The sequence below is a fragment of the Saccopteryx bilineata genome, chromosome X (genome assembly GCF_036850765.1).
Source record: "Saccopteryx bilineata isolate mSacBil1 chromosome X, mSacBil1_pri_phased_curated, whole genome shotgun sequence".
Classification (NCBI taxonomy): Eukaryota; Metazoa; Chordata; class Mammalia; order Chiroptera; family Emballonuridae; genus Saccopteryx; species Saccopteryx bilineata.
Window position 1 is genome coordinate 108,957,270 of NC_089502.1, and position 71,070 is coordinate 109,028,339.

The following is a 71,070-nucleotide window of genomic DNA, read 5'->3' on the forward strand; positions in this document are numbered from 1 at the left end:
TCGCGACAGAGCGACGCCCCGGAGGGGGCAGAGTGTAGCCCCTGGTGGGCGTGCTGGGTGGATCCCGGTCGGGCGCATGCGGGAGTCTGTCTGTTTCTCCCTGTTTCCAGCTTCAGAAAAATACAAAAAAAAACAAACAAACAAAACAAAAACAAAAGTAGGTGGTCAAAAGATCCAAACTTCCAGTTATAGGAGAAGTACCAGGATCATAATGTATAACAAGATGATGACACTTAACACTGTTGTATAGTATATGTGAAAATTGTTAAGAATTGTTAAGATCCTAACAGTGCTCATCACAAGGAAAAAACTTTTTTCTTTTTTTGTATCTGTATTTGATGATGGATGTTAACTAAACTTATTGTGATAATCATCTCACAATATATGTAAGTCAAATCATTATGCCATATAGCTCAAACTTATACAGTGCTATACGTCAGTTATATCTCAATAAAATGAAAGTTTTTATTAAAAAAAGTGCCACAAACAAGATCCCATTCTATTACCTAAAGTTAATTTCTTTTAGGAAGTGAATGGTAGGACTGAGAAGTTTCTCATAGTGGAGTAACTTAAGGCTCTTACTGAATGCCAATGATTTCTGCTTTTATTTATTTATTTTTTAATTTATTTATTCATTTTAGAGAGGAGAGGGAGAGACAGAGAGAGAGAAGGGGGGAAGGAGCTGGAAGCATCAACTCCCATATGTGCCTTGACCAGGCAAGCCCAGGCTTTTGAACCGGCGACCTCAGCATTTCCAGGTCAACGCTTTATCCACTGCGCCACCACAGGTCAGGCTGATTTCTGCTTTTAGAAAACAGCCTACACTGGAGTCTAGCCAGTCCCTTATTAATTAAGTATGAGGGAGGGGAGAGGAGAGGGGAGGGGACATGGCAGGGTACAAAACCACCTCCCTAGAGCCTTGCCTCAACTGTAGAAAGAGTCAAGATTTTAGGCCTTGCTTGACCAGTGGTGGCGCAGTGGATGCGTCGGACTGGGATGTGGAGGACCCAGGTTAGAGACCCTGAGGTCGCCAGCTTGGGTGCGGGCTCATCTGGTTTGAGCAAGGCTCACCAGCTTGAGCCCAAGGTCGCTGGCTTGAGCAAGGGTCACTCGGTCTGCTGTAGCCAACCCCCCCCCCCCCAGTCAAGGCACATATGAGAAATCAATCAATAAACTAAGAAACCCCAATGAAGAATTGTCCCTCTCTCTGACTCTCCCTCTGTCTCTGGCACCAAAAAAAGGAAAAAAAAGAAAAAAAAGATTTTAGGCCTAGCTCACGTGTATTAATAATATCTCCTTTCAAGTTTCACAACATAGAAAATGGCAACTTAAACTTCTTGCCTTGTAAGTATCCCAAGGGGATGATCTAGATTTAAAAGCTGTTAGAGATCCCTTGAGAAAATGCAAATCTGAATTATTATTTTGAAGATAAAGGGAGCAAAATGAAAGTTAAAAATAACCAAAAATAGGCAGATCCTAAACTTAACCAATGGCTCAAAGAAGAAATCACAAGAGAAATTATAAAACACTTAACACAATGTGCACATACACACAGGAATATTTATGGCTTTCCATTTAGGACAACATAGATAGACCTAGAGAGTATTATGCTAAGTGAAGATAAAGACAAATACTGTATCTTCACTTATATACAGAATCTAAAAAACTAAAAAAAATGAACAAACAAAACAATAACTGACAGTTACTAGAAGGTTGGGTTGGGAAAGAGGGTACCAGCAAAAAGATGAAGAGGATTAAGAGTTACAAACTTGGAGTCATAAATAAGTCACAGGGATGTAAAGTACAACATAAGGACTCAAGTCAGTAATATCACAGTAAGTTTGTACAGTGACAGAAGGATAGTAGATTTTTTTGTGGTAATCACTTTGTAAGGTGCATAAATGTGAAAGCTCACTCTATTTCCGTATATGCCTGAAATTAATATAATATTGTATGTCAACTATAATTAAAAAGATTTACATTCCAGAATAAAAATTAAGCATAAAAAAGAAAATACTTAACACAAATGAAAATGAAAACACACATAATAAAATTTATGGAATGTAGCAAAAGCAGTGCTAGAAGGGAAGTTGACAGCTGCAAATGCTTACATTAAAAAAAGAAAGATCTGCCTGACCAGGCGGTGGCGCAGTAGATAGAGCGCCAGCCTAGGATGCTGGGGACCCAGTTTGAAACCTCAGGTCACCAGCTTGGGCTCAGGCTCACCACCTTGAGCACGTGGTCACTCACTGGCTTGAGCCCAAGGATGCTGGCTTGAGCAAGGGGTCACTGCGCTGCTGTAGCCCCCCCCCCCCATCAAGGCACATATGAGAAAGCAATCAATGAACAACTAAGGTGTGGCATGAAGAATTGATGCTTCCCATCTCTCTCCCTTCCTGTCTGTCCCTCTCTGTCAAAAAAAAATTTGCTAGTGCAGTAGACAGAGTGTTGGCCTATGACTCTGAGGACACAGGTTTGAAACCCCAAAGTCGCCAGCTTGAGTATGGGCTCACAGATATGACCCCAGGGTCATTGGCTTGAGCCTAAGGTCACTGGCTGGAACAAGGGGTTGCTGGCTCGGCTGGAGATGCCCCCCACCCCAGGCAGCCCCTGGTCAAGGCACATATGAGAAAGCAGTCAGTGAACAACTAAGGTACCGCAGCTACAAGTTGATGCTTCTCATCTCTCTCTTTCCTGTCTATCTGTCCCTGTCTCTCTCTTAAAAAGGAAAAAGAAAGATCTCAAATAAAAACCCTAATTTTACAAGTTTTTTTCTTTTTTAAGCCAGCAACCCTGGCGTCATGTCTATGAGCCCACACTCAAGCCAGCAACCTTGGGGTTTTGAACCTGGGTCCTCAGTGTCCTAGGCCAACGATCTATCTACAGTACCATCACCTGGTCAGGCAACACGCTTTTAAAATAAATTTTATTTATTGTTTTTTAGAGAGAGAGGAAGGGGAAGGGGGAGAGAGGAGGAGAGGAAGAGGGGAGAGAGGAAGAGAAGAGAGGGAGAGAGGAGGAGGGGAGAGAGAGGAGAGAGGAAGAGAGGAGAGAGGGTGAGAGAGAGGAGAAGGGGAGAGAGGAGGAGGGGAGAGAGGGGAGAGAGGGGAGAGAGAGGAGAGAGGGGGAGAGGGGGAGGGAAGAGAGGAGAGAGAAGGGGAGGGGAGAGAGGGGGGAGAGAGGAGAGACATATAGGGGAAAGAGAGGGAGGGGAGAGGGGAGAGAGGAGAAGGGGAGGGGAGAGGAGGAAGGCGAGGAGAGAGGGAGAAGGGAGAGAGGGAGAAGGGAGAGAGGGAGAAGGGAAAGAGGGGGAGGGGAGAAAGGAGAGAGGGAGAGAAGGGAGACGGGAGAGAGGAGAGAGGGGGAGGGGAGAGAGGGGGAGGGGAGAGAGGAGAAGGGGAGAGAGGAGAAGGGGAGAGCGAGGAGAGAGGGAGAAGGGAAAGGGGGAGGGGAGAAGGGAGAAGGTAGAGAGGGAGAGAGGGGAGAGAGGAGAGAGGGGGAGGGGAGAGAGGAAAGAGGAGAGAAGGGGAGGGAGGGGAGAGAGGGAGAGAGGAAGAGGGGAGAGAAGGAGGGGAAAGAGGGAAGAGGGGAGAGAGGGGGAGGGGAGAGGAAGAGGGGAGAGAGGGGGAGGGGAGAGGAGAGAGGGGGAGGGGAGAGAGGGGAGGCAGGGGAGGGAGGGGAGAGAGGAGAAGGGGAGGGAGGGGAGAGAGGGAGAGAGAGGGAGAGGGGAGAGAAGGAGGGGAAAGAGGGAAGAGGGGAGAGGGAGGGGTGAGAGGGGGAGGGGAGAGGAAGAGGGGAGAGGGGGAGAGGGGAGAGGGGGAGAGGAGAGAGGAGGAGAGGAGAGAGGGGGAGAGGAGAGAGGGGGAGGGAGAAAGGAAGAGGAAAAGAACGAGAGGAGGAGGGGAGAAGGAGGGGAAAGAGAAGAGGAGAAGAGAGAGAGGAGAGGGGAAGGGGAGAGAGGGAGAGAGGAAGAGGGGAGAGAGGGGGAGGGGAGCGGAGGAGGGGAGAGGAGAGAGGGGGAGGGGAGGGAGGGGAGAGAGGGGAGAGGAGAAGGGTAGAGAGGAGGAAGGGAGTGGGGAGAGAGAGGGAGGGGAGAGAGGAAGAGAGGAGAGAGGGTTTGGGAGGGAGGGGAGAGAGGGGAGAGGAGAGAGGGGAGAGGAGAGAGGGGGAGGGAGAAAGGAAGAGGGAAATAGAGGAGGAGGGGAGAGGAGGAGGGGAAAGAGAGAAGAGGGTAAGAGAGAGGGGAAGAGGAGAGAGGGTAAGAGAGAGGAGGAGAGGAGGAGGGGGAGAGAAGAAGAGGGAGAGAGAAGGGGAGGGGAGAGAGGAGAAGGGGAGGGGAGAGGAGAGAAGGAGAGAGGAAAGGGGAGAGGAGAGGGGGAGGGGAGAGGAAAGGGGAGAGGAGAGAGTGGAGGGGAGAGGCGCAAGGGGGAGGGGAGAGGAATGAGGAAGAGGGGGAGAGGAAGAGGGGGAGAGAGGAGGAGAGAGAAAGAAGGGAGAAAGGAAGAGGGAAGAGAGGGGGAGAGGGGGAGGGGAGCGAGGAAAGAGAAGAGAGAGGAGGGGGGAGGGGAAAGAAGAGAGGGGAGGAGAGAGAAGGGGAGAGAGGAGGAGGGAGGAGAGAGACAAACTTTGACTTGTTGGACTTGTTCCACTTATCTAATTTTAAAAGTTTTGAAACAGAAAAATTAAATCCAAAGCTACCAGAAAGAAAAAATAATAAAGATTAGAACATAAATAAAAGAGACTAGGAAAACAGAAAAGTCAACAAAAACTAAAGCTGGTTCTTGGAAAAGGTTAACAAAATTAACCACCCTTTAGCTAGATTGAAAGTAAAAAAAATTACTAAATTTATTAAATCTGGTGTGAAATTAATCTTTTTTTTTTTTTTCTGAAGCTGGAAACAGGGAGAGACAGTCAGACAGACTCCCGCATGCGCCGGACCGGGATCCACCTGGCACGCCCACCAGGGGCGACGCTCTGCCCACCAGGGGGCGATGCTCTGCCCATTCTGGGCGTCGCCATGTTGCGACCAGAGCCACTCTAGCGCCTGAGGCAGAGGCCACAGAGCCATCCCCAGCGCCCGGGCCATCTTTGCTCCAATGGAGCCTTGGCTGCGGGAGGGGAAGAGAGAGACAGAGAGGAAGGCGCGGCAGAGGGGTGGAGAAGCAAATGGGCGCTTCTCCTGTGTGCCCTGGCCGGGAATCGAACCCGGGTCCTCCGCATGCTAGGCCGACGTTCTACCGCTGAGCCAACCGGCCAGGGCCATTAATCTTTTTTTTTTTTTTTTTGTATTTTTCTGAAGTTGGAAACGGGGAGACAGACAGACTCCCGCAGGTGCCCGACCGGGATCCACCCAGCACACCCACCAGGGGGCGATGCTCTGCCCCTCCGGGGCGTCGCTCTGTTGCGACCAGAGCCACTCTGTGCCTGGGGCAGAGGCCATAGAGCCATCCTCAGTGCCTGGGCCAACTTTGCTCCAATGGAGCCTTGGCTGCGGGAGGGGAAGAGAGAGACAGACAGGAAGGAGAGGGGGAGGGGTGGAGAAGCAGATGGGCGCTTCTCCTGTGTGCCCTGGCCGGGAATCGAACCCGGGACTCCTGCACGCTAGGCCGACGCTCTACCACTGAGCCAACCGGCCAGGGCCTGAAATTAATAATCTTTAAAAAAAATGAAAAGGACATTACTACTGCCTATAGAAATATAAAGGACTATAAAAAGTACTGTGAACAGTTGTACATCAATAAACGGACTAACCTAAAAACAGAAAACCTAAGGCTGAGTCACAAACAGAAAATTGGAATTACACCCGTAACTAACAAAGGAGATTGAATCAATAGTCAAAAACCTCTCTGACAAGGGAAAACTCTGGACCTGTTATTTAAAGAGTTAATATCAATCCTCAACCTCTTATTTTAAAAAAAACAAAACACAAAAAACTGGAGGGAAAAACTTCGTAACTCACTCTGAAGCCAGCGTTGCCCTTACACTAAAACCAGACAAATACTTTACGAGAAAACTGCTAACAGCCATTGCGAATATTGACGCAAAAATCCTCAGTAAATACTAGCAGACCCACTCCCCGTTTAGCCTGTATTTCTTTAAAATCCCATGCCCTGGGTTTTGGGGCCTGATGTTGAGGGCAATCATTCGGACAGAAAACCCCGGGCCCTGCCGCTCCAACGGTTCCAATCCCGGTTCCAATCCCCGGGCACGGCCGGCCCGCCACAGTTCCAGCGGACGCCGCCTCAAGGCAGCGACGGTTAGGGTTAGCTAGCGCGGAGAACGTGGCCGGCCACTAAGCGCACTAAAGGTGGCCATGCTTGGCTGGCGCCTGGGGGTGGAAGTCAAGGCCCAGCGGCCCCAAACTGGGCCTCTACGACCAAGCCAAGGCAGTTCAACGGCTCCCTTCACCTCACGCCCCTCATCACCGTTGGGCCTGCTGCCCCGGCGCCATGTTAACTTCGATGGAAGTGCCTCACCTTAAGCTCAAGGTGCATGTGGTTTTGATGGAGTGGATGCGCAGGCGATTGGCCAGGTCCTGCAGCACCTGCAGAGTATCTTCATCAGGTTTGTTTTCATCGGCCACGGCAGGAACCTCCTCAGCGTCAGCCATAGCTGCAAGCAGGTATGCGCCTGAAGAGAAGATGGTTGAAAATGGCGACCAGTGTGTTCTGCGCCCAGTTATGTGACCTGTGCGTCGGCTCCCTCCGCACGTAGAGTGCGTGACTCCCTCCGCGTGACTCCCTCCGCGTGCCTCCATGCAATGGATTTTAAACATTTGTTATTTGCATAATAGACATTATTCAAAATCATTTGATTTCTTTATATCTTCTCTCGTGCAATTAATTCAAAGTGGAATGCCTCTGTGTGTGATCCAGGATCTACTTTGGGGGTTATCAAAGGGTTCTGGAACTATATACTGTGGTGATTGACAGCGTGGCGAAGGTACACGCTTTAAAATAGTTAAAACAGTGAGGTTTGCTTTGCTCATTCTATCACACTATTAAGAAAGCTATGCTGTAATTTTACAATTTTCGGGTACCAGTGCCCATATCCCATACCAGCCTGACTCCTAGGTCGGCTTCTCAGCACATGAAGCACGTGGAGGGTTCCAAGACAACATGGTGTCTCTGCGCTGCCCTTTCTTTCTAGAATCTTCTGTACGGCAAGGCGCGTGTTAGTGTTTAGATGGCATTAGCCACTGGCTGGCCTGCAGCCTTCCGTGGGAGCCTGACTTGACAGGGTTCCCGTTGACTTTCTGTATTAAGGTTCTCATCCGTATTAGGGCCACACTGTATGTCTTGGAGAGCTCATCTCTCTGATTTTGAGACAGTTTACTAAGAACCAGCCTTGCTCCCAGCAGCACTAATTCCACAACACCGTACTCTGAGTTCAACCATTGGGAAGCATCTTCAAAACTGCCATGCTCCTCAGAGGCCCGGGTGTCCCTGAATGCGGCTGACGTTCATGGTGTTTTTTTTATAAATAAATTTTTATTAATTTTAATGGGTTGACATCAATAAATCGGGGTACATATATTCAAAGAAAACATGTCCAGGTTATCTTGTCATTCAGTTATGTTGCATACCCATCACCCAAAGTCAGATTGTCCTCTGTCACCTTCTATCTAGTTTTCTTTGTGCCCCTCCCCCTCTCCCTCCTTCCCTCCCTCCCCCCCAACCCCACACTCTTGTCCATGTCTCTGAGTCTCATTTTTTAAAAATTTTATTTATTCATTTTTTTTTAGAGAGGAGAGAGAGAGAGAAAGAGAGGGAGAGAGAGGAGAGAGAGACAGAGAGAGAGAGAGAGAGACAGAGAGAGAGAGAGAGAGAGAAGGGAGGGGAGCTGGAAGCATCAACTCCCATATGTGCCTTGACCAGGCAAGCCCAGGGTTTTGAACCAGCGACTTCAGCATTTCCAGGTCGATGCTTTATCCACTGCACCACCACAGGTCAGGCTGAGTCTCATTTTAAAAAAAATTTTTTATACATAAAGTTTTATTAATTTTAATGGAGTGACATCAATAAATCAGGGTACATATATTCAAAGAAAACATGTCCAGGTTATCTTGTCATTCAATTATGTTGCATACCCATCACCCAAAGTCAGATTGTCCTCCGTCACCTTCTATCTAGTTTTCTTTGTGCCTCTCCCCCTCCCCCTCTCCCTCCTTCCCTCCCCCCCATAACCACCACACTCTTGTCCATGTCTCTTAGTCTCGTTTTTATGTCTGAGTCTCATTTTTATGTCCCACCAATGTATGGAATCATGCAGTTCTTGTTTTTTTCTGATTTACTTATTTCACTCCGTATAATGTTATCAAGATCCCACCATTTTGTTGTAAATGATCTGATGTCATAATTTCTTATCCAATGTCTACATCATGCATGGCTGAGTAGTATACCATAGTGTATATGTGCCACATCTTCTTTATCCAAATAAATATATATATATATATATTTATATATATATATATATTTTTTTTTTTACAGTGATTAAAGCCTTTAAGCAAACTCTTGGCCAATACAGCAAGAATCCATAAAAGAGTAGTGTCCTTAACATGTTCACCAAGTCCAAGTTGGCACCAACACCATTCCAAATCCCTGCAAATGCAACCCAACCCCAGTTCAGTCCGTTAGAAGCTGTCACAAGGAGCAGGAGTCCAGGAAAAGTCCACATCCAGGAAATGTCCGCATGGCACTGGAATTGTTGTCACAATTCTATACTTTGCAGTTCACGTCCAAGTCCCAATGACCGCTGCTTCTAGCTGGTAATGATTCAGGTAGACTGGAAAAGCCATCTGCAGCATGTGTGGAGATCGAGCTTCTGTTCTCCTCTGCCTGGAGAGATGAGACCAGGTTGCTTTTCCCTGGGGCTCTGTGACTGTGGCGTGGTAAAGAGAACCTTGGGATACACTAAGCTGGGTGGCAAAGGTAAATTCATAATAGAAGTTGGCAAAAGGGGGAAAGAGAGCTCTACATTAGGAGTAGGTCCCAGCCTGAAATATGAGTGGGGCATTGAGGTAGGAGGAATAAAGGAAACACTATATATTAAACAAAGCAGCAGAAAATAGGACTATCAACACCCACAACAGAGATCTTCGAGGAAAGAATAAAAAACCTGACTATTCAGGCAAGACATAGTTAAGTGGCCCTTGTGCAAGTGAGATCAGTTTACCTGCTTCTTGGAAGAAATACCCTAGGCTCGTCCACAGTGTCGTAAATGGGGCCAACGGCCCTGGGCCCCTCATGTTTTTGCTTGGTTAAAAGGTAGTGCATTGCCTGACCAGGCGGTGGTGCAGGGGATAGAGCATCGGACTGGGATGCGGAAGGACCCGGGTTCGAGACCCTGAGGTCACCAGCTTGAGTGCGGGCTCATCTGGTTTGGGCAAGGCTCACCAGCTTGAACCCAAGGTCGCTGGTTCCAGCAAGGGGTTACTCGGTCTGCTGAAGGTCCGTGGTCAAGGCACATGTGAGAAAGCAATCAATGAACAACTAAGGTGTTGCAACGAAAAACTGATGATTGATGCTTCTCATCTCTCTCTGTTCCTGTCTGTCTGTCCCTGTCTATCCCTCTCTCTGACTCACTCTCTGTCTCTGTAATAAATAAATAAATAAATAAAATTTAAAAAAAAGGTAGTGCATTGAAATTTTTTGTTGATACTCTTGACTCAAGAAAAATCCTGCCCTTATGAATGCTCCTACTTGCAAGAGTACATGAGTGCTCACTCACATCCTCACCCACATTGGATATTGTTAGCCTTTTTAACGTATGGCATTCTGAAGGATGAGAAAATCATATATTTTTTTGTATTTTTTGTATTTTTCTGAAGCTGGAAACGGGGAGGCAGTCAGACAGACTCCCGCATGCGCCCAACCGGGATCCATCCGGCATGCCCACCAGGAGGCGATGCTCTGCCTATCCGGGCGTCACCCTGTCGCGACCAGAGCCACTCTAGCGACCAGAGCCACTCTAGCACCTGGGGCAGAGGCCAAGGAGCCATCCCCAGAGCCCGGGCCATCCTTTGCTCCATTGGAGCCTCGGCTGCGGGAGGGGAAGAGAGAGATAGAGAGGAAGGAGAGGGGGAGGGGTGGAGAAGCAGATGGGCGCCTCTCCTGTGTGCCCTGGCCGGGAATCGAACCCGGGACTTCCGCACGCCAGGCCGACGCTCTACCACTGAACCAACCGGCCAGGGCCAAGAAAATCATATTTAATCATTGCTTTTATTTATGTTTGCCCAAGCTGCTGGCAGTTTGTACATTTATCATATGCTTATTGCCATTCATAGCCCGTCCTTTCTAATGGGCTAGTGCTCTCTCTTATTGTTTTTATATTGGATTATTTCTCTTTAACTTCCTAATTTGTAAGACTTCTTTGTGTTGATTAGCCTTTTATTGATTAGAGATATTACAAATCTTTTCTTCTCAATCTATTGCCTTTTTAAAACATGTTAACAGAAATACAGTGTGTCTGTAAAGTCATGGTGCACTTTTGACCGGTCACAGGAAAGCAACAAAAGACGATAGAAATGTGAAATCTGCACCAAACAAAAGGAAAACCCTCCCAGTTTCTGAAGGATGACGTGGCAGCATGTGCGCATGTGCAGATGATGATGTAACACTGTGTATACAGCGGAGCAGCCCACGGCCGTGCCACTCGAGATGTGGACGGTACAGAAGAAAGTTCAGTGTGTTCTGTGGCTCGCTAAATTTGAATCCGTGACCAAAGTGCAACGTGAATATCGGCGCATTTATAATGAAGTGCCACCACATAGGAATAACATTACTCGGTGGGATAAGCAGTTGAAGGAAACCGGCAGTTTGGTGGAGAAACCCCGTTCTGGTAGGCCATCAGTCAGTGACGAGTCTGTAGACGCTATACGGGATAAATACCTAAGGAGCCCTAAAAAATCTGTAGGTAGGTGGGACATAAAAGTGAGACTAAGAGACATTGATAAGAGTGTGGTGGTTACGGAGGGAGGGGGGAGAGGGAGAGGGAAAGGGGGAGGGGGAGGGGCACAAAGAAAACTAGATAGAAGGTGACAGAGGACAATCTGACTTTGGGTGATGGGTATGCAACATAATTGAACGACAAGATAACCTGGATATGTTATCTTTGAATATATGTATCCTGATTTATTGATGTCGCCCCATTAAAAAAATTATTAAAAAAAAATCTGTGCGTGAGCCCACATCGAACTGCACTGAATAGGTATGAAACTGGGAGTTTTCCTTTTATTTGGTGCAGATTTCACATTTCTGTCGTCTTTTGTTGCTTTCCTGTGATCAGTCAAAAGTGCACCATGACTTTACGGACACACTGTATATGAATATAGTTTATTTATTTATTTAAAATATTTTATTTATTGATTTTACAGAGAGAAGACGGGGTAGAGGGGAAGCAAGAAGTATAGTTGCTTCACTTTAGTTGTTCATTGCTTGCTTGTTGCTTGTCATATGTGCCTTGACCGGGCAAGCCCAGGGTTTCGAACCTGTGACCTCAGAATTCTGGGTTGGTACTCTGTCCACTGTGCCACCACAGGCCAGGCTGAACATATTTTAAAGCAGGGGTCAGCAAAATTTTTCTGTGAAGAGCCAGATAGTAAATATCTGAGATCATGGGATCTCTGTTGCAGCTCTTCAACTCTGCTATTTTGGTGGCACAAGTACAACCGTGGACAATATGTAAATGAACAAGAGCAGGCTGTGTGCCAATCACACTTTGTTTAAGGACATTGAAATTTGAATCTCAGCCCTGGCAAGTTTGCTCAGTGGTAGAGCGCTGGCCTGGCATGTGGAAGTCCCGGGTTAGATTCCTGGTCAGGGCATACAGGAAAAGTAACCATATGCTTCTCCACCTCCCCCCTTATCTCTTGCTCTCTCTTCTCTCACAGCCATGGCTCGAATGGTTCAAGCAAGTTGGATGGCTCTATGGCCTTGCCTCAGGCACTGAAATAGCTCAGTTGCCAAGCAATGGAGCAGCGACCCTAGATGGGCAGAGCATCACCTGATAGGGGTCTTGCTGGATGGATCCTGGTAGGGGCACATGTAGGAGTCTGTCTCTATGCCTCCCCACCTCTCACTTAATAAAAAAGTAAAGTAAAAAAAAAATTTTTGAATCTCATATAATTTTCACATGTCAAAAGATACTGTTTTTCTGATTTTTCTTTTTCTTTAAATGATAAGAGGGCAGATAGTGAGATAGATTCCTGCATGTCCCCCAACCAGGATCCACCTGGCACTCCCCCCCCCCCAATCTGGGGCTGATGCTCAAATCAATAGAGCTAGCCTCAGTGCTACAGGCCGATGCTTGGGCCAACCAAACCACTGGCTTTGAGAGGGGAAGAGAGACAGAGGGGAGAGAGAGGGAAGAGAAGCAGATGGTTGCTTCTTATGTGTTCTCTGACTGGGATCAAACCTAGGACTTTGCACACCAGGCTGACACTCTATCCACTGAGCCAACCAGCCAAGGGACTGATTTTTCTTAAAAACCTTTTTTTTTAATTTATTGACTTAAGAGAGAGGAAGGAAGGGAGAGAGAGAGAAACTTCAATTTGTTCTGCTTATTTATGTGTCATTGGTTCATTCTTATATGTGCCCTGACTGGGATTGAACCCATAACCTTGGTTTATAGGGACGATGCTCTAATCAACCAAGCTACCCAGCCAGGGCCTTTCTGGCTTTTTCAACCATTTAAAAATGTAAAAACTATTCTAACCTCCCACTTGTACAAAACCAGGCCACAATTTTCCAGCCCTCCAGTCCAAATAGTTAAATGGTTATAAGGTTTATAACAAAAAATAGCAATCCTTGGTTTTCATCCACTCAATTGTCCACTCTCCAGAATCAACCACTTCCTTCTACTCCTTTAGCTGTTTCTTTTGGCGTTTACCTCCAGTTCTCTAAATAAACTGTCTATGGTGCTATTTCTTTATTTTTTTACATTTTAGAAATTATTGAATGACTTCTAACTAAAGGACAATGAGGTAGCTCTTTCAGTCCCCATCCTTCCAGTACGATATACAATGATTTGAGTTCAATCATTCCTCGGTGTTTACATTATCAAGTCCGTGAAAACATTTGTCACAGCTGAGTCATTACTCTGATAATGTTTCCTTTCTCTCCCAATGCTTTGTTTTCCTTAGAGTTAACACTTGTCTCCCCCACCCGTGTTGCTTGTTCTCTGCTACATAGGTCAGCACTTTTACCAACTGTCAATATCTCCTCTCCAGCTGGTCAGCGATGTCTGACAATTCATTCATTTTATTCCCTTGCAGTGCTCTCTCCTGGAGCCTTTGGATTTGCCCGCCAAGCCCTCTGCCCAGCTGCCAGCCTAGGCTCCCCTGCCATCGTCCTGGAGATTGCATTTGCCTTTCTTTTGACTCGGGGCCCCTGTTTCATAGATTTCATCTCTACCTCCTTTGAAGGTTCTTCTCTGGTTTTGGTGAAGTACCTTCTCTGGTAGTTTCCAGAGAAAGAATGCAGAGGAGATAAACTATCTGAGTATTTTCATATTGGAAAGTTGACATTTGGGTGTAGCACTTAAAGTTGGAAATTGTTTTCCCCCCAGATTTGGAAGGCATTAGCTCATTGTTTTCTAGTTCCTAGTGTTTTGCTAAAAAGTTTGAAGACATTCTGACTTCTGATTTTTTCAATGTGACCAATTATTTTCTCTCCGACTGTTATTCTCTCAGCATATTGAAGATGTTATTCAGCTATTTTCTAGATCTCGTTGATACCAGTAAAAAGTCAGCTCTCTTGCCTGACCAGGTGGTGGCGCAGTGGATAGAGAATCGACCTGGGATGCTGAGGACACAGGCTTAAAACTCTGAGGTCGCCAGCTTGAGTGCGGGCTGATCTGGCTTGAGTGCAGGCCACCAGCTTGAGTGTGGGGTTGCCAGCTTGAGCATGGGATCATAGAAATGAACCCATGCTCACTGGCTTGAGCCTAAAGGTTGCTGACTTAAAGCCCAAGGTCGGTGTCTTGAGTAAAGGGTCATTGGCTCAGTTGGAGTCCCCTGGTCAAGGCACATATGAGAAGCAATCAATGAACAACTAAAGTGCCACAACTAAGAGTTGATGTTTCCCATCTTTCTACCTTCTTGTTTTTCTCTCTCTTTCACTAAAAAGATTAAAAAAAAAAAACAAAAAACAAAAAACAGAGAGAGAGAGAGAGAAAGGAAAAGAAAAAAGAAATAAAAGTCAGCTCTCGGTCTAAAAGTCATGGTTTTAAATGTAATAAGCTTTGCCCTAGCCAAGTATCTCAGTTGTTTGGAACATCATCTCCATATGCCAGGGTTGCAAGTTCGATCCCTAGTCAGGGCACATACAAGAATCAGCCAATGAATGCATAAGTGAAACAACACAATTGATGTTTCTCCCTCTCTCTCACTCTCTCTCTCTTGCTTGCTCTCCCTTCCTCTCTCTAAAAATCAACCAATAAATAAAAACTTTAAAGACCCTGGCAAGGTGCTCAGTGGATAGAGCATTGTCCCCATGTGCCAGGGCCATAGGTTTGATCCCCAATCAGGGCACATATGAGAAGCAACCAATGAGTGCACAATTAAATGGAACAACGAAGTAAAACAATGAGTTGATGCCTCTCTCCTTCTCTCTCTCTTAAATCAATGTGAAAAAGATTTCTTTTTCGTTAAAAAATATAAAAGGACTGGTAATCAGTTTTTTTCCTTTTTATTGAGTTTACTGTGGTGACATTAGTTAATAAACATATAAGTTTCAGGTGTACGGTTCTTTTTTTTTATTTTATTTATTTTTATTTTTTACAGAGACAGAGAGAGAGTCAGAGAGAGGGATAGACAGGGACAGACAGACAGGAACGGAGAGAGATGAGAAGCATCAATCATTAGTTTTTCATTGCGCGTTGCAACACCTTAGTTGTTCATTGATTGCTTTCTCATATGTGCCTTGACCGTGGGCCTTCAGCAGACTGAGTAACCCCTTGCTTGAGCCAGCGACCTTGGGTCCAAGCTGGTGAGCTTTTTGCTCAAAGCAGATGAGCCTGCACTCAAGCTGGCGACCTCGGGGTCTCGAACCTGGGTCCTTTGCATCCCAGTCCAACGCTTTATCCACTGCGCCACCGCCTGGTCAGGCAGGTGTACGGTTCTATACTACATCATCTATGTTCACCACCCCAAGTGGTAATCGCATTTTTTAATCTGACAGCTGTTAAGATTTTATGTGTAGATGTAGATCTTTTTCTGTTCTTCCTGTTTGGGATTTATTGGGCTTCTTGAATTTGTGGATTTGTGTTTTTCATCAGTTCTGGAAAATTCTTAGTGAGTATCTCTTAAAATCTTGCCACTGCCTCATTCTGTCTGTCTTTTCCCTGTGGGATGGCAGATCAATTTTTGTTAGACTTTCTGTCTTTCGTGTCTTCTATTTTTAAATTTTTTTTTCAAAAATTCTGTTTCTTTGTGCCTCTGTGCTACATTCTGAATGCTTTCTTTAGCTGTTTTACAATTAATTTTCTCTCCAGCCATTTCTGATTTGCTGTTAAATCCATCTATTGAACATTTTAAAACTTTCAAAAATTGTGAAATCTGGCATATTTACATAAAGGTACAGAGAGCATCAACATACAGTTTAGAAAATAATGATAAGGTGAACACACATTTAACTACTACTCATGTAAAGCACTCTGGCCATGGGTCTCTTCCAATCCCTATCCCCTTCTCCAGCCCTAGTGGGAACCACTATCCTGACGTTTGTGCTACTAGCATACCTGCTTTTCTTTATAGCTTTACTGATTTTGTATATATCTCTAAACAACACCATTTTTTTGTGTGAGAGAGAGGTAGTCAGACACGGAGAGAGATGAGAAGCATCAACTTGTAGTTGTGGCACTTGGAGTTCATTGATTGCTTTCTCATATGTGCCTTGGCTGGGGAGCTCCAGCCGAGCCAGTGACCCCTTGCTCAAGCCAGTGACCTTGAGCTTTAAGCCAGTGACCTTTGGGCTCAAGAAAACGACCATGGGGTCATGTCTGTGATCTCATGCTCAAGCCAGTGTCCCATGTGCACCCAAGCTGGATGAGCCCATGATCAATCTGATGAACTTGGGGTTTCAAACCTGGGTCCTCAGTATCCCAGGTCAACACTCTATCCACTGGCACCACCTGGTCGGGCAACACATCATTTTGTTTTGCCTACTCTTAAACTTTATTTTATTCCTGTTATTTTTTATTAAGTGTGTGGCGGGGATGCAGGGAGTCAGAGAGACAGACTCCCACATGTGCCCCTACAGGGATCCACCCAACAAGCCCCCTACAGGGCAATCCTATGCCCATCTGGCACTGCTGCTCTGTAGCTTGGCAACCGAGCTATTTCAGTGCCTGAGGCAAGGCCATCCTCAGCGCTTGGGGCCAAATTGCTGAACCATTTGAGTCATAGCTGCAGGAGGAAAGGAGAAAGAGAGAGAGGGGGAGAGATAGAGAAAGAGGAAGAGAGAGAAGTAGGGGGTAGAGAAGCAGATGGTAGCTTTTCCTGTGTGCCCTGACTGCAAATTGAACCTGAGACTTCCACATGCCAGGCTGACGCTCTACCGCTGAGCCGACTGGCCAGGACCCCTGCTCTTTAAACTTTATATGAATGGAGCTATATATAGTATAGATTCTTTTGTGTTTGGTTTCTTTCATTCAACATTATACTTGTTCATTCATGGGTTTTTTTGTTTGTTTGTTTTTTGTATTTTTCTGAAGCTGGAAATGGGGAGGCAGTCAGACAGACTCCCGCATGCGCCCTACCGGGATCCACCCGGCACGCCCACCAGGGGGCGATGTTCTGCCCATCTGGGGGCTTCGCTCTGTGGCAATCAGAGCCACTCTAGCGCCTGAGGCAGAGGCCACAGAGCCATCCTCAGCACCCGGGCAAACTTTGCTCCAGTGGAGCCTTGGCTGTGGGAGGGGAAGAGAGAGATAGAGAGAAAGGAGAGGGGGAGGGGTGGAGAAGCAGATGGGCGCTTCTCCTGTGTGCTCTGGCCGGGAATCGAACCCGGAACTCCTGCACGCCAGGCCGACGCTCTACCACTGAGCCAACTGGCCCAGGGCCTGTTCATTCATGTTTTTAAGGCTGTAGTTTCTTTTCATTGCTGTATAGTAGTATATTGTTAAATATATTACAGTTCGCTTACACATTCTACTATCAATGGGCAAATGGATTGTTTCTAGCATTTGGTTATTGGAAACATTCGTGTCCCTGTCTTCCAGGGACATACCTAGGACTGCAATGCCTTCAACTTTATAGTATTACCAAATGCTTTTCCAAAGTGCTTGTACCAATTTCTCTCCCACCAGAAGTGATTGAGAGTTTCTGTTGCTCCTTATCTTGGCTAACATTTATTATTGTTAGTCTAAGTTCTGCCAACCTCCTAGGTGCATAGTGGTATCACTTTGTATTTTTTAAAACTGAGCTATAATTTGCATATAATAAAATACACAGAACCTAGCTATCTATTATAATATAATCACTCCTGACTTTCCACTGGGAGAACATTTTCAAATCAAAAACAGCCATGAAGGCACTTATGGTTAAAAATAGGAACAAAACAGGGGCTCTACCTTTTCAGATCCCATTGACCTCTCCTAGTTCACCACCATTTACTCTGCCCTGGTCCACTGTGTTCCAGCTATGCTGCTATGGCCATATTTATTTTAAAATTTTTATTGGCCCTAGCCGGTGGCTCAGTGGATAGAGTGTTGGCCCAGTGTATGGATATTCCAGGTTCGATTCCTGGTCAGAACACAGGAAAAGCAACCATCTGCTTCTCTCCTTCTCCCCTTCTTGCCCTCTTCCCTTCCCTCAGCCAGTGGCTCAATTGGTTTGAGTGCGGCCCTGGGAGCTGACAATAGCTTGATTGGTCTGAGTACATCAGCCTCAGGTGCTAAAAATAGCTCAGTACTCAAGCATTGGCTCCAGAAGGGGTTGCCAGGTGGATCCCAATTTGGGCACATGCAAGAGTCTTTCTCACTATCTCTCCTCCTCTCACGTAAAAAAATAAAAAAATAATAAAAATTTTATTTATTAATTTTTAGAGAGAGGAGAGAGAGAGAAAGTGGGGAAGGAGTGAGAAGCATCAACTTGTAGTTGCTTCTTGTATGTGCCTTGACTGGGCAAACCTGGGGTTTCAAAGCAGTGACCTCTCAGCACTCCAGGTCAAGGCTTTATCCATTGCACCACTACAGATCAGGCTTTATTTTATTTTATTTTTATTTTTATTTTTATTTGTTTTGTATTTTTCTGAAGCTGGAAACGGGGAGAGACAGTCAGACTCCCACATGCGCCCGACCGGGATCCACCTGGCACGCCCACTAGGGGGCGATGCTCTGCCCCTCCGGGGCATCGCTCTGTTGCGACCAGAGCCACTCTAGCGCCTGGGGCAGAGGCCAAGGAGCCATCCCCAGCGCCCGGGCCATCTTTGCTCCAATGGAGCCTCGGCTGCGGGAGGGGAAGAGAGAGACAGAGAGAAAGGAAGGGGGGTGGAGAAGCAAATGGGCACTTCTCCTATGTGCCCTGGCTGGGAACCGAACCCGGGTCCCCCGCACGCCAGGCCGACGCTCTACCGCTGAGCCAACTGGCCAGGGCCTCAGAGCAGTTTATTAACTTGCCCAAGGTTCCAGAGTGGTAGAGTCAAGATTTGAGCTGGGGTCTGTCTCAAAGACACTTCTCTTTCTGTTATTCTTCACCATCTGAGAGACTCATTCATTTGTGTCACAAAAGAAATTTCCAACCTGGACTGTGAGCAATATGAGAACAATGAGTGTGTCTGGCTTCTGTACCACATGATAGACAATCAGGAAGTATGTGTTGAGTGAATGATTGGATAAAGGAACAAACCTGTTAAGTTGCAAAGCTCTATCTCTTTTGTCTGCCCGGCAGTAGCAATACAGCAAGGTGTATGGCTTAATGGGAATGAGTTTATTCCATACTTTATAAGAATAGGTTTTTAAATTTTTTAAATTCTTATTTTTTTTTCCAAGTGAGAGGAGGAGAGATAGAGTGACAGACTCCTGCATGTGCCCTGACCAGGTTCCACTTGGTAACCCCCATCTAGGGCTGATGCTCTACCCATCTGGGACCATGCTCAGAACTGAGCTATTTTTAGTGCCTGAGGCAGAGGCATCATGTAGCCATCCTCGGCTCCCAGGGCCAATGTGCTTGCACCAATCGAGCTATGGCTATGGGAGGAAAAGAGAAAGAGAGAGAAGAAGAAAAGGGAGGGGTGGAGAAGCAGATGGTTGCTTCTTTTGTGTGCCCTGAGCAGGAATTGAACTTGGGACATCCACATGCTGGGCCAATGCTCTACCACTGAGCCAACCGGCCAGGGCCAAGAACAGTTTTTTTTGTTGTTGTTGTTTTTTTTTTTTGTATTTTTCTGAAGCCAGAAACGGGGAGAGACAGTCAGACAGACTCCCGAATGCGCCCAACCGGGATCCACCCGGCACGCTCACCAGGGGGCAACGCTCTGCCCACCAGGGGGCAATGCTCTGCCCCTCTGGGGCATCGCTCTGTTGCGACCAGAGCCACTCTAGCGCCTGGGGCAGAGGCCAAGGAGCCATCCCCAGCGCCCGGGCCATCTTTGCTCCAATGGAGCCTCGGCTGCAGGAGGGGAAGAGAGAGACAGAGAGGAAGGAGAGGGGGAGGGGTGGAGAAGCAGATGGGCGCTTCTCCTGTGTGCCCTGGCCGGGAATCGAACCCGGGACTTCTGCACGCCAGGCCAACGCTCTACCACTGAGCCAACCGGCCAGGGCCAAGAACAGTTTTTAATAAAATGAGATGCACAATTGGTAACTCTTGGAAAAGAGGAAGCCCCGAAACAGAAGAGGTAGGTGTGGAGGGGGATCTACCCATCTGGGCGTCATAATGAGATATACCCACAGAGGAAGAAGTTGGGTGCTGAAAAGGATCCAGAGATAGGGGTCCAGAAGATGAACTTGACTTCTCTGGTTGAATGCATAAATCTTGCATATATTTTTGTGCATATGTTTAAGTATTTTTTTTTCTTTTCTTTTCTTTCTTTCTTTTTCTTTTTTCTTTTTTTTTATTTTATTCAGTGAGAGGAAGGGAGGCAGAGACAGAATCCTGCATGTGCCCTGACTGGGATTCACCTGGCAAGCCCACTTGGGGGCAATGTGATGCCCATGTGGGACATTGCTTCATTACTCAGCAACCAGCTCTTCTTAACACCCGAGACCATGGAGCCATTCTCAGTGACTGGGGCCAACTTGCTCCAACCAAGCCATGGCTGCAGGAAGGGAAGAGAGAGAGAAGTGAGAGAGGGAGGGGAGGAGTGGAGAAGCAGATGGGTGCTCCTCTGTATGTCCTGACTGGGAACTGATCCCAGGACATCCACATGCCGGGCTGACACTCTACCACTGAGCCAACTGGCCAGAGCCTGTGTAAGTATTTTTATAGAGTGAGGCAACAACGTGTTCAATGCTCCTGTTTGCAGCTTACAGAAAAGGACTCGTTTTTTTATTTGTTTTCCAATGCAGGCAGAATACACCAAAATCCCAAGTGCAACCCTCACTCTCAACGTTTCCTTGTACAGGTCCCTGCCATCCAGCAAGGAGGGCCCTATTGTCCACTTCAACCTCTTGGATGGCAAGATGGCCAAGAACTTAAAAGATAGCATCAAGCACCGCATCTTCTACCTCTCAGAACAGCTAAGAGTGGAGAAGGTCAGCAGAGATAAGAACATTGTGGGCTACCTCAGGCTAGTTTCCAAGGCCAATTGGCGTCAGGCCCCTCACATCCGGCAGGTCTTCGAGAAGGTGAACCAGCGTGCCTCTGCCACCATTGCCCAGATCGAGCGAAAGCTCCGCCAATGTCACCAGCAGCTACAGGAATTGGAGGTGGGCTGCGGGTCCAAGGACTTAGCGCTGAAGGTGGAAAGCAGCCCGGACAACTGTCAGCAGCCCAGTGAGAAAGGCTCATCTTTAGAGCCCCCCAAGCCAGGTGGGAAAGACTGCATGTCCACCAACCTGTCCGACAGACACCTCCTTCTGGAGAGACCCTTCCCGGCCTTACAGCAGGGGAAGTCCTTAGCGACAAAGCGAAACTTGCTATTGCAGAAGGTGAAGGAAGAGCTGAAAGAAGTCGAGGAGTCCCACTTCAGCCTCCGGGAGTCCTATCAGAGCCTAAAGGAGAGGTACCTGGCACACCTGCCAGTATCACTGGAGTCCCTTCAGGAGCAGAGATGCAGGTAAGGTGGAGCCCCCTTCAGCTACCTTGGCTCTGGGGACAGCCCCCAGAACTGTCTGTAGGAGGGTGAAGGGGTGCCAGGGAGGGGTGAAGGAACAGCTCAGTGTGTCTCTTGGTGACTGGGACCGCCTACCTCCCCCCCCCAACATACACACATAGTGAAGAGACTTATCCCCCGCCTGCTGTTGCATACCAGCCTGCCCCTCTGCTGGTAAGTGAGGTTCCAGATTCAGGGCCCACCAGGTGGCTCTAACTGGAATGGCAGGAGACAGCCAAGGTGCTGGTGAGCCCAGCCCAACACCCATCATCAGTTAGGGAGGTGGTTTGTCATCCTGTCTGCCGGAATGCTGTGTAGGCAGGACTAGAGTCACATCACCATCCCTGATCCCTTTACCTGTGCTCGTGGCTGAGCCGGGGCACATTGTCACCTATGGAACATTTATTCTGAACATGACTGCCTTCTGGGAAATGCTTTCTCCACACTGTATGGTGAGTTGATTTTATTTTCATTTAAGGCAAGACTAGTCCCCCCCCAAAGCAAACTCAAAGGACCTCCTCTATTCCTATTTGCTTACTCTCAGAGTATCACTGGCCCTCAAAGTTGCCACACTCCCTCCTCTGATGTCTGCAGTTTTCATGAACGCTAATCCTTTCTCTCCACTAGACTGGAAAAGAGGCTTTATCATGTCCATTTCTGTGTTCATCATATCTAAAACTGTGCCTGCCAGTTAGCAGGCGCTTAATAGATATTTGTTAAATAAATGGGAGAAAAGGGGAGGGAGGGATTTGCTTAGATGAGCCAAGATTCTCAGCATTTTCATGAAAGCAAGAACTCTGCAGTCCATTCAATCTGTGTTCATGGGGAGATCTTACCTGCATTTACACTGCTTAACAATTCCGTAAAGGGCAATTAAAAGAGTATTATGGGGCCCTGGCCGGTTGGCTCAGCGCTAGAGCGTCAGCCTGGCGTGTGGGGGACCCAGGTTCGATTCCCGGCCAGGGCACATAGGAGAGGCGCCCATTTGCTTCTCCACCCCTCTCCCCTCCTTCCTCTCTGTCTCTCTCTTCCCCTCCCGCAGCCAAGGCTCCATTGGAGCAAAGATGGCCTGGGCGCTGGGGATGGCTCCTTGGCCTCTGCCCCAGGCGCTGGAGTGGCTCTGGTCATGGCAGAGCGACGCCCCAGAGGGGCAGAGCATCGCCTCCTGGTGGGCAGAGCTTCGCCCCTGGTGGGCGTGCCGGGTGGATCCTGGTCGGGCGCATGCGGGAGTCTGTCTGACTGTCTCTCCCTGTTTCCAGCTTCAGAAAAGTACAAAAAAATAAAAAAATAAAAAAGAGTATTATGGGGCAACCCATTGTCAAGTAAGAGAACCAATCAGAATTACAGATTTCTTTTTTTTTTTAAGTGCAAGAGGGAAGATAGTGAGACAGACTCTTGCATGTACCCCAATCAGAATCCACCTGGCAACCCCCATCTGGGGTCAATATTCAATCAACCCAGCTATTTTTAGAGCCTGAGGCTGATGTGCTTGGACCAATCAAGCTGTCTTTAGCGCCTGAGCCAACGCTCGAACCAATCTAGCCACTGGTTGTGGGAAGGGAAGAGGGAGAGTAGGAGGAGAGGGAGGGAGAGAGAAGCAGATGGTCGCTTCTCTTGTGTGTCCCGACTGGGAATTGAACTCAGGATGTCCATATACAGGGCCGACACTCTATCCACTGAGCCAACCAGCCAGGGCCCAGATTTCTTTAAGAGGAGATTTTCATAGGATATAGCAATGCAATCTAAAATCTTGGTACTCTTAAAAACCCTTTTGTCAAAATAACATTTCTGAAGTTGAATTTATATAAAGCAAACCAGAGCTTAGTGGCAGTTATACGTATTCTCATACATTTCCATACTGTCCAGGGCAATTGGACTGTTGTGCTTAACCCCTTAAGCAAATCACAATCTGCCAGCTGTGCAGGGGAGTAGGGTGACCTACCTCCCCACCATGCTCTGTGTGAATTCCACAAGCTTGCACTGCTGAACCAGCTCCCCCCACCATTGGACTGTGACAGGAGTGTGAAATAAACTTCATGTTCAGCTACTGAGATTTTTCTGGTTGTTGGCTATAGCAGTTAGTCCACCCTAATTAATATACATTAGAAGCAAAAAAAAAAAAAAAAGACAGGTCTGTAGGACTCAGATTTACCAAGAGAGCCTGACTTGTGGTGGTACAGTGGGTAGAACATTGACCCAGAATGCTGAGATCTCTAGTTCAAAACCCTGAGGTCACCAGCTTGAGCGCAGGGTTACTGGCTTGAGCATGGGATTATTGACATGATTCCAAGGACCCTGGCCTGAACCCAAAGGTATGCTGGCTTGAAGCCCAAGGTCGCTGGCTTGAGCAAGGAGTCACTGGCTCAGCTTGAGCCCTCTGGTCAAAGCACATGAGAAACAATCCAATAAACAACTAAAAGTGAAGCAACTACAAGTTGATGCTTCTCATTTCTTCCCTATCTTTCTCTCTCCCTTCCTGTCTCTCTCTTTATCTCAAAAAAAAAAAAATTTACCAAAAGAAATTGAGAACAGGCCAACGAAAACTTCACATAATAACTGACTACAAGGAGCACATAGCATTGTTCACCTGTAGTGTTCAGATGCCCGCTGTACAGATGGGGAGACAGAATGTTAGAGAGGCACAAGGAGGCCACATAGGTAGGAAGTGCAGACCTGAGAGTGTGTCAACATGTCCTGGCCTGGCTATGTGGCTTTCTAAGCTAGGTGGGGGGGGGGACACAAGAATTCATTACATTTAAATATATATATCTTTGATTCCCGGCCAGGGCACATAGGAGAAGCGCCCATTTGCTTCTCCACCCCTCCGCCGCGCCTTCCTCTCTGTCTCTCTCTTCCCCTCCTGCAGCCAAGGCTCCATTGGAGCAAAGATGTCCCGGGCGCTGGGGATGGCCCTGTGGCCTCTGCCCCAGGCGCTAGAGTGGCTCTGGTCGCAACATGGCCCCCTGGTGGGCGTGCCGGGTGGATCCCGGTCGGGCGCATGCGGGAGTCTGTCTGACTGTCTCTCCCTGTTTCCAGCTTCAGAAAAAAAAATGCAAAAAAAAAAAAAAAAAAAAAAAATATATATATATATATATATATATATATCCTTCAAATCTTTTAAAAAACTTTTTAAAAAACCTTTATATGAGTTAGATGCAGACATAGAAAAGGGAATATGATGTGTGTGTTCAACTCAATGAAGCGTCACCCAGTCTCCGTGCCTGTGTGTTTACCACCCAGGCCTCTGAGATTGCCATGTCTTTTCTGGTGTGTCACGAATTGAGCTTTCAGACTGAAAAGTCCTATGATGCTTCTCACAGATAGATCTGTTTGTATTCAAGAGGGTTTTTTTTTAAATTTATTTTTTAACTTAGATGAAATTCACAACACATAAAACATTAAAGTGTATGAGTCAGTGGCATTTAGTATATTCACAGTGTTGTGGAACTATGACTTCTATTTATTTCTAGAACATTTTCATTACTCCAGAAAGAGACCCAATCACTCCCCACCTCTTGCAGTCCCTGATAACCACCAATCTGCTTTCTGTTTCTATGGATTTGTCTGTTCCGACATTTCATGTAAATGGAATCATACAGTATGTTGTTTTTGTGTCTGGCTTCTTTCCCCCAGTGTAATAATTTTCAGATTCATCCAGGTTGTGTGTAGGAGCAGTTCACTCCTTCTTGCTCAGCAGTATTCTGTTGTATGGATGCACCAGAATTTGTTTACCCATTCATCTGCTGCTAGTTGGGGCTGTTATGAATAAAACTGCTATGAACAGTCTGGTACAAGTCTTTTTGTGAACATACAGGGTGGGGCAAAAGTTGCAAGTACATGAAACAGTTTATTCTTGTATTATTATTAATTATTGTATTCTTTTCCATATGAACAACTGTAAACCTCCTTTTGCCCCACCCTGTATACTTTCATATGTGGAATAATAGGTTAGATGTATATTGTACTTTTAAAGAAGCTGCCAAACTGTTTTCCAATGTTTTATATTCACACCGATAATGTATGAGTATTCCAGTTACCCCACACTCTGGCCCACGCTTGGTATTGTCAGTCTTTGAAATTTTAGTCTCTTAAATTCAGCTACAACTGATGACCCCTAAATTCCAAATTGTGTCATCCTAGCCCAAGTTTTTCAACTACAATACTATTGACATTTTTTTTTTTACAGAGACAGAGAGAGAAACAGACAGATAGGAACGGAGAAATGAGAAGCATCAATCATAGTTTTTCGTTGCGCATTGCGATACCTTAGTTGTTCATTGATTGCTTTCTCATATGTGCCTTGACCGCGGGCCTTCAGCAGACCGAGTAACCCCTTGCTCAAGCCAGTGATCTTGGGTCCAAGCTGGTGAGCTTTTGCTCAAACCAGATGAACCCATGCTCAAGCTGGTAACCTCAGGGTCTCGAACCTGAGTCCTTGGCATCCCAGTCTGACGCTCTATCCACTGAGCCACCGCCTGGTCAGGCCTATTGACATTTTTGACCAGATGATTCTGTATTGTGGGTGCTGTCCTGTGCATTGTAGGATGTTGATCAGTGTCCCTGATCTCTACATACTAGATGCCAGGAGCACCCTGGAGGAGTTTCCTATATCTGTCATGACAAACTGCCCCAAACTTAGTGACTTCAAACAACAGAAATTTATTCTGTCACAGTTATGGAGCTCAGAAGTCTGAAATCAACTTTACTTGGCTGAAGTCAGGGTGTCAGCAGGGCAACGCTCCCTCTGGAGGCTCTAGGGGAAAAGCTATTCCTGGCCTCTTCCAGCTTTTGGTGACTGCCAGGCTCCTTTGCTGGTAGACACATCACTTCGGTCTTCAAGGCAAGCATCTTCACATCTCTCTCTGTTCTGTCTTCACACATCCTTCTTCACTGTGTGTAAAAGCTTCCTCTGTCTCTCTCTTATAAGGATGTGTGTGATTGCAATTAGGGCCCACATATGCTCACGAGGAACTCCTCTGTCTGCTGCATTTCCCAGTCCTACCCCTGCTCCTTGATGACCCCACATCTGTTTCTCCATCTCATATTTCTCATCCAAGTTGTAGGCCGCTAGGTTCTAGCTCATTTTGCCAAAAAGCCAATCCTCAGGTATACTCAAAAGTATAATCTTTTGCAACAGCAATATAATTTAGGACAATTTGCATTGGAGAGGACAGCCTTGTCAGCTTTGGAAGATTTAGGGGGCATTTTGGTTGACTGGTCATCATTTTGTCTTTGTAAGAGAATTTTTCAGAGTGGTCCAATTGCCTCTGTGACTGTAGGAGCTGAACAGAGATGGGTCTTTGATTAAAAGAGGGACAGTGAGGAGAGTCAGCTGTGTCACAGCTAGGACACTGCTGCCAGAGGGTAAGAAGGCTGGGGGCAAGGGAAAGAGAAACTGAGAGAATATCTTTGAGAATTAACATCTTCTAATTCAATAATTTATTCAAGATTATATTTATAAATTCTTATGAATACAGTGGTATCTTGACATGTGAGCACTTTAAATCATGAGCCATTTGAGAGACAAGCACTCACTCGCAGGATTTTTTGCTTTAAGTCACAAGCGGATATTTGAATCACGAGCTTCCGCCACCCTCCACTAGATGGCCTGCCGAACGTTCTGAAAGGGAGGAAGAAACAAACTTCCATGGAAAAGTTTTTGTTGAAACGGCTTCTAAGCGAAAGTGAGGAAAGTGTGGCGAAAAGGCAAAAGTCAGTGAAGAAAATGATGATAATTAAGCAAAGTAAAAAAAATAGCAATTACGTTTAGCAATAAAGTTGCATATCATACATAGTATATAAGTTAAAATTTGAAATTAAATGTAGCTTTAAGTGTGCAGAGACTAAGTTATGTTAAGTGGTAGCGCACAAAATGAAACCCTCCTCCGCCAGCCTCCTCCCCCTCATCTTCACCTGACCTTGAAGGTAAATACACTTGATAAACCAGTTTATTTCTTTACATTCTCTCTTATTATGTATGTACATATATATGTATTTGCCATTTATAAAGTACATTTTCTTATTTAAAAGCATATACAACAAAAAATTCGTGTGGTTTTTGGGGGCTGGAATGCATTAATTGCATTCCCATTAATTTATTTTTATTTATTTTTTGTATTTTCCCAAAGTTAGAAGTGGGGAGGCAGTCAGACAGACTCCTGCATGCGCCCGATTGGGATCCACCAGGCATGCCCACCAGGGGGTGATGCTCTACCCATCTGGGGCGTTGCTCCGTTGCGATTTGAGCCATTCTAGCACCTGAGGAGGAGGCCATGGGGTCATCGTCAGCACCCAGGCCAACCCTTCTCCAGTGGAGCCCTGGCTGCGGGAAGGGAAGAGAGAGACAGAGAGGAAGGAGAGGGGGAAGGGTGGAGAAGCAAATGGGCGCTTCTCCTGTGTGCCCTGACTGGGAATCAAACCCGGGACTTCCACACACCAGGTTGATGCTCTACCGCTGAGCCAACCAGCCAGGGCCACATTCCCATTAATTTAAATGAGGAAATTCAATTTGACACATGAGCAAATTGAATCACGAGCTCAGCCATGAAACAAATTAAACTCCTGTGTCAAGGTACTACTGTATATCAATGAAGAATCTATTAATTGACTATATTCATGAAGAATATATCCATGAAAACATACTTGAACATAGTTAATATCTTGAATGTTGTCATGGCTGGATCTTTCATGGTAATGGAAATAAAATCATGGCGAATCTACTTTCAGAAAGGACACCCCGACTTTCTTCTTCTCTGTGAGCAGTAGCCTCGGCCAAGTTGTCATCTCACTCTCTTCTTTGTATTTTTAGTGTGAGAGAGACAGAGACAAACAGGAAAGGAGAGAGATGAGGAGCATCAACTCACAGTTGAGTCATATTAGTTGTTCATTGATTGCTTCTCATATGTGCCTTGACCAGGGAGCTCCAGCCAAGTCAGTGACCCCTTGCTCAAGCCAGCGACCTTGGGCTTCAAGCCAGCAATTTGGGCTTCAAGCCAGTGACCTTTGGGCTCAAGCCAGTGACCATACGGTCATATCTATGATCTCTTGCTCAAGCTGGCGACCTTGGGGTTTCAAACAGGGGTCCTCAGCATCCTAGGTTAATGCTCTATCCACTGTGCCACTGCCTGGTAAGGCCCTACTCTCTTCTTAACAGGGAACAGGTCAGAGACTAATGGAATGTTTCTCGAAACACTGTTATGAATTGGGTCTTGATGAACTGGCTTTCAACAAATGAGTGTTCAGCTTATTAAGCTGCCTGGGAGAGAGACATCTCCATGAGGACGTCAATCAAGTTCTTGAAACAGGACCAAATTACCTCCTTGCCTCCCATTCTGTCTGTATGACAGCACCATTGGTTATGTTCTTGTGCATGTCAGGGCCACGGCCGTCAGCCTGGGCCTTCGTTGCCCTGTTCTCTATAAGGTCCCAGGCCCCAGACATTCTGTGTCTTCAGTGCTCTCCAGTACCTTTCCTCTTCTCCAGTGTCACTGCCCCTGGCTTGGGTCAAGTCTTCCTTGGCTCTTCCCTAAATGAAAGTGCTAGAAGCCACCTGATATCTTTCCTCCTGGCCTGTCATTCCTGCTGCCCAAATGAGGAACCTCAAAGATTTTCTGAATTATGAAACTTTCCAGCCCTGGCCAGTTGGCTCAGCGGTAGAGCATCGGCCTAGCATGCGGAGGACCCGGGTTCGATTCCCGGCCAGGGCACATAGGAGAAGCGCCCATTTGCTTCTCCACCCCTCCGCCGCGCTTTCCTCACTGTCTCTCTCTTCCCCTCCCGCAGCGAAGGCTCCATTGGAGCAAAGATGGCCCAGGCGCTGGGCATGGCTCTGTAGCCTCTGCCTCAGGCGCTAGAGTGGCTCTGGTCGCAATATGGTGATGCCCAGGATGGGCAGAGCATCGCCCCCTGGGGGGCAGAGCACCGCCCCTGGTGGGCGTGCCGGGTGGATCCCAGTGGGGCGCATGCGAGAGTCTGTCTGACTGTCTCTCCCTGTTTCCAGCTTCAGAAAAATGAAAAAAAAAAAGAAAAAAAAAAAAAAAAAAAGAAACTTTCCAAACCCAGGGGAAATGTAGAAAATAACACAATCAACATTGTATACCTACCCCTCAGCACTCTCAAATCTTCATATTTACCATTTTTTGCCTCAAATCTTTTTTTTTTAAAGAAATAAAACTTTAGCCCTGATAGGTTGCTCAGTAGATAGAGCATTGTCCTGGCGCGCCAAGGTTGTGGGCTGGATTCTTGGTCAGGGCACATACGAGAAACAACCAATGAGTGCACAACTAAATGGAACAACTAAGTGGAACAGTGAGTTGATGCTTTTCTCTCTTTCCCCCTTCCCCTCTCTCCCCCTCTCTCTCTCTTTCTCAAGTCAATGGGAAATAAATAAATAAAACTTTAAAAAACCCACTTGAAGCTCTCTCATTACCCATTTCCCCAGTCCCATCCGCCTTCTTCCCACCTGGCTATTCTCATTGGGCACTTATCTTTTCCATACATGTTTTTATACTTTTCCTACTGACATATGTAGCCATTAACCACAGGTAGTGATGTTTTGTTTGTGTTTTCTAACAGCTCCACTGAGATAGAGTTTACGTGCCATAAAATGAACTGTCTTCACAGTACATTTTAATGATGTTCAGTAAGTTTACTGAATTGTGCAATCATTACCACAATCCTATATTTGTTTTTTGTTTTAATAATAGCTTTATTGAGATATAATTCACATACCATCAAATTCATCCATTTAAAGTGTACAATTCATTAGTTTTTAGTATATTCACAGAGTTGTGCAACCATCTCTACTATTTCATTGCAGACCATATATTGTCATCACTCCAAAAAGAAACCCCATCCGCACTAGCAGTCACTCCCCACCTTTCCCTTCCCCAGCCGCCCACAACCACTTTTCTGTTTCTGTCTTTCTGGAGTTGTCTATTCTGGACATTTCATATAAATGAAATCCTACACTATGTGGTCTCATGACTACTCCATCTCTAGAATCCAGAGACTTTTAAGGAATAACTACTGCATGCCAAACACTGGTGCTGGAAATACACATGGAATTTAATAGCATACGAGGATAATTTAGGTTTTGATTTTTACAACTTCTTGTCTATCTCTATTTTAGTAAAGCTGTTACAAAAGGGGAACGATGTATAGGAGATGCATGACTATCAGTGTGGGTTTGGCTGAGGTGCAGACCTGGAGGAGTAGACTGGGTTTGACTGGAGCTGGGGGCGAGGAGGAAGGCGGACCCTGAACCCAAGTCTGGTCTTGATGTACGGCCACTCACTGCCAGCACAAGCTCTGGGTGGGATACTCAGGTAGTATTGCTTTCTCTTTTGCTCCCAAGACGAACTTGGATGAAAGAACTGGTAAATGACCATCTGCAGAGGCACCTGAATGAGATTTACTGCCTCAAACAGAATCTGGCCTGCGCTGAAGAGAAAATGGTCTGTCTTTCCTATGAGAGAGCCAAGGAAATATGGGTGAGTTCCTCATAGGGAGCATTTTGAGAAAGGGCCACTGAGAAGGATGTAGGGGTGAGAGAAGCAAAGGATGAGCGGATCCGTCTGATAACCTCCAAACCAAGGAAGGAGACAGATCTTCAAGCTGTACTTCTGCTGAGGGTTCAGTGGCAACTCATGTATTTGGTTTAGAGCTAGCAGTGTCCAATCTTTATGTTCATGCCACACTCCCCCCCACACACACACCTCCCGTTGCTTCTTCACTTAGCTGATCTGGGAACTTGGGCACTGTGGTTGTCACACTTGAATGTGCATCAGAACCACGTGAAAGGGGTGCTGATGAGTACCCAGGAGGTACTGGTGGTGCAGGGAACACCAGCTAGGAACCCCTCCTTTTGACCCTGGGGTAGCAAGTGTGGGTGAAGGACTCCTCTTTCCTGTGACAGATAGTTTCACTTTCGTCAGCACCCTCAGACCTTACACCTGCCCTGGGCCAGCTTTCTCATGGCTAGGCTCTCATTCTTAGGCCACAGTGGGTGAGGGCTGAGTCAGATGAGACCTTCACTGTTACTGGGAGCCATGGACCTTCCTAAGACGGGGCCCTGAGCATGTATGTGCTTTGGGTTCTCGACTTTCCTCCTAAATCTGCAGTTCACTAAAACTTGCTGTGCACTCCTTAGGAACTCAGATAAATGACTGTACTTTCCTTCTGACCTCTGATGAGAATACGTGTTTTTGTTACCTGCAGGAGGTCATGGAGACTTTCAAGAGTCGTATATCCAAACTCGAAACTCTACAGCAAGTGACTCAATCACAAATGACAGAGAACCTCAGGAGCTGTCCCCAGAAGTTTATGTGCCAATTTTTGAACTGGCTTCTCACATTGGCCACCATCTTCTTGGTCTTCATCTTTACTGTGTGTACCTGCCCCTTGTCACTGTTGAATTCACGCCTGCGCATGTGTACCATGCTTATGCTGATCGGGCTTGGAGCCCTGGTCTGGATGAAATGGCATGCCATCTCTGCCATGGACTGGCAGGCCTGGGTCCCCTCCGGATGGATACTGTATTTCAAGGCCCTTTAAGACCCAGGGTTTGTTAGATTCTACCTCTTCCAGATGTCAGGGCAGCCAGCCAGCCCTACCCTGAGAGCTACTTCTCAGTTCTCCCTTTTGGATTTTATCAGCACCAGCCCCGTGAGAGGTGTGTGGATGCCCACCTTCCTCACAGTTCTCTTTCGCACAGTCCTTCCACACCATCTACAGACATGAGGTTTGGAAAAGATTAAAGCCCATGAAGCACAGTGCTGCTCTCCTCTCTCAACCCCTCATGTGCTCTCATGACCCAGTGACTGAACACTCAGAGGCTCAGGTACCCCTCTCTGTGACTTTGTTGTTTTTGGCAAAGAGAAACTACATTTATTTCACAGGGATGGTGAAGAGGGGATGGTATGGGTGGTGGCCAAAGCCCAGGTGAGTGGGACAGGGGTTACATTTTTCTGGTAGGAGGCAGATCTTTTTGTTGTTGAGGCTGGGATAGACTCATGCGGGTGACACCGAAGAGACAGATGAGACCTCCGTTTTGGAGGTGCTGGAGAATTCAGAGCCATCATCCACTTTCTTTCCAAAAAGCTGCAAGATGCAGTTTCGAAACTGGCAGGACAGAGAGTGTTATTCAGCAGAGCAAGAAGGGTCAATGTGCTGTGCTAAAGGTAAAGTGTAGGACATTCAGAGGAAGGTATTCATTAAGTGTCACCTGGATGACTTAACACCTCTTCTTCTATCATTCAAAGTGAATGGAGGAAGGCTCAGGTTGTTCCTTGCACATGGGGATGGTTTATTCCTGATTATTTGGTCATCTAGTTTAGCAGCTGATGGTGACTATCGTGGGTCACATCGTGTCCCCCAAAAAGATATGTTCAAATCCTAATGCTTGGGGTCTGTGAATATGATCTCATTTGGAAATAGTCTTTGCAGACGTGATTAAAATATACATTGCCGGCCCTGGCCGGTTGGCTCAGTGGTAAAGCGTCGGCCTGGAGTGCGGAAGTCCTGGGTTCGATTCCCGGCCAGGGCACACAGGAGAAGCGCCCATCTGCTTCTCCACCCCTCCCCCTCTCCTTCCTCTCTGTCTCTCTCTTCCCCTCCCGCAGCCAAGGCTCCACTGGAGCAAAGATGGCCCGGGTGCTGGGGATGGCTCCTTGGCCTCTGCCCCAGGCGCTAGAGTGGCTCTGGTTGCAACAGAGCAATGCCCAGGAGGGGCAGAGCGTCACCCCTGGTGGGCGTGCCAGGTGGATCCCATGCGGGAGTCTGTCTGACTGTCTCTCCCCGTTTCCAGCTTCAGAAAAATACCAAAAAAAAAAAAAAAAAAAAAAAAAAAAAAAAAAAAAATATATATATATATATATATATATATATATATATATATATATATATATATATATGCATTGCCATAAAGTCATGCTGGAGTAGAGTGGGCCCTAATCCAATGTTTGGTGTTCTTTTAAGTAGAAGGGAATTTGGACACAGACACACAGGCACAGAGGGAAGGCAGCCATGCAAAGGTGAAGGCAGAGATCAGGGTGACTCGTCTACAAACCAAAGAACACAAGTACCCACCAGAAGCTAGGAGAGGGATGTGGAACAGATTCTACCCCAGAACCCTTAGAAGGAGCCAACCCTGCTGACACCTTGATCTCAGCCTTCTGGCCTACAGAACTGGGAGATAATATATTTCTGTTGCTTAAAGCCACTCAGTCTGTGGTAGTTTGTTACGGTGCCCCAGGGAATTCCCAGAAAGATGATGCCAGTTAAGGGGCTCATGCATGGTGACCTGTTTCCAGAATGTCTAGGAAGAGGCATTTTAGTGAAAGGGAATGTGATTGTCATCTTGTTTCTATTCCATCAATTCTGAGGCTAGGTGAGGACTAGGTAGACAACAGTCTAGCCACCACCTCATCTTTTTAGCCAAGAGAGTCTTCCGACACCAGGAGGGCCTTGTTCTTTGATGTTTGACCCCTAAAAAGATCTGGACTGTATTCATTTCTCAGACTATATCTCAGATCATCACTGAGCTAACCACAATGCTTTGAGAATGCAGACCAGATGTGTTTCCTATATATTCCAGACCTATTTTTTTAATTGAGAGGAGAGGAGATAGTAAAACAGACTCCCACATGCTCCTCGACCAGGATCCACCTGGCAACTCTGTCTGGGGCCAATGCTCAGACCAACAGAGCTATCCTCAGTGCCTGAGGCTGATGCTCAAACCAATCGAGCCTCTGGCTGCAAGAGGGGAAGAGAGAAAGAAAGGGGAGAGGGAGGAGGAGAGAAGCAGATGGTCACTTCTCATGTGTGCCCTGATCAGGGATCGAACCTGGGACTTCTACACTGAGCCGATGCTCTATCCACTGAGCAAACCAGTCAGGGCCTCCAGACCCATTCTTGACTACCTCTAGCTCCCTCCAATATCAAAACTCTCAAAAAAAAAAACAAACATAATTGTTGAAATCAATAACATAAGAAATAGGCTAAACAGCAGAATCAACTCAGCTGAAGAGCTGGCAGGTGAGGCTGAGGAATTAATTTGACACATTCACTTAACATCTACCCACTGAGCACCCATGCTGTGCCAGACTGTGTCCTAGGGGCATCAGTAGGGATGTCCTCATGGAGTTTCATTCCAGAAATTTCTCTCAGAATGCAACAGGGAGGTATACCAATGTGAAAAGGATGAAAGAAAAGTTTGAAAGCCTGGAGAGGTCCAGAAGTACAGATATCTGTCCAGGAGGGGGAGAATGGAAAGACTCAAGCAAAGGCAGTATTTTTTTTTTTTCTGTATTTCTCTGAAGCCGGAAACGGGGAGAGACAGTCAGACTCCCGCATGCGCCCGACCGGGATCCACCCAGCACGCCCACCAGAGGGCGATGCTCTGCCCCTCCGGGGCGTCGCTCTGTCACGACCAGAGCCACTCTAGCACCTGGGGCAGAAGCCAAGGAGCCATCCCCAGCGCCTGGGCCATCTTTGCTCCAATGGAGCCTTGGCTGCGGGAGGGGAAGAGACAGAGAGGAAGGAGAGGGGGAGGGGTGGAGAAGCAGATGGGCGCTTCTCCTGTGTGCCCTGGCGGGGAATTGAACCCGGGACTTCCTGCACGCCAGGCCGACGCTCTACCACTGAGCCAACCGGCCAGGGCAGCAAAGGCAGTATTTGACAAGCTAGCCTAGGATTTCGCAAACAAAAGCCATACCTAAAGAAACCTATGTGAATGATAAACAAGGATCAGGGATAGATTTATACCCTGAGTATTGAGGTGCCAGGAATGGAATCCTGGGGAATCAGTTGTGGTACTGGCCCTACTGAATATTTAAGCATTACCAAAAGAATGCATGCTTAAGGAACTCAACAGAGAGTCAGGGAAAGGTGGTAGAGGGCAGAGCCATGGGGCAACAGTAAAATGGAGGAGCAGAGAAGAGCCAGTTGGGAGGAGTAGACTGGGTCTGGTGAAATAAGAGGTCCCTGAGGGGGAGGTATTTCTGACCCATAGACGTCTCTGGTCACCATCAAGTCACATCAAAGGATTCACCTTAATGAAATGGACGTGATGGATTCAAGGAAGGATAAGGCAAATAGCACTTGGAAGATGCTGAACCTTAATAGTCATCTGTAATCTACAAAGAAGTCTAGGAGTCATGGGCAGTTTGCTGGGGGGGCCCCCCAATATGTCAGCCCATGCTTGCTGTGATCTGGAAGGACTTTGGATGGAACCACAGCCATGTCTGCCCTGAACTAACCTATAAAGCCACAAAAGCCATAGGTCAGTGCAACCGAAAAGGGCCTCTTTTATGTCCTGGTTAGAGTTAGGGTTTGAAGATGGAAAGATGAAGGTTGAGAGAAGAGTTGTGCACACCTAGGGTAAATGTGGCCGTGTTCAGGAAACCCTCTGGTGTTTGAGCTCTAGGATAGCCCTGAGGCCAACAGAAGGGAAGAGCGTAGCTATAGGCAGGCGCTGCAGGAAACGCCCACCCTCGGGCAGAGACCATAAAAGGAGCCACAGGGAGGACTGCCTGGGATTGGGTAGCATGCTGAGCCTTCTCTGGTCATACCGGAGTCCAGACCTGATTCCAGGTGGGAGCCATCACAGGGTTCTTTCAGGGTCTATTTTCTAGATTGCTTTGCCTACAGTGTGACTTACCTGCCGGTTCATAAAGACATAGATAACGGGATTGTAGATAGTGGCACTTTTGGCAAAGTAGGCTGGCAGGGCAGCCACCAGAGGGTGAAAAGCATAGCCCGGGTGGGCAGCAGCAAAGCATGCAAAGAAGGTGTAGGGCCCCCAGCAGAGGCAGTATGCCAGGATCATCACCACTACCATGCGTGTCACCTCCTTCTCGGCCTTCTGGGTAGACTCAGATTCTTTCTGCTGCTTCGCCACCTGGGGGAGACAGTCATGCCAAGGGACGGTGAGTGGGAGGGAGAGTCTCTCAGGCTCAGAATCTGAAGTGACTTCATTGTTCCTATTGCTTGGGCACCAAGTCTGGAAGGCAGTGAGTGACAGGTAGCCCAGGGATCGGGAGTCGTGGGGAGAAAGGAATGGGCCCGCCTACTACTGCACCAGGCTAGCCAGCAGCCAGCTCCCACCTCCCACCCGAGTGAGTGCATGCCTGGCCCCGGACGGCCTCGTCAGAGCTGTGCAGGCTTTGAGACAGCACGCAGCTGAACCTGGCTGAGATGGCCTGGAGCTGGGTCCTTCCAAGCTCTTGGCTTAGTTTGGCTCCTGTAGGAGTTTGGGCAGGAGCTAAGGAGACTATTTTTAGCCTTACCTGATCCCTTATTAGCTTGTCCCCTCCTGTAATCACGTCTGAGGGGCTGGACAGGAGAAGGCATAGGGCTGGCCACTGCCTGCTATGGGCAGGGACTGATGGCAGGCAGCTGAATGGGCATGAGGAGTAACTGTGAGGGCAGGCAACACATTCTGGAGCCTGGGCTCCACAACTCAGACCTAATGTGGCCCAAGCCAGAGTTGGACACCGGTGGGAGCCAGTTAAGTTGGTTCTGATCCCTGATCACCAATAGGGTGGGGGGAGAAAGGAGGAGGATATCACAGGCTAAAGGTAGTGAGATGAGGTGAGCTTATCTTGAGCCCATGACCTCCACTCTAGAGAGAGCTTATAAGCACAGGCTGATCCGATTGTGGGCACAAGCAGCTTCATATAGGAAAGGCACCACCCCAAAAGGCCTTCTACCACCTGTGCCAGGCAGGATCCCAACAGGAACAGATGGCACATCCAGATCAAGCTAATTGTAGCTTAGCTAATTGATAAAGGAACAACTTACTTACGGTGTTCAGGAGACTACAAAGGGAGCACAGAGCTCTCAGCGCCCCAGGACCCAAACTCAGTCTCCTGTCTTGCTCCAGTTTCCTGCAAGGGCTCCCCATGGTAACCCAGGTTGCGCAGGGAAGGGAGATGTTTGTGGCTGTGGACAGGATCAACTTCCCAGGGAGGAGGAGAGTGAAGAGTGGGCACTGGACGGCTGATGGCACATGTGAATCCACTCCTTAGCCCAGGGGTCCCCAAACTAAGGCCCCGCAAGCCGCATGCGGCCCCCTGAGGCCATTTATCCGCCCCCGCCGCACTTCCGGAAGGGGCACCTCTTTCATTGGTGGTCAGTGAGAGGAACATAGTTCCCATTGAAATACTGGTCAGTTTGTTGATTTAAATTTACTTGTTCTTTATTTTAAATATTGTATTTGTTCCCGTTTTGTTTTTTTACTTTAAAATAAGATATGTGCAGTGTGCATAGGGATTTGTTCATAGTTTTTTTTTATAGTCTGGCCCTCCAACAGTCTGAGGGACAGTGAACTGGCCCCCTGTGTAAAAAGTTTGGGGACCCCTGCCTTAGCCAGTCTCAACAGCCCTCAGGTCTTTTAAAAACACTTCTTTTTTTTTTTATTTTTTATTTATTTTTTTGTATTTTTTTCTGAAGCTGGAAACAGGGAGAGACAGTCAGACAGACTCCCGCATGCGCCCGACCGGGATCCACCCGGCACGCCCACCAGGGGCGACGCTCTGCCCACCAGGGGGCGATGCTCTGCCCCTCCGGGGCATCGCTCTGCCACAACCAGAGCCACTCTAGCGCCTGGGGCAGAGGCCAAGGAGCCATCCCCAGCGCCCGGGCTATCTTTGCTCCAATGGAGCCTTGGCTGCAGGAGGGGAAGAGAGAGACAGAGAGGAAGGAGGGGGTGGGGGTGGAGAAGCAAATGGGCGCTTCTCCTATGTGCCCTGGCCGGGAATCGAACCCTGGTCCCCCGCGCGCCAGGCCGACGCTCTACCTCTGAGCCAACCGGCCAGGGCCATAAAAACACTTCTTAATTTGCAGATTTCACTTGCAAATCTGGCTGCCCCTGGAACTGGCTCAAGGATAATGCAGTTCTGCTCCCTTATTGGGCCCCTCCACTGGGTGGGTGGGGCGATCCTTTCCCATTCTATACGGACAAGGGCAAGGGAGCCAGGGCTGTAACTGCAGTCCCAAAGAAGCTGCCAGATTCACATTTGGTTTGGGGGCAGGAAAGCAGTCTGGGTGACCCTCTGTCCTTGCCCAGACATTCCTGGCCTTCATGATCCTACCAGCCAGGGGTGAAAGCAGGAGGGCATGGGGGCTTACAGCTCTGATGGCCAGCCACACTTGGAGGTAGCAGAGCACGATGACGCTGAGTGGGATGATGCAGCATGTGATCATGAGGGTAATCATGTACGACTGTACCCCAGGGTACGAGCTACCGCTGAACACGTCCGGGCCACATGAAGTCTTCAGGCCATGGGGCCAGTACCTGGATAGAAGGGCCGGCAGCTTGTTCTGATATGGGCAAAGCAACCTGGGACTCCCCAGCCTGGGCATGGCACTGACTTAGGTAGGTTTTCTTTCTTTCTTTCTTTCTTTCTTTCTTTCTTTCTTTCTTTCTTTCTTTCTTTTCTTTCTTTTCTTTCTTTTTTTTAAGCGAGAGGAGGCAAGAGAGTGAGACAGACTCCCACATGCGCCCCCTACCGGGATCCACCCAGCAACCCCCATCTGAGGCCGATGCTCAAATCAACCAAGCTATGCTCCGCACCTGTGGCTGACCCTTGGCCTAACTGAGCTATCCTCACTGCCCAGGGCCAACTCCCAAACAAATCAAGCCACTGGCTGCGAGAGAGGAAGAGGGAAAGGGAGGGGAAGAGAAGCAGATGGTTGCTTCTCCTGTGTGCCCTGACTGGGGATCAAACCTGGGACATCTGCATGCTGGGCCAACGCTCTATCCACTGAGCCAACTGGCCAGCGCTTTTTTTTTAATTGAGGTGAAATTCACATTACATGAATTAACCATTTTTGAAATGAACAGTTTAGTGGCATTTACTACATCCATTGCCACTATCTGGTTTCAGAACACATTCATTACCTTGATCACATCCCCTTTTTTCACAAAGGAAGGGTAAGGCACCCTCTTGTCTTCTAAGAACATCTGTGAATACCTGAATCATTTTTCTGGGGTCAACTAGGTCAGCCCATAGCCTGAAGTTGTAGGCATTTCTCCATGTGCTCCTATGAGCAGCTCACACTGGGGAGAAACTGACCTTTCCAGAGGCTTGGGGACCACGGGGCCCATGTAGCCAGCCAGATTCATAAGTTCATAGACAATGCACTCTTAAAGGGGTCTCAGGGAAAGTCGGGTCCATCCGCACTCTATTTGTGGGGCTGTGGAGACCCAAAGACAGAGAGCTACTTGCCCTGAGGCCACAAAGGGAGTCTGACCCTCCCCTCTCTGTTCTAACAAGCTGCCTTCCTGGAAATCTGGCATTCTTACCTGCTCCAACCAAAGATAGGTGGGGCTGTCCACACAGCAGCCCAGACCCAGGAGAAGGCGATGCCTGCAATGGCCAGCTTGGCATCAAATCTCACGTTGCCAAAAGGCTTGCAGACCACCAGCCACCTCTCCCAGGAAATGATAGCCAGTGACCAAAGACCCGTGATCCCTGCAGGAGAGAGAGGAGACAGGTGACAACTTTGAACTCTGACGTCACTTCTTCCATTCGGACCAGTGAACAGGTTTCCAGAGGAAGAGGCACTCCCCAACTACCTGCACAACTTCATTCTCCAAAGAGTGTTTTCAGGTCCAGGGGGCACTGGATCTCTAGGTCAGTTTCTTTTTCTAACACCTGCTTTCCCGTTTTTTCCCATGGGGCTTCTCCTTGCCCCCAAGCCTCTTGGTCCACCTTGCTTCTCCTCTTTCTTCTACTTGGCCATCAGCCTTTCCTCTGATGCCATTGAGGTAACCCCGATGGCCATGTACACACCAGCATGACACTGACATGCTATGATCCTAGCCAATAGCTGTGTCCCTCCTCCCTCCTGCCAGTAAGCACTCTTTTAGGTGCTCGGAACCCTCTCCCTGGTATCCCACTACGTTCCTCCACTTGGCAGGTGGAAACAATGTCTCCTGTCCCACTTGGACCCCAAAGGTCTGTGCACAGAATTCAGAAGTGCATGAACTGGGGTGGGAAAGTGATATTTTTGTTTCCACTAACTTCTAATAGACATTGGCATTTCCTTTCATTATGAGTGTGGTAGCATTAGCAGTGCCCATGACTTGGTCACTTTACAGAAGTGGCAGACATTTCCCAGTATCACTATGTTCATTTCCACTTTTTTTTCTTTAAGTGAGAGGAAAGGAGATAGACAGATTTCGCATGCACCCCGACTGGGATCCACCCGGCAACCCCTGTCTGGAACCGAAGCTCGGACCAACTGAGCTATCCTCAGCGCCTGGGACTGATGCTCGAACCAATTGAGCCACTGGCTGTGAGACAGGAAGTAAGAGAAGGGGGAGAGGGAGGGTAAAAGAAGCAGATGGCTGCTTCTCCTGTGTGCCCTGACCAGGGATCAAACTTGGGATGTCCACATGCAGAGTCAAACCTCTATCCACTTAGCCAACCGGCCAGGACCCCATTTCTGCTTTGAAAGTTCAATGGCTGTCAGGCCAGATCCAGTTGACACTTTAATAAATAATAGTATCACTAACACTTCAAAAAATACTTCTAATACTATTTATTTAATTGTAATTAAATTTAGTATTATGACTTTAATACTAATATTTTAAATGAAAGACTATGTTGCTAATTACTGTTTAATACTTTCATAACTATATTTCAATATCATTGTAGTCCTTTGTAATTCTGTGGATATTGTGTGTATTTGCAAACATTCTTCTGAGATGGGGTCTATCTATATGTTTTCCTCGAGGGCCAGGGGCGCCCGTGGCGCCAAAACTGGTTCAGAAGTGCTGGCATCATGTTAGCACCTACTTAATAAGGTTATGGGAGGGGTCAACGTGTTTATTTAAATCTTTCCCCAAGTTCTGCTCCCCCTTTACAGATGTTGGAAAATAGAGGAAGAGCAGAGAAATAAAGCAAGTTAGTCGAGTTTATACTACTAGTAATTCAAATCTGGGGCCAGGCTCCCCTCCTCCAAATCCCTCCTATCTTAGTGTCTCTTTCTCTTTCTATTGTTCACCTCCTTAGCATCCGAATTGGACATCAGTTTAGATGGCAATGAGACAAGCCCAAGTTAGCTGTGGGAACTAAAGACCCAGGTCTGGTGACCTGGTGGCCCTGGGAAAGTTTAAAAATGGGACAGCAGCTGCAAGTTTCATCTGGTTTGACAGCCAAGGGCCTGGAGACAGGCTGCACGTGCTGAGTGCCGTGGCCCTTGGGTTCCTGACATCTTGAGCGGACACCAAGGCTGTGAACTTGCAGCCCTCTGTTCTCTCACGCGGGCATGATACAAGAGTTGCTGGAGGGGACCTGGTCCTCATCAGGCCTGCTTATCCTTCTCTTCCTTGTGTATCTCTGAGAAAGAAACTGGGCCTCATGCCAACCACCTCGCCTCACAAGGCGCCCAGTGTGTGACAGATTCAACTTCTGCTCTAGACTCCGCAATACTCCTGTTGATGTGGCTTTGGCTCCCTCAGACTCCCTTCCATCTTCCAGCTTCTTGGATCTTCCCCTCCAGTCCTTTCCTCCCATAATAAAGTCCCTGCTCCTGAGTGTGCCACCCCAGACTTGCCCACCTCTTGTCACCTGCTCTGCATTTGCTCACCAGTTGTCTGCCCACCCAACCACTGACTGTGTCCAGCTTTCCTCAGCCACCTCGCCCCAGCCTCCTTCTCATTCTGCTGATTCCAGATTCAGCCCCTCCAGTACACAGTCTTTTGAGAAGACTGATGGCACTGTGTAGTCACTATCTGCGATAGGGTTACCTCTTCCTAGGCCTTGGGAACACCTCGGGGCTGGGACCCTGCGTGCAGCATCCTATAGGTCTGGGCCCAGGACAAAGCCCAGCACACAGGTATTTCTCAGCTGATGATAACCTGAATGGAGCCACTGCCCACAGAGATATTACTGATGGGGATGGGAAAACAGATCTGAGAATTCTTCTTTCCCTGGAAAAAAGCCAGCACAGGTGAGCTGAAAGAGAACATGTCCCTGATTTCGGTGGGTGTTCTGTTTGGGGTGCCCAGAGCCCTCCCCTCCCACATTGTTCTGGCTCTATATCTGTCTCTTCACCTGCCAGCTCCAGGGCCCCAAACTGGCCGCCCCCGGGAAGAACCTACCTCAGACCACTCACTTAGGGTGTGTTGGACTGTACAAATCTCTACCTCCAACCTAAATGATGACTCTGGCCCAGTTTCCCCTGCAGGTCTGTCTCCCTTGGGACATGTGCATTGCAGGCACACCTAGGAGTTTGCTGTGTGAGTGTTCCCTTTACGCACAGCAGGCTGAGTCTGTCCCGAGCCTGGGCCCTCAGCTGGCTTACCGCACAGGGAGACAGTGTAGCCTTCCAAGACGCACAGAGGGTGGCCCAGAACGAAGTAGCCATAGATCTGGTTCACAACACTGATGGTGCTGGCAATGATGGTCTCTGCCAAGTCAGCAACCGCCAGGTTCACCAGGATCCAGTTCAGAGGGTGGCGCAGCTTCTTGAACCTCATGGTGGCCACCAACACAAGCCCATTGGTGAAGACAGATGCAATGACCACAAAGATCATCCAGGCACTGGTGAGGTGGTACACCCATCTGGGAGCAATGTGGTAATTGGGGCCTTCAAAGGGGCCTGGAGGCAGGAGGTACAGAGTAGGAAGCAGCATTACCCACCTGCGCAGCTACCCCTATCCCTCCCGTCCCTACCCTGCCAGAGCCTGCCTTCACCTCTCCCACGCTCCTGTCTGCCACCTTTGCAGCTGGCTCCTACCCTCTAGCTTTGCCCATCCGCAAACAACCTGCCCTCCACCCTGTCTCTCAGGCCAGAGAACATGGCTTGCTAGACAGCTACACGGGTATCTTCGAACTCAACAAAGCAAAACTTCTCATCATCTCCTGGGTATCTCTCGCTTTTCTGATTCACCGCCCTCAGTTTGCTGGGCCAGCCCCCTGCAGTGCTATGAGCAGGCTTCTGCTCCCCTGCATCCCCTGACTCCCTGCCTTGTTTTCCTTGTGCATTTTACGCCTTTCTGTTGTTAGATCTTTTCTCACACTCTCCCCTGAACCTGGGTCCTCTTCCCTTCCATACCATAAAGCCTGATTCAGATGCCCTTGGCCTCTGGGGGCCTTTCCAGCTTCCCTAGCTGAAAATCAGTCAGCTCAGCCCCTTGGGATTACCAGGACGTGACTCTATGATGTTCTAATATATGTTTGAGTTACCCGGAAAGAACAGAGCTTTAGTGTGAGAATAGCAACTGGAACTGTGAGGTGCTTGGAACATTGCAGTTTGCAGGTAATGCAAGGGGCTGGAGCAGTTTCAAAATGAGACAGCTTGAGTGACCTTCCTGGACAACCCATGGAGTCAACATTGGGTGCAGGGCAGGGACAAGAGGGACAGGGCAAGGACAAGGGCTGTGCATGGTAGTGGGGGGACAGGAGCACTCTGAATGTGGAGGCCAGAGAAGCGGGCCTCTAGTCAGAGGCGGATTAAGGTCAGTTGAGGCCCCGGCACAGAAGAAAATATTGGACTCCTTAAAATAAAAAAAAAGAGAGGGGAAAAAATTACATGTTAACCGTATTTTTATTTTTTATTTTTATTTTTTTTCATTTTTCTGAAGCTGGAAACAGGGAGAGACAGTCAGACAGACTCCCGCATGCGCCCGACCGGGATCCACCTGGCACGCCCACCAGGGGCGACACTCTGCCCACCAGGGGGCGATGCTCTGCCCACCAGGGGGCGATGCTCTGCCCATCCTGGGCGTCGCCATGTTGCGACCAGAGCCACTCTAGCGCCTGAGGCAGAGGCCACAGAGCCATCCCCAGCGCCCAGGCCATCTTTGCTCCAATGGAGCCTTGGCTGCGGGAGGGGAAGAGAGAGACAGAGAGGAAGGAGGGGGAGGGGTGGAGAAGCAAATGGGCGCTTCTCCTGTGTGCCCTGGCCGGGAATCGAACCCGGGTCCTCCGCACGCCAGGCCGACGCTCTACCGCTGAGCCAACCGGCCAGGGCTTAACCGTATTTTTAAATAAAAAAAATATTATGTACTATTCATGTTAAAATTGCACCTATGAAACCAAACGGTGTCATTAGAAAAGAATGTAAAGTTGGGGTTTTGCAGGGCCCTTCAGAAGTCAGAGCCCAGGACACACGCCTGGTGCACCTGCCGTTAAATGTGCCTCTGCCTCTAGCAGTGCATCCATGCAGGTGCCCCGGCCGGCTCCTCCCTCTTGAAAGCTCTGGGACTCCTAAACATGAGAAGGGTATCACAGTCAACACCCGAGTAAAGGTATTCTAAAAAATACAGGGAGGCGCCTGGCCAGGTGGTGGCGCAATGGATAGAGCGTCGGACTGGGATGCAGAAGGACCCAGGTTCGAGACCCCGAGGTCGCCAGCTTGAGCGCGGGCTCATCTGGCTTGAGCAAAAAAGCTCACCACCGTGGACCCAAGATCGCTGGCTCCAGCAAGGGATTACTCAGTCTGCTGAAGGCCCGCGGTCAAGACACATATGAGAAAGCAATCAATGAACAACTAAGAAGTCGCAACACACAACGAAAAACTAATGATTGATGATTCTCATCTCTCTCTGTTCCTGTCTGTCTGTCCCTGTCTATCTCTGCCTCTGTAAATAAATAAATAAATAAAAAATAAAAAAATAAAAATACAGGGAGGCAATCACATATGGGGAAAGGCAGAAAAACAAGATTCCTCAAATAGACCTTGTTTTCTAGATTTTAATTTGGAACCCTGTAAATATTTTACTACATAATTATAAAACATTAAATTTTAAAAAGCAATCCCTGAAAATAAAAAAAAGTGAAACAAATGGACTTAAATGCATGGCCACTTGTTGGCATAATCACACAGAGAAGGACTGTTCTAAGTGGCTTGAAAAGATACTAGTTTGCCTCTGTGAACCTAGTGGCATATCCCTAAAGATAAAAACACCGGTCCAAACGTCCCGATTCTGGTAATCAGGCTGTTGCCAGTTATGTTGATGACATATTCTGAGACCAGTGAACGTGTGTGGGATAAAAGCAAATGATTAATTAAATGATATTCTATTCTTTTCACCCAAAGCCCTTGAGAACATAATGCTTGGTGGGAAAGGAGACACAGAGGTCCAACCCAGCTGGCTACATTGGGGAACCAAGTCATTATTTTGAAATGAGAGAGATAAAAGGGAAGAATCAAGCATTTTTCCTGCCTTTCCAATACTCACTCCCCCGAGGGGAACACAATAGTAGGTGAGGGCATGTTTCTCTTTATTGAAGTAGTCCAGCTAACAGATGAAGACAATCAGAATGCTATTTTTGTGATCTCCAGTGGTTTAATGGGTCCAGGCATTGGGCTTCAGCAGCTGCCAACACCCTGGAAAAAAGGACACCCTTGTAATGGAGCAGTCTTGCCAAAACACCTGACAGATCCAGCCAGCTTCTCGGCAGACCTTCAGATCAACTGCCAGTTTTTACAGAAACAGCCTGACAAAGGAGGTGGGAGGGGCATGGAAAGCCACACATGAGAAGACATCTGCAAAGTCTGAAGTGGGTGACTCCAGGGACTTATTGTCTTTAACAGTTAAATTGCAAAGATATCAAGGGAGAACCTCTAACTTCAAAAAGGATGAAAAGACCTATCAATTAATAGGAACGTGTGGGCCTTATTTGAGCCCTGATTTAAGTAAACTAAAAATATGTGTAAAGGCGACTGGGATATGATGATATCAAGGCAGTGTTACCTTGTATGATAATGCCATTGTGGTTACGTTTTCTAAAGAGTCCTTTCCACCTGACCAGGCAGTGGCGCAGTGGATAGAGCGTCGGACTGGGATGTGGAGGACCCAGGTTCGAGACCCCGAGGTCGCCAGCTTAAGTGCGGGCTCATCTGGTTTGAGCAAAGCTCACCAGCTTGGACCCAAGGTCATTGGCTCGAGCAAGGGGTTGCTTGGTCTGCTGTAGCCCCACGGTCAAGGCACATATGAGAAAGCAATCAATGAACAACAAGAGTGTCACAATGAAAAATTGATGATTTATGCTTCTCATCTCTCTCCATTCCTGTCTGTCTGTCCCTATCTATCCCTCTCTCTGACTCCCTCTCTCTGTCTCTGTAAAAAAAAAAAAAGAGTCCTTTTCTCTTAGATACTTACATACTTACATACTGAAGATTTATAGAGAAAATGGTGTGATGTTTTAGATCTGCTTCCAAAAATCAGGAGGAGGGTTTAGTGGTGAGGGTTACAGATGAAATAAGACAGACGATCGATACCCAAGGGTTCACTATACTTTTATCTCTACTTTGGTAGAAACTGGAAATTTTGAAAAAAAAATTACAAAAAGGAACCTTGGGCATTGATGAGCCCGAGGGGCCCCCAGGGGGAGTGTTGTTCCATCTCCATCAAGGCTATTCTGAGTGAGGCGCTATCAGTCAGGTCGAGGCGAACCTCAGGGTTCTCAACCAGTGTGGCTCGGGAACGCTGTTGCTGATCACTGCCCTGACCATCAAGAGAGCAAGGCATGTGAGATGTTCTTGAAGGGACTAATGGTCTTTGGTTTGGATGGAGGACCTGGGGAGGGGTCCAGAGCTGAGGATCACTAGTGTCCTCAGCTCTTTGAAGGGCTTACAGGCAAAGCTTTTTGACTGGGCCATTCCTGGGACAAAACTCAGCTTCCTTCACAGATCTTTCATTCAGTTTTGGGGGCCTTGGCTCTCTTTCTCCATGAGTCAACTCTAAGCGGAGGGGGGGCAAGAGTGGAATGAGTTTCTTTCCCCAGCATGTGCCCTGTAAGGCTATGGGCCCTGAGCACGGAGTTGGACAAGTTGGGTCAGGCTCCTCTGACCCTAAGGTTGTAGACATCACTCACCTCCTCCCCCAAGCCTCCTGCTCCTGGAGCTTGCCTTCTTTCGGCTTCAGAACATGCAAAGATGAGTCAGACCCAGGTACTTCCCCAGACTTGAATGTAATGAGTGTTCACTAGCAGTATGGGGCCACAGGAAAATGCAATAAACTTTCATGGGACAGGGATTCTCAACGGGTTTAGAAAGCCTACAGGGTTTGAAAATGCATATTTGGTATTCTGATATCCTTTTCTTTTTTGTGACAGAGACAGAGAGAGAGACAGAGAGAGGAACAGATAGGGACACACAGACAAGAAGGGAGAGGGATGAGAAACATCAAATCTTCGTGTGGCTCCTTAGTTGTTCATCGACTGCTTTTTCGTATGTGCCTTGACCGGGGGCTACAGCAGACCGAGTGACCCCTTGCTCAAGCCAGCGACCTTGGGCTCAAGCTAGCGACCTTTGGGCTCAAGCCAGTGACCATGGGGTCATATTCATGATCCCATGCTCAAACCAGCGACCCCATGCTCAAGCTGGTGAGCCCAGGTTCAAGTTGGATGAGCCCACACTCAAGCTGACGATCTTGGGGTTTTGAACCTGGGTTCTCTGCATCCCAGTCCGATGCTCTATCTACTGTGCCACTACCTAGTCAGGATGATATCCTTTTCTATTCATAAAGGAACCCTCTTATTTGTGTCATCATAAAAGCTAAGGGAGTAGACCCTTTGGCTGGTGATGATGTACAGAAGACTCTCTTGGCTGGGGTGGGTGCTAGCCCCCCCATATGGCCACTAGGGCCTGTTGTCATAGGGGGGCTTCTTCAGCCTTTGTAACCCAGCCTCCAGGGCACCTACATTCTCACCTCTGGTGGCGTTGCTGTTGGTGTAGGTGAAGATGCTCGCCTGGGTGCTGTCCTCAAAGCCGGCCTGCAGCTGCCCACCTGCAAGCCCTTGGGGACCCCACTGCTGGGCCATGGCTCCAGAAAGCCCTGTCCCTGATGTTCACTTGCCCTGGCGCTGCCTGGGGGTTACAGCGCTTTATACAACCTGCAGGATCAGCCTGGGCCTCCTCGACCTCAAAAGCCCCCAAACCCTTTACCATCTGATCTCTTAATTGGGCCCTGGACTTAGACCTCCTCCTCCCCCACTCCTTGCTTCCTGGCTCCTTAGGTGAGCCTCTGAGGGCAGCTCAGAAGGATTTGCTTGGAATCAAACTCAGAGTTCCTGGCTTTCTGAGCTGGATGCAGGAGCTGCCATGGACCCTTGATCCTGTTTATGTGTCCACTGTTCTCTTCTACTGCCCAGCACTCACTTGTAGGTCCAGTGAGCCCAAGGGTCAGGATTTTCAGATTTGGGGAACAACCCAAAGCACAGTGTGCCTCTTCCATCTGGTTTGCCCCAGAGTCCTGAGACTTAGGGGGTTTTGGGGGGCTTTGCAAGGCTGACGCCTGGAAATGGAGCCTCCTTGAGGGTCAGGCTATCTCACTGGACCCACATGGATACAAGTTACCATGGTGGGTACTCCTCCTCATGAGGGAAGGGGCAAAATTGGGGGCGGGGCAACTCCATTGTGCATATTGTTTTCTGCTTCCCCCTCCCCTTGCTCCCTGTGAACTGTATCTCCTTCAGTCACCAAGGTGCTCATCTAGGAAACCCTCATGTAGTACCTGACAGTGCCCACAGACATTTAAACCCCACCTGCTCAAGTCTTCCTCCCGAGTTCATGACCTTTCCTTGGACTGCCCTTGACTACAGCCTCCCCCTAGAGCTGCCTTCAAAAGTAAACCCCTCTTGCCTGACCAGGTGGTGGTGCAGTGAATAGACTGTTGAACTGGGAGGCAGAGGACCCAGGTTTGAAACCCCAAGGTTGCCGACTTGAGTGCGGGCTCATCAGCTTGAGTGCGGGGTTGCTGGCTTGAGTGTGGGATCATAGACATGACCCCATAGTCACTGGCTTGAGCCCAAGGGTCGCTGGCTTGAGCAAGGGATCACTTACTCTTCTGTAGCCCCCTGGTCAAGGCACATATGAGAAAGCAATCAATGAAAAACTTAAGGAGCTGCAACAAAGAATTGATGCTTCTCATCTCTCTCTCTCTCTCTCTTCCTATCTGTCCCTATCTGTCCCTCTCTTTGTCTCTCTCTGTCTCTATCATAAAAAAATAAAGTAAATCTCTCTTGGCCCTGGCCGGTTGGCACAATGAATTGAGCATCAGTCAAGCGTGTGGACATCCTGTGTTCAATCCCTGGTAAGGGCACTCATGAGAAGTGATTATCTGCTTCTATTCCCCTCTGTCTTCCCCTTCTCTCTCTCTTCCCCTCCCAGTGGCTCAATTGGCCCCAGGTGCTGAGGACAGCTCGGCTGGTTCGGGCACCAGCCTCAGGTGCTGAGGATAGCTCGGCTGATTTAAGCATCAGCCCCAGACAAGGGTTGCCGGGTGGATCCCGGTTTGGGTGCACATGGGAGGCTGTCTCACTATCTTCCCTCCTCTCACTTAAAAAAAAGTAAACTTCTCAAGTGTTCCAGATGGGATTACCTCTGCTGTTCCTCTTCAGCCACTGCAGTCTGGCTGCTGCTGGCTCTGCACTTGGCAGGGGCACCAATTACTTGCTAATTGCCCAATTCTGCAGCCTTACCTGTTTCTAATGGAGAAAGGCCCTGCCCTCCTTCACAGGCCCTCCTTAGGGAACACATCTTTCTTCTGACTTTCATTAGCTTCTCTCTGCTCAGTCCTGAAATCATGTACCTCCTCTAGGTTGACATTAAGCTCAATAAAATCAAAACATGAGCTCATGGCCTCACTTTCCTGTTCTCAGTTCCATGACTCTACAACACTCCATGCTAAAGCTCCTGGTGATACGGCCACTCCTGCAGATGGCTGCCAAGCTGCATGGAGCCCCAGCTGGCCACCCATGGCAAGAATAAGCTGTTAGCATTGGTCAGTGCCTACCACATGCCAGGTGCTAGGTTAGGGGCTCTGCATGGAATTGAAGGAAATATTGCATGAACACAATCTTGCCAGGGCCCGTTGGCAGCCTGGAAACCTGGGCTTACTGTCCAAGAACACCTGGAAAGCTGTATGTTCTTAACTGCAAGAGAAAGTGCACCCAGCACTTCCACTCTTAGGTATTTACCCAAGAGAATTGAAAGCATGTCCACACTTGTACAAGATTCCCATAGCAACACTATTCACAAGAGGTGAAAAGATAGAAACAGTCAAAAAGTAAATCAACAGGTGAATGAATACACACCATGTGGGCTATTCATGCAATGGAGTTCAGCCATAACTAAAAATTGAGTTCTGACCCATGGTACAACATGAATGAACTTCAAAAAACATGATGGTGAGCAAAAGAAGCCAGTCACAAAAGGCCATATAGCAGGGGTCCCCAAACTTTTTACACAGGGGGCCAGTTCACTGTCCCTCAGACCGTTGGAGGGCCACCACATACAGTGCTCCTCTCACTAACCACCAATGAAAGAGGTGCCCCTTCCGGAAGTGCGGCGGGGGCCGGATAAATGGCCGCATGTAGCCCGCGGGCCGTAGTTTGGGGACGTCTGGCCATATAGTGTATGATTCCATTAATATGAAATGTCTAGAACAGGCAAATCCATAGAAACAGAAAATGGATTAGTGGTTGCCAGGGGCTGGGGGGGAGGGGGGCAATGGGGAATGACAGGGATTCCTTTGGAGGTGAAGGAACTATTCTAAAATTAGATTGTGACAGAGCAGCTGCTGTGGAAAACAGCTTGGCAATTCCTCAGAAAACTAAAAATAGAATTACTGTATGATGCAGCAATCCCACTTCTGGGTATATACCCAAAGACGTGAACGTAGGGGCTTGTAGCACGAACTTAGCGTGTTCAAGTGGCTCACAGTGTAGCTTAATGTAACAATGTCAGATCCCTAGAATTCAAGCCCAGGTTATTATGACTTCCAAATCCACACTTTCCCCTCTTCCTGGGTCCCAGGGAGCTCTGTCTGCCTGTCTCCACCAGGCTCAAAGAATCAGAGCATCCAAGAATTTGAGAGCTGAAAGTGGGGCTCCTCTGAGATTGCCTGCCTCGCCTGGTCCCTTCTGAGCACTGGACACAGGACCACCTCTTCCCAGCACCACCACAGACTGGCTGGGTGGCTTGGATAGGGCGACCCCTCTGTTTTGGGTCAGGTTCTTCTTTTGTCTAAAGAGAGATGACCAGTCCTGCCTGCCCTCTCTCCATGGGGTTGCCACGTCATTTGGAAGCTCTCTGAGAACAATGTGAAGTGCGGTCTCAGTGGGGGTCCAGCATAGGAAGATCAGGACATCTGGGGGAAGCCTCCAGCTTGAGCCCTGGAGGTGGTCCACCCCTTGTCAGGCCCACTTTTGTCTTAGCATTACACTAATCACTGAGCTTAGTCGTGGGTCTGCCCCAAGACCTTGGGAAAAGGAGAAGAGACGGCAGAAGTGGGAGGAGGTGGAGATAGCAGTGATGTTGGACCATCACTGTCTCTGCAGAATAGGGTGCTAATTGATGATTAGGGCTAACAGAAGATCAAGTCCTGTTTTAGCAGAAAGCAGATTACTGCCCTGGAAAGTCAGCCAGCACCTGAGTGCACACGTGTGTTCCCCGAGGCCCAGTGAAAGCTCACTCAGGTCCTGCGCTATGCCAAAGGGTGGATGGAAGAGGAGAAGCACTTGAGATGAAAAGTGAGCTGAAAAACAAGTGGAGGGAAATGTGGGTGAAGATCATCAGGAGAAATAGGAGAGGCCTTCCATTGTGCCCCCATCTCTTTCATTCGCTGCCTTCTGGGGCCGCCCTACAGGGCTGGAAGATAAGATGGCCAATTTGTCTAATCCTACTATACCTAAGTGACTGGGAGGGGCCATGATTAGGAGCCTTGGAAGCTGACTGTCATCTTGATTCAGTTCTGGCTCTGGCTGGCCAGCAGTCAGTGACTGCTACAACTACAAGGCAAAGGACCACGAAAGCCATTTACCTTTGACTTTTTTATTGTAATAAAATAGCATAACAGCAAATTTATCATCTTAACCATTTAAAAATGTTATTTTTCAACTAAAGTTTACAGTCAATATTATTTTGTATTAGTTTTAGGTGTACAGCATAGTGGTTAGACAATCATATACTTTACAAAATGTTCCCACTGATATTTCTAGTACACACCTGCCATTATACATAGTTATTACAATATTACTGACTACATTCCCCATGCTGTACTTTACATCCCTATGACTATTCCGTAACTACCAATCTGTACTTCTTAATTCCTTCACCTTTTTTTCACCCACTCCCCAACCAACCTCCCCTCTGGCAACCATCAGTCTGCTCTCTGTATTTATGAGTCTGTTCTGTTCTGTTTGTTCATCCATATTGTTCTTTAGATTCCACGTAAAAGTGAAATCATATGGTAATTGTCTTTCTCTGAATTACTTATTTCACTTAACACAATACCTTTTAGGTCCATCTATGCTGTCGCATATGGTTAAGTGTTCATTCTTTTTTATGGCTGAGTAATAGTCCATTGTCTATATGTACTATTTTATCCAGTAGAAGTGGATATCCACTATTTACAGGCAATTGGATTGCTTCCATATCTTGGCTATTGTAAATAATACTGCCATGAACATAGGGATGCATATACTCTTTTTTTTTTTTTTTTTTTTTTACAGAACAGAGCGAGAGTCAGATACAGACAGGAACACAGAGAGATGAGAAGAATCAATCATCAGTTTTTCATTGTGGCACTTTAGTTGTTCATTGATTGCTTTCTCATATGTGCCTTGACCCTGGGGGGCTACAGCAGACCTTGGATCCAACCAAGCTGGTGAGCTTTGCTTAAACCAGATGAGCCCACGCTAAAGCTGGCGACCTCCGGGTCTTGAACCTGGGTCCTCCACATCCCAGTCCAACGCTCTATCCACTGCGCCACCGCCCAGTCAGGCGCATATACTCTTTTGAATTAGGTTTTGAATTAGTTTTGGGTTTCTTTAGGTATATACCCAGAAGTGGAATTGCTCAGTCATAAAGCAGTTCCATTTTTAATTTTTGGAGGACCCTTCACTAGTTTTCCCTAGTGGCTGCACCAATCTGCACTCCTACCAACAATGCATGAGGATTCTCTTTTCTCCACACCATTGCCAACACTTGTTGTTTGTTGATTTATTGATGAGAGCCATTCTGACAGGTGTGAGGTGGTATCTCATTGCGGTTTAATTTGCATTTCTCTGATGATTACTGATGTTGAAAATCTTTTCATATGTCTTTGGCCCCGTTTGTATGTGCTCTTTGGAGAAGTGTCTATTCAGGTCCTTTGCCCATTTTTAAATTGGATTATTTTGTTGTTGACTTTTTAAAGTTCTTTATAAATTTTAGATATTAACCCCTTACCAGATGTATCTTTGGCAAATATCTCCTCTCATTCAGTAAGATGCCTTTCATTTTGTCGATGGTTTCCTTTGCTGTGAAAAAAACAGTTTAGTTTGATGTAGTTCATTTGTTTATTTTTTCCTCTTTTTCCCTTGTCCAAGAACATATTATCAGAAAAAATATTAAGAGAAATGTCAGCGATTTTATTGCCTATGTTTTCTTCTAGGAGTTTTATGGTTTTGAGACTTACATTTAAGTCATTTTGAGTTTATTCTTGTATATGGTGTAAAAATGTGATCTAGTTTCATTTTTTTGTGTATGAATCTGTCTAATTTTCCCAACACCATTTATTGAATAGGCTCTCTTTACCATTGTACGTTCTTGCATATTTTGTCAAATTTTAATTGACTATATACATGTGGATTTATTTTGGGGCTCTCTAATCTGTTCCATTGATCTATATGTCTATTTTTATGCCAGTACCATGCTGTTTTGATTACTATAGCCTTGTAGTACTGTTTGATATCAAGTAGCATGATTCCTCCAACTTTGTTCTTCTTTCTCAAGATTAATTGCTGTGGTTATTTAGGGTCTTTTGTGGTTCCATTATAAATTTTTATATTATTTGTTCTAGTTCTGTTAAGTATGCCATTGGTATTTTGATAGGAATTGCATTGACTCTATATATTGTTTGGGTAGTATGTACGTTATAATGATGTTAATTCTTTTTATCCATGAGCATGGTATATGTTTACACTTATTTGTTTCTTCTTCAATGTCTCACAATTTTCTGAGTATAGGTCTTTTACCTCCTACTTTATTTTTTTTTATGCAATTATAAATTGGATTGTTTTCTTAGTTTCCCTTTCTGATAGTTCAGTATTGGTGTATAACAAACCATTTGTAAGTGTACAGTTCATTAGCATTAAGCACATTCACACTGTTGTACAACAATCACCACCATCCGTCTTCAGAAATTTCCATCTTCCCAAACTGAAACTCTGTCCCCATTAAATGCTAGCTTCCTATTCTTTCCTTTCTATGCCACCTTATTCTGCATCCTATCAGGAATTCAAGCATAAATAGCCAACAAGAGGAACGAAAAGGAGCTATCACCTTGACCCACAGACATTCAAAGAGAATTTGCTGAACAACTTTATCCCAATCAATGAGAATATTTGGATGAAATGGAGAAATTCCTAGAAAAACACAACTTCACAAAATCACTTGAGAAGAAATGGAACATCTGAAGAGTTTTGTATCTATTAAAAGCCCTACTTTTAAACCTGACCACAAGGAAGTTTTCTATTCTGCTTCTGACCCACACAGGCTTTAGGTGATTTTCAGACTGGATATGCCTTTTTTGTATCATCTTCACTAGGAATTCTCAGACCTTTGCAGCATATCCCCAGAGGTCTTTAGTTCCACATGAACAAACTGAATCAATAATAGAAAGTTTGGGTGCAAATATCTAAAATTTGAGTGGATTAAAACTCATCATACTTCTGCCCCCATTTCTGTTTGCTTTAGTAGCCACATGATCACCAGAGAAGAAATACAGTTTGTTTATTTATAATATTATGAAACTTTACTCCAGAAAAACCTGTTGGGCTTTTGTTGCTTTGTCATCTCCTCCTCCTCCTCTTCCTCTTCTCCCTCCTCTTCCTCCTCCTCCTCCTTCTCCTCCTCTTCCTCCTCTTCCTCCTCCTCCTCCTCCTCCTCTTCCTCCTCCTCCTCCTCCTCTTCTTCTTCTTCTTCTTCTTCTTCTTCTTCTTCTTCTTCTTCTTCTTCTCCTCCTCCTCCTCCTCCTCCTCCTCCTCCTTCTTCTTCTTCTTCTTCTTCTTCCTAGTTTTTTTCCTTTAATTTTTAAATCAATTTTTGTTATTTTTACTTAAAAATAAAAAGGTGTTTTATTTCCAATCTGACTCATAGTTATAATCTAGTTCAGAACCAAACCTTAAACTGGGCAGAATTTGCACTATAATTAAACTATGTAGACTGACCTGTGGTGACGCAGTGGATAGGGCCTCAACCTGAAATGCTGAAGTCTCCAGTTCGAAACCCCAGGCTTGCCAGGTCAAGGCACACATGAGAATCAACTGCTTTAAGTTGATGCTTTCCTCTGCCTCTCCTCCGCCCTCTCCTCTCTCTGAAAATCAATAATTTTTTTAAAATCTTAAAAAAAACAACAACTATGTAGTGTGTTTGGTTTGTGCAGAGACAGGGTGCTCACGTGGGGGTGGCCAGCTGGGAGCTGCCATCTCATTCTGCATCTGCCTCCCCGCTGCAGGCCTCTCTCATCACGTCAGTATCATTACGTCAAAACTGACCTCTTTGTATTCTGAGACAGACAAAATGAAATTCCTTTCATAGGTCCTAATCTTTAAGGGTAAAAAAAGGAGAGGTGTAGTATTGTTTGTCAATTGGAAATTTCGATCTAAACTCATTGTTTTAAATACACATGTATAGATTTATATATTTTATGCATACTTCCCAGTATTGTGTATTCGAAGATATACAAGGTGAGCCTGGCACATTTCTGTTGTGCCAGGAAACTGTGGGTAATGGCAAAAGGACACGGGAGCCAGCTTGAGGGGACTCCTACTGGCCAAACTTGTGTGACAAATCGAGCATCAAAAATAATTTCTGACAGAAACAGAGTCTATGCAAGCCCCTGACTCTGTACTGGCGCGAAAAATGCCTCACTGTTTGTGTTCCAACGACTTCGGTTTTCCATACTGCCTGCCGGCTCTTAGCGCAGGGACCCTTTGGAAGCAGGAAGGGGCCACAACTAAGCCTGCACTAGCTCTCGGGCGTCCTCTTCTGGCGCTGCCGTGCCTCTCTCCCAGCTAGAGGGCACTGCGTGGCCGCTTGGGACCCGTTTCGCTTTCTTTGCCTTGTTTATCTCTCCTCCAGCGCAAGTCTCTGTCCTGATTCTTTTCAGATCTCCCCACAGCTGTTTCTCCGCAGGATCCACCTGCGGGGTCAGTGCGTCATGGGTACCGCTGAGACCCTTTGTACCACCCCGCCGCCCTGCCACACCCTAGTGGCTTCTGGTCCTACAGGTTCTTCTATAATAGATATCAGTTATCTGCTCCGTGGTTTCAGGAAACATGTAGACTGGGGTAGGAATGAGGGGTGTTTTGCAATCTTCCTGCGTTTTTGTGATTTTAGAAGTTGAGGAATTCAGGGTTTTTGCTACTTTCCTCCTCCTACCTGAATCCAGAAATCTCTTCATTATTTCTTTTTTCTTTTAAAAAGTTGGGTTTTAAATTGCAGTAAAATACCCATAACGTTAAATTCAGCATTGCGACTATTTGCAGGTGTGCAACTCAGTGGCATGAATACATCTGCATTGTCTTCAATTACATTTATGGTCCAGTTTGTTTCTTTTTCTCTCTCTCACAGACAGTGGAAATCAGACAAAAGCTTACACAATATAGATACAATTAAAATTATCAACAAGATGTGCACATACAATATGATTCCCTTTAACTGTTCACCACTGTTATGGAAAACATTCCAAACAGAAGCCCAGAGTGAATCCATTTTAATGGTAATATTTCCCGTAGCTCAGGGCCAGGTGTTTTAATTGTGTGTATTCCCTTTATCTGTTATTGTGTGTTTGTTTCTTTTATCTGTCCCAACTTTTTTGACACAGTGCAACAAGAGATATGCTTTGTTTCTAGAAATGTTTTTACTGCCTTTGATTCTGGGACAGAAAACTTGTCTCCACTGGGTCCAAATGTAGGGTACCCCTACCTCTGTGGGGGAGTGACTTGTCTCTCTGAAAGGCTGTGATCCTCCATGTTAGGGGAGGCCCCAGGTCATTTCTTGTGAGGTCCAGCCTTGTTCTGTAAGGCTGGGTGTCTGAATCTAAGCTTTACTTATACAAGTGACATTTCTGGTGAGGTTGTGATTACAAATTCAATGTAGCCAGTTGTAGTCTGGGGGGCAAGTAGCCCAGTTGGGATTAACTAATGCAAGTAACTGCTTTGCTCTGAAGGCCAGGGGCTTCTAGAAAGAGGCATGGCCCACAGTTGCCACCACAAGCTCAGGGACAAGCCAACTGCCTTCGGTCAAGTTCTCTATTGACTTGTTATAAATTGCACCTGAAATTAGCTTTAAATGTATTATAATTTCAATGTGATCTCAATGTTTGTTTCCTCCTCAAATTCATATGTTAAAATCCTGATGCTCAATGAGCTGGTATCAGGAAGTGAGGCCTTTGGGAAGTGGTTAAATCATGAGGGTGGAGCCACCGTAAATGAAATTATGCCCTTATAAAAAAGGCCTGAGAGAGAACCCTTCCCCTTCTGCTCTGTGAGGATACAACAAGAAGTCTTTGGGGACCCAGAAGAGGGCCCTCATCCAACCATACTGCACCCTGATCTTGGACTTCCAGCTTCCAGCACTGTGAGAAATAAGTTTTTGTTGTTCATAAATCACTCAGTCTATGGTATTTTGTTACAGCAACCCGAACAGAATAAGACATTAAATTGATACTGAATGGTGTGGGTGCTGCTGTAACAAATACATACAAATATGGAAGTGGCTGTAAAACTGGGTGGTGAGTAGAAGAAGCTAGAAGATTTGGAGACAAGTTCTAGAAAAAAATCTGCATTGCTATAAATGGACCTTTAAAAGCAATTCTGGTAGTGATCCAGAAGTTAAAGAGGAGAGTTGTAGAGAGAGCCTCAGTCTTCTTAGAGAAAACGTAAAGGGTCATGAGCAGAATATTAGCAGAAATATGGATGGTATTGGCTACTCGGATGCAGTCTCAGACTGAAATGAGGAATGTTATCGGAAATTAGGGGAAAGGCCATCCTTGCTATGAAGTGGCAATAAACTTAGCTGAGTTGCAGTCATGCACTAATGTTTTGTGGAAGGTAGAATATGTGAGCAATGAAATTGAGTATTTGGTTGAGGAAATATCTAAATAAAGTGGTTAAGGTGTGATTTGGCTTCTCTTGAATGCTTACAGTAAAATGTGAGAAAAGAAAAATGACTTAAAGATGAAATGGTTAATCAAATGCATAGCAAGCCACTCCAAAAGTTAGTGGCCTAAAATAACAATGATTTGTTGTTGTTTTTTATGAGTTTTTGGGTTGACTGAGCTCTGAGGGGTGGTTCTTTGTTCTTCATGGTGTTGGTTGGGGTCTCTAATGTGACTTCATTGGGAGTTTAGTCAAGGCTGGAACATCCAAGATGACTTCAGTCCCATTTCTGGCATGGTGCTGGCTTTAGCTGGGTTGTATTATTCACTTCCACATAGCATCTCATCCTCCAGGACCTCTTGAGCCAGACCTCTTCTTTCCATGATACTAGCTTCTAAGAGGGAAAATATGGAAACTGCAAAGCCTCTTCTGGCTTAGGCCTGGAAGTCACTCAGAGTCACTTATGCCACTTCTATTAGTCAGAGGAAGTCACAGGGCCAACGAACCCTGGTCAACAGAAGGGGAGATAGACTTTATCTCTTGTTCAGAGGAGGAGTGGCCAAATTATATCGCAAAGAGACATGCAGAATGGGAGCGATTGCGATGGCTATCTCTGGAAACAGTCCACTCATCTCAGAGAAAACCCAAAAGACAATAAGATGTTAAACAGTTGGCATTGAGGGTTCTGATAGGGGAAAGTGTGGGTCTATCACAATGGCACTGCCCCTTCTCAAGTATCGGTGTCCGTGTTGCCACCACTTGACAAACCTTGATGTAGATACAGGAACTAGGCTGTATACCATGATAGTGTCCTGCTGGGCCATTTGTTTCTAGCCACTTTGGGCCTGACAATCTGTCCATTTTGTGTATCACTCAACCTATTAATAAACAAGGGGAGTTTAACCTTGAAATATGATTTTTTCAGAAGGTATTAAAGTTACTGTGCTCAGAGTGCCTGTGTTAGATCTCACATAAAAAATAAGCATTTTAGCCTGATCAGGCGGTGGCGCAGTGGGTAGAGTGTCAGACTGGGATGTGGAGGACCGAGGTTCAAAACTCCAAGGTCACCAGCTTGAGCGTGGGCTCACCAGCTTGAGGGAGGGCTTGCTGGTTTGAACATGGGATCATAGATATGATCCTATGGTCACTGGCTTGAGCCCAAGGTCGCTGGCTTGAGCCCAAGATCGCTGGCTTGAGCAAGGGGTCACTAGCTCTGCTTTAGCCCCCCAGTCAAGGCACAAATGAGAAAGCGATCAACAAACAACTAAGGAGACTAAGGAGCTGCAACAAAGAATGATGCTTCTCATCTCTCTCTCTTGTCTGTCTGTCCCTATCTGTCCCTCTCTCTGTCTCTGTCACAAAAAATAGATAAATGAATAAGCATTTTAAAATTCATCTTTAGAAGTTATGCAATTATGAAAACATATTTTAACTTTAAAAAAATTTTCCATTGATTTGAGAGAGAGAGAAACATCAACTCGTTCCACCTAGTTGTTCCATTTAGCTGTACACTCATTGGTTGCTTCTCATCTGTGCCCTGACTGGAGATTGAACCCGTGACATTGGCGTGCCAGGTCAACGCTCTATCCACTGAGCAACCTGGCCAAGGCCTTAAGTTGTTTTTATAACAAACATCTTCTGCCTGATTGGTGGTGGCTCAGTGGATAAAGCATCAACCCAGAATACTGAGGTCTCCAGTTCAAAACCCTGAGGTTGTAGGCTTGAGTGTGGGCTTGCTGGCTTGAGCATGGGATCATAGACATGACCCCATGGTTGCTGGCTTGAACCCAAAGGTCACAAGCTTGAAGCTCAAAGTCCCTGGCTTGATCAAGGGGTCACTGGCTTGGCTTGAGGCCCTCTTCTCACCTGTCAAGGGCACATATGAGAAGCAATCAATGAACAACTAAAGTGAAACAACCACGAGTTGATGCTTCTCACCCTCTCTCTCCTCTCTCTCGTTTCCTTTCCTTTCTCTCTCTCTCCCCCTTCCTCTCTCTCTCTTTCTCAAATCCATAAATATAAAAAAGACTTCAAAAAATAACAGGCTCATTCTGATTATGCCTCATTATTTTTAGTAACTCCTCCCCTTTATTCACATGTGCCTTGCAATGGGGCATGCAAGCCAGACCAAGGGGCAAACTTGGCACTACCAAGGATGGTGACATGGAGAAGACCCTTGTTAGCATTGTTATTAATTTAAGGACTGACCTTGGAGAAGGCCAGTATGAAAGAGAGTTGTGATTGGAAACTGATCAGTTGCTTGATAACAGCGTAGGTGTCCTACACCCAGAAATGCCCATGGCCTTGATTGTGTAACCAGAGTCATAATATTTGATAACAACCCACAGGAGAAAGTTACATGATAACCAAGTAGGAATTTTAGCTCCTCCACAAAAGAAGAACCTTGGCTGCTTGTTTTGTTTGCTTGCTTATTTTCTTGTAATTGGCCTCAGTTGTGAAATAAACCATGCTGAGGGCGAGGGATGGCAGAAAAGCACTTCCGTTGACAAAATTTTGAGCTGCCAGTTCCTGCTACAGTAAGAAAAAGCCCCTTCCCTCTGGGTAGAATACCAGTGCTGAAAAGATATGGATTACTTAAAGACCCCTTTACTGAGCACTCAGGCCCCTCTACTATACTATATACATAAACTATTGATTTATTTTTACTAAGTGAGAGACAGGGAGGCAAGGAGACTGAGAAACAGACTCCTGCATGTGCCCTAACCAAAATTCTAGAACCATTTGAGCCATAACTGTGGGAGGGGAGGGGAGAAAGAGAGAGAGATGGAAGAGGGGTGGGGAAGCAGGTGGTCATTTCTCCTTTGTGCTCTGACCGGAAAGCGAACCCGGGACTTCCACACACTGGGCTGATGCTCTACCGCTGACCCAACCAGCCAGGGTCGATACATAAACTTTTTTTTAAATTTATTTATTTAGTCATTCATTTTTAGAGAGGGGAAACAGAGAGAGAAGGGTTGAGAAGCAGGAAGCATCAACTCCCATATGTGCCTTGACCGGGCAAGCCTGAGGTTTTGAACCAGCGACCTCAATGTTCCAGGTCGAGGCTTTATCCACTGCACCACCACAGGTCAGGCCTGATACATAAACTTTTAAAACATTTGCTGAATTAATACATCATTATATGTGTTATGAAATTTACACTTATATACAGTCACAATAAAAGAAGTTCAGATGGCAATATTATTTAAAGCTCTAAGACTTTTAGCTCCTAGGGTTAAAATATAATTAAAACAATCAGGTAGAGCACAAAACAATGTGTTTTTTTTTGTTTGTTTGTTGTTGTTTTTTTTAGAAAAAAATCTAATGGGGAAAGACAGACATACTCCCGCATGCACCCGACCGGGATCCACCCGGCACGCCCACCAGGGGCGACGCTCTGCCCCTCCGGGGAGTCGCTCCCTCGGGATCAGAGCCACTCTAGCGCCTGGGGCAGAGGCCACGGAGCCATCCCCAGCGCCCGGGCCATCCTTGCTCCAATGGAGCCTGGGCTGCGGGAGGGGAAGAGAGACAGAGAGGAAGGAGAGGGGCAGGGGTGGAGAAGCAGATGGGCGCTTCTTCTGTGTGCCCAGGCCAGGAATTGAACCCGGGACTTCTGCACGCCAGGCCAACGCTCTACCACTGAGCCAACCGGCCAGGGCCAAAACAATGTTTTACCACAGTAATTTTCTGAATTTAATCAGAATGTTATAAAGGGCAGTTGTGTTTACACACAGACAAGAATATGTAAGTAAAAAGTAGCTATGCACTTCTGCATTCTCTGTCTCTATGAATTGTAATTCCTTCGGAAATTGCCCAGATAAAGCTTACTCACTAATTACCTCAATGTAACTATTTATTTATTTCAACTTTTAAATTTTATTTAGAAATATACTTTAACAGGGTGACATTGATCCATAAGAGTACATAGGTTTCAGATGAACATTTCTATAGCATTTGAACTGTTGATTATTATGTTGTATACCCATCACCCAAAGACAAGTCATTTTCCGTCATCATATTTATTCCTCTTTACACCCTTCCCCCAACTCATCCCTCTTCCCCTACCCATATTCCCTTCCCCCTGGTAACCACTTCACTTTTATCTATGTCCATAAGTCTCGGTTTTATATCCCACCTATGTGTGAAATCATATAGTTCTTACCTTTTTCTGATTTACTTATTGCACTCAGCATAATGTTCTCAAGGTCCATCCATGTTGTCATAAATGTCATTAGGTCACCATTTCTTATGGCTGAGTAGTATTTCACTGTATATATGTACCACATCTTCTTTATCCAATCCTCTATCAAGGGACATTTTTGTTGTTTCCATGTCTTGGCCACTGTGAATAATGCTGCAATGAACATGGGGGTTCATATCAGAGTTTTCAATTTTTTTTTTTTTTGTATTCCTCTGAAGCTGGAAACGGGGAGAGACAGTCAGACAGACTCCTGCATGCGCCTGACCGGGATCCACCTGGCATACCCATCAGGGGCGAAGCTCTGCCCACCAGGGGGCGATGCTCTGCCCCTCCGGGGCGTTGCTCTGCCTCGACCAGAGCCACTCTAGCACCTGGGGCAGAGGCCAAGGAGCCATCCCCAGCGCCCGGGCCACTCCTGCTCCAATGGAGCCCTGGCTGCGGGAGGGGAAGAGAGAGACAGAGAGGAAGGAGGGGGGGTGGAGAAGCAAATGGGCGCCTCTCCTATGTGCCCCGGCTGGGAATCGAACCTGGGTCCCCCGCACGCCAGGCCAACGCTCCACCGCTGAGCCAACTGGCCAGGGCCTAATTTCTACATTTTTGTGGATTTCTTTACTTCCTTTTTACAGTTGAATTCTAATTTCGAAGCCTTATGATCAGAAAATATGCTTTTATATATAATTTTAATCTTCCTAAATTTGTTGATGTTAATTTTGTGGCCCAACATGTGGTCTATCCTTGAGAATGTTCCATGGCACTGGAGAAAATGTATAATCTGATGTTTTGGTATGAAATGTCCTGTAAATGTCTATTATGTCCATTTGGTTCAGAGTATTGTTTAAGGCCGATATTTCTTTATTGATTTTCTTTTTGGATGATCTATCTAAAGCCGTCGATGTTATGTTGAAATCTCTGAATATGATTGTGTTTCTGTCTGCGTCTCTTTTTTAGATCAGTTAGTAGATGTCATATATTTTGGTGCTCCCTGGTTCAGTGCATACATATTAAGAAGTGTTATATCTTCTTGATACAATGTTCCCTTTATCATTGTAAAATGTCCATCTTTGTCTCTGGTTACTTTTTTTTTGTCTTAAAGTCAACATTGTCAGATATGGGTATGGCTACAGCTGCTTTTCTTTGGATATTATTTGCTTGGAGAATCATTTTCCAACCTTTTGCTTTGAATCTACAGTTGTCCCTCACCATATCATGGTTCACTTTTTGCAATCTCACAGTATCATGGGTTTTTAAATTGTATATATCTAATTTTGTATCACGGATTTTTTGCTATATTGCAGAATTTTGTGGTATATAAGTATTTTTATATGTTTATTATTTTAATTATTTTTGTGGTAAAATAAGCATTTTTCTAGCCTAAAAAAATTGAAAACAATATAAAAAGAGTGTGGGAAAGGTTAATAACAGTGTGGGGAGGGTTTATAAAGCCTTAAAATATATATAAATGATAAAATAAATATAAGGTTGCTACTTCACAGATTTTCGCCTATCACGGGGGGTTCTAGAACCTAACCCCCATGATAAAGGAGGGACCATTGTACTTTTGTCCTTGCAGCATAGACATGTCTCTTGAAGGTAGCATATGGTTGGGTTTTGCTTTTTGATCCAATCTGCTACTCTGTGCCTCTTTATTGGTGAGTTCAGTCCATTTACATTTAGGGTAATTATTGACACTTGAGGATTTCCTACAGCCATTTTATATTTTATTTTCTGGAAGCTCTGTGTCTTATTTGGTTCTTCTATTTTTTGTTTCTGTCAGTTGTTTTTGTTTGGTAGTATTCCATACTTCTTTCTCCTGTTTCTTCTTTTGTTAAGGTGCATATTTCATTAGTGGCTTTTTCGTGGTTGATTACTATTAGGTTATTAAGAGAAAAATGTTCATATGTACAAGAGTCCTTTGTCTGATGAGTGATTCTGCACTCCATCCTCCTTTGCTACTGCTGATCTTTATCCTCTCCCCTTTTATGTTATTGTTGTCACAGATTATCTTTATTGTGACTTTCTTGGAGCTTTTTCTCATAGTTTTGATTTGTTTTCTTCTTTGTATCTGGTTGAATAACCCCTTTGAGTATTTCATGAAATGGGGGTTTTCTGGTGATAAATTCCTTCAGCTTCTGTATGTCTGTAAAAGTTTTTCTTTCTCCTTTATATTTGAATAGCTTTGATGGAGATAGTATTCTTGGCTGGTAATTCCTCTCTTTCAGTACTTTGAATGTGTGGGTTCACTCTCTTCTGGCTTGTAGAGTTTCTGCTAAGAAGTCTGATGATTACCTAATGGGCTTTCCTTTATATATTATGTTCTTTTCCCTAGATGCCTTGAGGATTTTTTCTTTGTCAGTAATTTTTGACAAATTTATTACGATGTGCCTTGGAGTAGGACTGTTTGGGTTGTGGTACTCTGTGTTCTGTTTGCTTCTTAGATTCAAGGCTCTAACTCTTTCTATAGGCTTGGGAAGTTCTCATCAATTCTTTGTTTGAATAGGCTCTCCATTCCCTTCTCCCTCTAATCTTCTTCTGATATACCCATTATTCTTTTATTGCTCTTTCTGGTGGAGTCAGACAATTATTATTATTATTATATATTTTTAACAGAGAGTGAGAGTCAGAGAGAGGGATAGATAGGGACGAACAGACAAGAACGAAGAGAGATGAGAAGCATCAATCATCAGTTTTTCGTTGCGACACCTTAGTTGTTCATTGATTGCTTTCTCATATTTGCCTTGACCGCGGGCCTTCAGCAGATGGAGTAACCCCTTGATGGAGCCAGCGACCTTGGGTTCAAGCTAGTGAGCTTTGCTCAAACCAGATGAGCCCGCACTCAAGTTGGCAACCTTGGGGTCTCAAACCTGGGTCCTCTGCATCCCAGTCCGATGCTCTATCCACTGTGCCACCGCCTGGTCAGATGGAGTCAGACAATTTTTATAGAGCTCTCTCAATTTTTAAAACTCATGAGTCTCTCTCTTCTTCTCTCTGTAGCATGGCTGGTTGCCTGTCATTGATGTCACTGATTCTTTCCTCTATGTGGCTTGTTCCATTTGCTAAACTTGCTACCTCAGTCTTCAATTCAAGTATTGAGTTCTTCACCTCTGGTTTTGTTTATGTGTGTGTGTGTGTGTGTGTGTGTGTGTGTGTGTGTGAGAGAGAGAGAGAGAGAGAGAGAGAGAGAGAGAGAGAGAGAAAGAGAGTCAGAGAGAGGGACAGATAGGGATAGACAGACAGGAAGGGAGAGAGATGAGAAACATTAATTCTTTGTTGCAGCTCCTTAGTTGTTCATTGATTGATTTCTCATATGTGCCTTGACTGTGGGGCCACAGCAGACCGAGTGACTCCTTGCTCGAGCCAGCAACCTTGGGCTCAAGCTGGTGAGCCTTGCTCAAACCAGATGAGGCTGCGCTCAAGCTGGCAACCTTGGGATCTCGAACCTGGGTCCTCCACATCCCAGTCTGATGCTCTATCCACTGCACCACCACCTGGTTAGGCTCTTCACCTCTGTTTTTAAAGTTTCAATCTCCTTGGTGAGGTATTCATTTGTTCAATAATTTGTTTTCTGAGCTCATTGAGTTGCCTATTGGTGTCTTCTCACATCTTGTTGAGGATTTTCAGAACTTTAATTTTGAATTCTCCGTTATTTAACTCCAAGGTTTCCATGTGATTGAGATTTTTTTCTGGAGATTTAAAATTTTCTTTCTGAACTACATCTCTGTCTTGTGTAGCTACAGTATTTGATTTTTTCTTCCTTGATGGCATTTGAGAGTGGTATTGTTAAGAACCCTAAAAAAATATATAAAAATTTAAAAAATTATAAGTAAAAAAAACAGAAAAAAAGATTAAAAGCAAACAAAAAGATAAAAAACAAATAATAAGAATAAAGAAATGTAAAAATTAAAGAAAAAGAGATTCAAGAGAAGAAAGTAAGAAGAGTCACTAGGCAGTGACTCAGTGGATAGAGCATCCAATGGGAACACGGAGGAGCCAGGTTTGAATCCCCGAGGTTGCCAGCTTAAGTGTGGGCTCAACAGCTTGAACGTGGGTCGTTGGCTTGAGTGTAGGATCATGACATGACCCCATGGTTGCTGGAGCGAACCCAAAGGTCGCTGACTTGAAGCCCAAGGTCGCTGGCTTGAACCCAAAGTCACTGGCTTGAACAAGGGGTCACTTACTCTGCTATAGCCCCCCGGTCAAGGCACATATGAGAAAGCAATCAATGAACAACTAAGTTGCTGCAATGAAGAATTGATGCTTATCGTCTCTCCCTTCTTGTCTATCTGTCCTTATTTGTCCCTCTTTCTGTCTTTGTTTCACACACAAGAAAAAGAATAAAGGAAAACTAAAGAAAATAAATTTTGGTTTTGAGAGATTTCTTCCTGTCCTCCACTGAGAAGTTGCTGTTGCAATGATGTAGATGGGGCTGCAGTCATGTTGGTGGGTGGCGTGGGTTGTGAGAGCTTTACAGCTTCAGCCTTATGGCTTCAGTTTTCCCACTTTATGGCTCTAGCAATAGTGATCTCAGGCTTCTGGGCACTCTTTCCCACATCTCAACAGACCTGGGGACCAAACATGGAGCACCTCTGTTTTTCAGGAGAGAGAGTTGGGAGAGCTAGCTGTGGGGTTGTTCTCTGCCACTCTTCATACCTCGAGGTCAGGGAGGAGAGATCTGGGAGGTTGAGAGGCTGCATTATAGTTTTCTCTGTCTCTGCTGAGTGTGGGCTACAGGCAGACCACAAGAACACTGGCTGTGACCCTGCACTCTGGCCACTTTGGTTTATCTCCCTCTCTTCCCCTTTATCTCCCTACTCCTCCTGCAGAACAAGACCCAGTCACTCCAAGTTTCTCACTCTGTATCCCTCAGACAAAATCCAGAGAGCCTGAGCTCCCCCCCCCATACCATAGTCCAGTAGAGAAAAAACCCCACTTACTCCAAGTTTGTTTCCTCTTCTTTCCAAAGTCCACCACAGATGTGTTTTATCTCCCATCCCCCTTTTCACCCCCTCCCCCCTTTAGTCAATTTGGCGCATGGATCTTCCAGGCATGACTGTGAGCCCAGCTGGGATTCTTTCACTGCGTTACAATTGTTTATTTTGTTGAAATTTCAAGTGGAGAGATAAAGAGTATCTCTCACACCGCCATTACTCTGAAGTCATCCTAATTACCTCAATTTATTATTCTCCCAAGGTCTCAAAATCAATGGACTAGGATTAGAGGTTATAGTAGGTTGACACTGAAGAACAATACGATCACAATTGTTCAATGAAAATTACTGACTTTACAAAGTGGAGTAGCTTTGTAGGGCTACATAATTAGAGTTATTGCTGGAAATTTAAAAGGATCAATTTTTTAAATAAAGACAGTCATTTTAACTCAGTTTAGTTCAACTCATGTGTTTACATTTATGTAACCATAGATATTTAGCACAAGAAGTAATTTATGTGATCTGAAAGCTAAATATCATGAGTTTAAAGATTTTATTTATTGACTTTTTTAGAGAGAAGAAGGAGTGGGAGCGGGAAGCATACACTCGTAGGAATTGTTTCTCATATATGTGTTGACTAGGCAAGCCCAGGTTTCAAACTGGTGATTACAACATTCCAACTTGACTCTTTTTTTTTTTTTTTTTTTTTTTTAGACAGAGAGAGTCAGAGAGGGACAGATAGGGACAGACAGACAGAAAGTGAGAAAGATGAGAAGCAGCAATTCTTTGTTGTGGCATCTTAGTTGTTTGTTAATTGCTTATTCATTGATTGCTCTCTCATATGTGCCTTGACTGGGGGGCTACAGCAGAACGAATGACCCCTTGCTCAAGCCAATGACCTTGGGCTCAAGCCACAAGCCTCATTTTCAAGCAGATGAGCCCACACTCAAGCTGGATGAGCTTACGCTCAAGCTGGCAACCTCAGGTTTCAAACCTGAGTCCTCCATATCCCAGTCTGATGTTCTACCCACTGTGCCACCACCTGGTCAAGCCCAACTTGACTCTTTATCCACTGCATCACCATAGCTCAGGTGCTCCATTCATAAGTATCATGAGTTTAACATTTTCCATTTGATAAAGTTTCTTGTAAGAAATTAATAATAAATACATCTCAAACCTTGCAAAAAAAAAAACCAGATGTAGTGCTTACATTATATCTTATACTGTGATCAAATTAGGGAGAAGAAAGAGCTATTTTTAAAATGAAAACTAACAAAACATTAATTTATTTAAGGATTTACCTTGCATAGAAATGTTGAAGAAATTTGGAGTTTCAGATTATTTTCTTGGCTTTATTTTCCCAAGCAGTTACAACCAAGGCCACAACTTGGTAAGTAAAGTCCAAAAGCTTTATCACAAAAAGTGAGAAGTTGTGTGAGTCATTTGGCAATGAATGCAATAACCATGACTTTTGCAAACCAAGGCTACTCAGTTCCCAGCTTAAGTGGCCATAGAATTCTGTGACTGGTGGGGACTTGAGTCTCTCAACTGCTGGCACTAGACGCTTGGTTTGTGGAGGCATGTGGAGCAGAACAAACTTCAGGGGTCAGGTATTTCTTCTTTACTTTTCCATTCCCATCAGTCTCACAAGGCCACTTCCCCATTTTTCTCCTTTGTTTTGCTAACACCCGCAAAATATTGGTAAGTGTGTTTAGTACAGAAGGGTTCCTGAAGTTTCTTTATTACTGTTAATATTTGGCTTGATAGCAAAGTGCCTTTCCTTGTTCTTTATTCTGTAACTTAGCAACCAGGACATTGCGGCAATTAAAGAAAAAAAATTCCAGTTTTCATTTTCTCTCACCCAAAAACCTTTTTAGAGAAAAAATGAGTGTATTAAGGAAATGGGATTACTGTTTACTCTTTTACTAATAGCCTAGTTGGTTTTATATGGTTATTTACACATATTTTATTTTTAACCTAGCAGACCAGCAATTTTCAAAGTGTGCCGCAAGATTTTTTTATTTATTCATTTTAGAGAGGAGAGGGAGAGACAGAGAGAGAGAGAGAGAGAGAGAGAGAGGAGAGACAGAGAGAGATGAGGGGAGGAGCTGGAAGCATCAACTCCCATATATGCCTTGACCAGGCAAGCCCAGGGTTTTGAACCGACAACCTCAGTATTTCCAGGTCGACGGTTTATCCACTGCGCCACCACAGGTCAGGTGCAAGATTTTTTTTAAACATGAAATACCTGATTGTTTAGTAGATTGTCAAATGAAAAATGGCAACAGCCAACATATTGTCTGGTGTGATGAATCAAAATTATACCAATTTTTTGTCAGATCAACAAAAAATATCATATATATATATATTTTTTGGTGTGCCACAGGATTTTAGTAATTAGTTCACATATGCCATGGGATAAAAAAGATTGAAAATTGCTGTATTAGAGTATAATAACCAAAAATTCTATGATTTTAATTTATTATTTTTATATTTTTTGAGCATTTAGTAATTGTTCTTGTGCACAGAAGATATTGTCCCCACAAGATTAATTTTTAAAATTTATTTAGTATCTAAACAGGTATACCACAGATCTACATTGTATGGGGACTGAAGTTAATACAATTTGAGGTTTTTTTAAGAAAAAGAACATAAAGTTCCAATGTGTGTATTGATTTAGAAAAAAAAAATCACAGAAAATTACAAATTTAAAAAAAACTGAAAAATACCACAAAAATAACAAAGGCTAGCAAAACACTATTGTTGTTAGCTTTTCTACTGGACATATTTGCTTTATCTTTTTCTTCAAACATTTTATCTGTGTACTCTTTGATCACATCTTTGTATGACAATGATTTTGAAACATATTTTTTTGTGTGTGTGACAGAGTCAGATAGGGACAGACAGACAGGAAGGGAGAGAGACGAGAAGCATCAATTCTTTGTTGCAGCTCCTTAGTTGTTCAGTGATTGCTTTCTCATATGCGCCTTGACTGGGCGGGAGGGGGGGGGCTACAGCAGATAGAGTGACTCCTTGCTCAAGCCAGAAACCTTGGGCTCAAGCTGGTGAGCCTTGCTCAAACCAGATGAGCCCTTGTTCAAGCTGGTGACCTCGGGGTTTCAAACCTGGGTCCTCCGCGTCCCAGTTCGACATTCTATCCACTGCGCCACTACATGGTCAGGCCCTGGAACATAATTTGTATAGTGGGAGCCTAACTAGGTGGTGGTGCAATGGATAGAGTGTCAGCTCGGAACCCTGAGGACCCTGTTTTGAAACCTTGAGCATGAAATCATAGACATGAATCCATGGTTGTTGGCTTGAGGCCAAAGGTTGCTGGCTTAAAGCCCAAGGTTGTTGGCTTGAGCCCAAGGTCGCTGGCTCAGCTGGAGCCCCCTGATTAAGGCATATATGAGAAAGCAATCAATGAACAACTAAGGTGCTGCAACTATGAGTTGATGCTTCTCATCTCTATCACTTCCTATCTGTCTGTCCCTGTCTGTCTCTCTCTCTCTCTAAAAAAAAAAAATTTTTAAAAGACTTTATTTATTTTAGAGAAGAGAGAGAGAGAGAGAGAGAGAGAGAGAG

The 71,070-nt window shown here is 46.0% G+C and overlaps 2 protein-coding genes across 2 annotated transcripts; one reads left to right on the forward strand and one right to left on the reverse strand.

Moving 5' to 3' along the window:
• Nucleotides 1-20,499: 20,499 nt before the first annotated feature.
• TEX28 (testis expressed 28) lies at nucleotides 20,500-31,995 on the forward strand. Its single transcript, XM_066249788.1, has 3 exons — nucleotides 20,500-21,215; nucleotides 30,607-30,742; nucleotides 31,470-31,995. Exons 1-3 carry the CDS (start codon nucleotides 20,500-20,502, stop codon nucleotides 31,803-31,805), a joined length of 1,188 nt encoding a protein of 395 aa, XP_066105885.1. The 3' UTR covers nucleotides 31,806-31,995.
• A 129-nt stretch (nucleotides 31,996-32,124) lies between these two features.
• LOC136317183 (long-wave-sensitive opsin 1) lies at nucleotides 32,125-48,059 on the reverse strand. Its single transcript, XM_066249790.1, has 6 exons — nucleotides 47,923-48,059; nucleotides 42,567-42,863; nucleotides 39,559-39,727; nucleotides 38,382-38,547; nucleotides 35,911-36,150; nucleotides 32,125-32,372 (listed from the first exon to the last, which is right to left on the reverse strand). The coding sequence occupies exons 1-6, from the start codon at nucleotides 48,032-48,034 to the stop codon at nucleotides 32,262-32,264; spliced, it is 1,095 nt and encodes a 364-aa protein (XP_066105887.1). The 5' UTR covers nucleotides 48,035-48,059; the 3' UTR covers nucleotides 32,125-32,261.
• Between the last annotated feature and the right edge of the window lie 23,011 nt (nucleotides 48,060-71,070).

Coding starts and splice junctions, on each gene's coding strand:
- TEX28 (XM_066249788.1), top strand. CDS start 20,500: ATGCAGGCAGAATACACCAAAATCCCAAGTGCAACCCTCACTCTCAAC. Junction 21,216..30,606: donor CTTCAGGAGCAGAGATGCAG/GTAAGGTGGAGC, acceptor TTTGCTCCCAAG/ACGAACTTGGATGAAAGAAC. Junction 30,743..31,469: donor AGAGAGCCAAGGAAATATGG/GTGAGTTCCTCA, acceptor TGTTACCTGCAG/GAGGTCATGGAGACTTTCAA.
- LOC136317183 (XM_066249790.1), bottom strand. CDS start 48,034: ATGGCCCAGCAGTGGGGTCCCCAAGGGCTTGCAGGTGGGCAGCTGCAG. Junction 36,151..38,381: donor TGTGGCTGGCCATCAGAGCT/GTAAGCCCCCAT, acceptor TGTCTCCCCCAG/GTGGCGAAGCAGCAGAAAGA. Junction 32,373..35,910: donor ATGTCTTTATGAACCGGCAG/GTAAGTCACACT, acceptor CTGTCCTGCCAG/TTTCGAAACTGCATCTTGCA.